Here is a 69,850-nt window from a genome sequence, read left to right on the forward strand (position 1 = left end):
TTGGATTAGATCGAAACAATGATGTTTGTGGTCAATCGTTTTATCTCAACAAACTCTAAGTTTGGAGGACTCTACAAGCTCCAAGCTTGGAGTGAACAAGAACCCCTACAGTTAGGCTAAATTTGGTCTCCCCTATGATGAAGAAAGGGGGTAGAAGAAGAGAGGTTGCAAGTCCCGAGAAATGAAGAGAAATTAAATAAATAAAAAAACTCTAAAAACGGGAACTTTTAGTAAAAAAAAAAAAACCTCGAAAGAGGTCACCGGAAAATTTGGCCTGAAAAAGTTGTCGAATGTACCCAAAAAAGTCGCCGGTGATGACGTGGCGGTCTGACGCTGATGTGGCGCTTGCTGTCGCTGATGTGGCTGAGCGTACTGGACGCTGACGTGGCTCTGGGCTGATGTCAGTGGGCTGCATCTCTGGGCCGAGGACTGCTTCCTTGATTCTGGGCCGAGGGCTCTTTCTTCGCTTTTGGGCCGAGGGCTATTTCTTCTAGGCTGGGCTGCATCTGAGCTGATTGAAATAGGGATGGAAGGGCAGGCAGCGGTTCAAGGTGCAGTAGCTTCTGATGGCCGGTTTGGGTGTCTTTTGGCCGGTTCTGGGAACAATTCTTCTGATTATGGGGATATGGGGTCAAGGCGCTGCTGGTGATGGAGTATGGCAGATGAACTTCTGTCACTTCCGGAGGTCGATTCGGTGTTTTTCCGGCTGATTCTGGGGGTGGCGCCACCGGTTCTGGACTCCTGGAGTTGAGAGCTTCAAGGTGGGCGGCGGAGGTTTATGGGATTTGAAGGCTACGAATTTAGGGTTTCAAGGTTAGGGTTTGGGGCTGATAATGTGTTTTAGAGAAAGGGGAATTGAGAGAAAATTACTGTGTATTCTCATTGATAATAGGGGAATATTTATATAGAGAATTACAATGCATAGAATCTGAATTGTACAAGTAAAGGTAATCATACAATGAATGGATATCTAAGATATTTTTCGAGATTATCTCTAATTAAAACCCTATTACCACTAGGTCAAGTAACCTAGAGTTTGGGACAGACACAATTCATATTTACTTAAACAAAAAGCAAATTACATGTAATCTACAAATGGATCCAATTCTAATCCATTGGTTTTTTTTTTTTTTTTGTAAGTAGAGTTTTCTTTCGTGAATGTCTTACATTTTTAGATTATGATATGAGCCAGTATAAATAAAATGAGGCAAAAACAAGTTGATGTTACGAACAATAAATTTGTTTGGCAACTTTTATTTAGGGGGTGTATTCAATTCAGATTTTAAAAGATTTTGGCTGACTTTTAATAATCCATAGATTCTGCTAACTCCATGATAGGAGCACAAAGTGTGACATTTTTAATATGTATTTTCCCTCATTTGGCTAAGTTATTCTTTTAAAATTACTAATTATAACATAATTTATGTTTTTAGGTACTTCAAGGTCGGAAATTGAGAAAAGAGGCGAAAAAGAGCAGAAATGAGAGTAAAATAAGGACAGTCATTTCAAAAACTTTCCTCTTTCATTTTAGGAAATATTTCCTATTTTGTTTTAGGGAACTTTCTTTGAACTTTCCTATTAAACAGAGAATTTAGGAGTCCATCAAATTAAGCACTCTTGAGTAATGAATTCAAGGAAAACTTAGGCGGATGTATTGTATATGGAATTAGTGGAACTTTTAAAGAAATCTATGGAATTTAAAAGTCTGGGTGTATTCAATATAGACTTTTAACAATCCATGAAAGTCTTGAGGTATTCAATTAGGATTTTTAAAGACTTCATGAATTCCACCAAAATCTAGGGGTATTCAATTAGGACTTTTAAAAATAAATAAAAGTACAGACGTATTCAAAATATCATTCATACTTATGGAATTAGAAAATCATGGATAATCATGGACTTTGTAGTGTTAACTATACATACCAAACTCCAATAATTTTCCAACCTCCAGACTAAAGATTTCAAAAAGTCTATCAAAGTTTCCTCTTAAAAAAAAAAAAGTCTATCAAAGTTTTTCTCTCTACGCACGAAGAAGTTTGTCCTTCATCATCTCTCTTTCTTAATTTTTTGTCTTTTCTCTAATCTTTTATGATATCAACCTTTTTTGATACCTAACATGTTCATTGTAGTTGTTGAATGTGATTTTTTTTTTTTTAATTGTGATACTTCGAACCCTAATAGCAATAAAAATGATTTATGAAATCCTAAAACTCAAATATTGTGGTCTAACCCTAAGACCTTGAACCATACTAAATTTTATCTTATTAATTAATTATTCTCATTAATTTAAATTTATATTATGGTTCAAAAAAATGTTGAAAAATTGAATTTCAATTGATTGATTATAGATCAAGACATTGACCAATATTGCTACAATATATGTTAATTGGCAAAAACAAAATTGATGAGAATAATTAACCATAAACATCAAGTGATCTATATTGTATATTTATGCTGTTGGGAGATTAGGAATGAGAACAAACTCGCTAGACAGACTAACAATAATTTATTTGAGTCAATTTCTATTAGAAGATACTGGAGCATTGAAGAGACAACAAGTTATTATTTTGTTTTGTGTTTGGGCTGCATTTGTTTTATTTATTTATTTATTTATTTTTATATTTTGTACATCTTGGGAAATCTATAGAAGTCATTCATAATAAAGTATATAGATTTTCATGAATCAATAAAAGTCTGTTGCTAAAATCAATAGTTTTAAGAAATCCATAATAGTCTATCAACTTTTTAAAGAGTTTGTGGACTTTTCAAAAAGTCTGTCATTTAAAAAAAAATCTGCACAAATCCAAATACAATACACCCCCCCTTAAAGGAAAAATCAGGAAGAATTCAAGGAGATAAAAGGGAGTGTTTATAATCAATATTTATTCTTGATTATCTTATTTTCTATTGATTATAGACACCAATTAAATTCTGATTTTTCTTGATTTTAGGAGTTCATTATGTGCAGAATTGGAAGAAGAAATTAGTGCATTTCAAATGAGAGGAATAAGGGACGTATCTGGTCACTATTTAAGGAATATACAATGAGTCATTAAGGGGAAAAGAGATCAGAAAAATCAAGACTTTGTCATGAGAAAATCAAGCAAATTTGGAGGAGAAATCACCTCTACATGATTGGTCATGATCGCATCACAAGAGAGGAGAATTCCACTATAAATAGCAGCCATTCTCTACTTCAAAATCATCACTTCTTCATACAAAATTCAGTTCATTAGCTTAGCTCTCTTCTCTCCAAAACCCTCTCCAAACTTCAGAAAAAGCCTCTTGTCGTGAAGAGCTTTAGGGCTTCTCCAAGGCTGTTCGTCTTCTTGAAGGCCAAGCCTTGTGTTCTCTTGACGTTCTCCAAGTTTCCTTGAAGATCAAAAAGTGTAATCCATGGCCCTTATTTCTGTTTTCGTACTCTTTAGTATTGAATTTCATATTTCGATTATGAACTTTGTTATTGGAATTGGATTTTTGTTGAGAATGAGTTTATGTTATTAATTTTCAGATTCGTTTCTTTATGTTCTTGATTTGTTTATGATATCTTTATGATCTAATTTTGTGCCATCCTTTTATATCTTTAAGCATATGATTTTGGTTGAATAATGATGTTAATCTGCAGGTTAATAAAGCCAAATTTGTGTTCTGATTCACCTAATCGTTTTAGGGCAGAAATTAAAGTGGTAAAGGCTATGTACAATGGTCGAGATTATATGTTACATGTTTGTGCGTTTGTAACTTCTTATGGATGCATACATGTTTGGATTCAGAATTCTAATTGCACTTAATGATTCATATTTAATGTTGACGGATGCTCTTCAGTATTAACGTGATGTTTTATATGAAATATTTTAAGTTATGGACTTTTCCTAACTTAGGAGATTAAAGAAGAATTAAAGTGGTACTCGATCTCTTTAGACTTGTATTTTGAATTCATTTATGATATTTAGTGTTGGCACGATTTTAGGTTGTTTGGATTGAAATAATTCATTGCATGTTGATATGGTTTGGAAATTCTGATTTGAGTGTGAAGAAGTCGATCACATGTTTATATTTATCTTTTTGTTTTATTTCATAGGAACTTAGAAACCAAAAGTTGAATCCCCCCTTTTTATGGTTGTTACTTGTGTAAATTTGTAGATAAATACTTGTTTTAATAATTACTAGTTTAAATTGACCCATCTTTGCAGGAGTACCCTCAATCCCCGGTTAGAACGATCCCTACTTGCTTATATACTAACGAATGACAACAGGGTTTTAAATTGAGTGCCTATTTTGGCCAGATCAATTTTTGGTGACGTTGCCGGGGATTGAAAAATTCTTTGTTAAAAATGTGTTATTTATTGTATATATATTTGTTGTTTATAAACTGTTTGAAACTTAGTTTAAATTAACTAGGATGTTATTTATATTGTTGAACACGAGTTTTAATTGTAAGTTGTAAATTGAACGGATTATGTGAAGTCTCTTTTATTAATATTGGCCTAAACCCCTTATTGGCGCCTAGTGCAGGTCCCTTAAGGTTGAAGGCGGCCTTTATTAACACTTGTTGAACTGTCTTCACACTTGTGAACTTTCTTATCTTAGTAAGTATAGCCTATGTGGAATGGTGTCTAGGAAGGGGACAACGTTCATGACGGGTTTTTGAATCCAGAAGTGCTTCCAAATGAGCCTAAACCACTGTGTGAGAGTAGCTCATGCCAAAATGGCCAGATCACTCCATGGATTGTTTTAATTCCATATGGAGATAAGCAGATTTTATTAGATTGATTTATTAGTATTTTTATAGATTTTATAAGTCTATAGATTGTTGTAATAGCAATAAATAAATAAACAAATTGATCAAAACACAACCAATAGAATAAAAATGATTATGACGTGAAACAAAATGCTCCTATACAATGGCATAGGTTACTAGTATCAAAATCAAAGAGAGAACTCTATCAAATAAAAGCATTCCTAGTGTCAATTTAATTTCAATTTAATTTCTAGTATTATAGGTTACTCTCGCAGCATATGAATAACATCTTTTCTCTCTTGACTTAAATAAACAGACTCCAAGTTCAACTAGGTGTAAACATGCCATGAAGGGCAGAGCAGGTCATGGAGAATCAAGGAGCCCACCAAATGTTTCATGGAATGTATGATGTAGTGCTATATCTTGGGATCATTGATATATTGCAAGACTACATGGGCAAGAAGATTAAACATGCAAATGTTTCTCTGCCTCTGGTTTTGTTATTGTTGCTTAGTATATGTACTTGAATCCTTTTTCCCAATTATCACATCATGTTCAACCATTAATCATTGACAAGCCACCAACGAAATAGAGTACATAAAGAGGGAGAAAATTTGTGTTCATATCAAATCAAGATACGGGTTAACAAGACCAATACATAATGCAAATGCAATATGTACGTTCACATGAAATTGCAATCATACAAAAATTAGATATTGTTACATGGTACAACTTTTCAATATCTTTTCAATTTAAATCTTAACACAGGCATTTACAAATGAAAAATGGGACTCCGAACTTCTACACCGAAAGGAGTAATTAAAGTTCAAGATATAGCTAGCTGACACAGGTCATTTCATCTCAAATTGTCATTTGTTGCAATGCTCTCTGTTGGGTGTTGGGGGTTGAGGCCTTGAAGGAACTCCAGGAGCACCTGTGCCATTAGAGGTTTATTCATCTCTGGTGGCTCAACTTTGAGATATAGCTGGAACTGCACATTGATATATAACAAATAGCAAAATTAGATGATAACTCAACCAATAGCATAAACCATCAAACTAGATGCCTAAAAGATTGCAAATTCTAGCTTGATTCAACTAGTAGGCTTTAAGTAGGTATATCAAAATAAAAATTCTTTTATTTAATCTTTTACTAATGAAATATATTTCTTTGTTCCGGACTTCATATTCTAGTCAATTGAATCTGTTGAATTGTTGTTCAGTTCATATTGAAATGAATCAAAATCATCAATTCAGTTGCAATGACACTACATTGAGCATCAATAGTTTTACTCACTTATGGAAGCAAATAAGTTTTTCCAGATACACACTACATCACCAAAATAACACAACGAACACACACCTGGAAGAGAAGAGACTCTGCTTTGTCTCTCCATCAAACTGCTTTGTTACTTTATACCCCAGCCTACAAATTTTCATTGCAAGTAATCAAAACAAAGATATAATTATCAGCTTATGAGTTAACTCTGACCCCATTTAATGTATGGGCGAAGTAGGTACCCTCATTGTTGTGCAACGTCAAGCAAAGTTTACACTCATAGCTACAAAACTCCAGCAAGAACTATGAGATTGAACGATTAAGATACGAATACGAAGAGAGAAGAGAAAGAGAAAGCGGTTGATACCTTCCGAGGTGATTGCGGCATGAAGTATGGATATTTGGCAAGATCGATGGTCTCGAGGACAAGTGGGTGGAATCGCCTCTTGGCGGTCGATTGCTTCTTTTTTGGGGAGACGGTGCCGCCGCTACACGGCTTTGAGCCCCCACTCTCGGTCCAAATCTGTAGCTAGGTGAGGAGATTTCTGAATTGATTTTTTATTTATACTTAGCCCCCTAAAATCCCTCACAATCCAATATTTAATGAAATCTTTGAGAATATTTAGAGTTTTGAATACCACTATATTTTGATAGATATTTTAAAATCTTAATTGAATACTTTCAGATTTAGAATGACTTTTTAAAATCTTAATTAAATGGGGGAGGATTCAGTGCACCGACACAAATGGATGGTTAGATTATATTAAATACACTCTTAATTTATTATTGAATATCCACAGACTTTTAAAATAAAAAAAAATCCTATAAACTCTCAATTGAATACACTCCCCTTAAATTGTATTGACTCACTGTGTACATGTGGAGTTCTTAGAAATACATAATTATAGAAGAAATACCTTATTAGTGATTTGCTATTGTTTATATAGGGTGGTGCTATTCGCACACCCATTTTCTCTATTCACACACCCATTCTATTTTTCCATTACTTTAATACAATTTTTTTTTACAAATTACCCTAACTACCCTCTCTGGTAATTATGTTTCTTTTTCTTTTTTCTTATTTCTATTTGGCAAGTCAGTCATGAATTAAACATCATTATGTAATAAAATAATTTTTCTCGTGAATGTCATTGCTAATTAGAAAGAAAGAAAAAAACTGATGGGCAGGACGAAGTGCAATATGTCAAAAGTTTTGCAATTAGTGTGCCAAAGTTTAGGGCTTAGATGAAAAACATGATATAACTGAGTTTGGGGATTTAGGTATATCATCATAACTGCTATACAAAACTGAAGAAATATATAAGCATATCACATAAACTAAAGGAGATCCAAAACCTCTCACATCTGATTAAGCAATGTTGATTCAAGATACTATTCTCAGTGACATAAAGCATTTTATAGAGTGATGATATGACTAAAGTCAAAACGAAATCAAAGCGTCAATAATTTCAAAATTATCAATTAACTCAAGTCAAAATCATGATTAGCAAGCAAGACATACCAAAATCAAGCTAAGATGAACAGAACACACAGATTTAAAGCTCCTAGTCCACCAAATCACTGAGAAATTGATCTTTGTAGTGAAGAGCGATGGATTGAAATAAACTAAATAATTTCAGTTAGAATCTTACCAGGAATGATAGATTCAAAGGGGATCGAATGATCACTAAATTCATATTTTTCTTCCGTGTCTCAATTGCAATAAGATGTATTTTTTTTTCTTTCCAAAGATGGGTCTAAAGTGGCTTATTCTGCCATAATTAAACTTCAAAGCATCATGTTAGAAAGATAAAATGACTATGCTAGAGAAGATTTTGATGGAAAAGAAAAGAGAAAATCATAAGTGTTTTGAAGTTCTATGTGTCTGCAGGAAAATAAGGGCTTAGGATTTGGGGATGATTGACTTGCCCTATAGAAAAAAAGAAAAAGAAATAAAATTGCAAGGGAGCGTAGTTAGGGTAATTTGTAAAAAAAAAAAAATTAAATTAAAGTAATAGATAAATAGAGGGGGTGTGTGAATAGAGAAAATGAGTGTGCGAATAGCATCACCCTTTATATAATGTATTTTTATGCGCATTTTGAAGAAATCTGTTTATCAATGAACTTATGACATCCTTGGCTTTTGTTATTTTCCTATCTAAAATAGGTTTTAGGTTCTTCGATAGGAATCAAGTCTGCCACATTATGGTGAGAAGCAATCTTCTCTGTGTATATTTATTTTGTGAGATCAATGCAAATATTTTAAGTTGTTTTTATTTTATTTTCTAGGTTGAAGATATGAGATTGATAATCCATAACTTGGGAAAGTTCTTCTCAGACAGGGATGCCAATGTCAGAATCTGTAAATTTGCTGCTACTTTCATCCATTCTATTATTGGCATTTTGTAATACTTTGGTTTATATCCCGTCATTTTAATGTTGTATAGGAAAACTAGACTCTGGAACATGCAAAGCTCAAAGCTAGGGTGGAGATTTTACAAAGAAATCAAAGGTACACACTAGTCCATAAATAATAACATCTACATCTGGATTTCATGAAATTTGGTCAGGTTGTTCAAAAATCGAATGATATTGATCATATTCCCGCAGCATCGCGCCGGAAAGAAAAAAAATTGCATATTTTGTTATTAATACAAAATAATAAATTTCTTTATCAACATGCACACATACTCTAGGCCAATATTGGTTCATGTGGCAACTCATCTGGTACGAAATTTAATATGAAATCGAGAATAACTCAAGTTCTGAAGAAAAGTACTGCTTAATTGTTACACAAGAAAAGTGTATATATTAGATCTCTCTACAACAAATATGAATCCACCTGTTTGGGCGAGGCCAAACACTACCATTTCTATTAGAGTTTTCACATATGACTCACTAGCTAGCTTTCTTCAGACATAACAGCAATCTTTCTTCTTCTTTTTTTAATTTAAATCCCACCCTTACCTACTCCACCCTAGTCATCTTAAGATGCAAATGAGGTTTGAACCTGTTATTTCCACAACCAACATGCACTACACCAAAAATGTTAACACACAACACTTTTTGCACAACGGAAAAAAAAAAAGTGTTGTGTGATGAAGAAAAGTGAATCACACAACATGTTTACTAAACTTCCGTTGTATAAGGTGGTTATAATTCTAAATTTTTTGTTTAGAAGGTCATTGCACAACTGTTACAAGAACAATCTGTTGTGTGAATCATAAAAAAAATAGCGGCAGATTTCCCTCCTAGATCGACTCAAATTTGGCTCCAAATTGGTACTACATAGTACAACAGTATAGTTATATCTGTTGTGTGAGAGTAGCATGCAAAACATGATACAACGGTTTTTTACCTTTTGTTGTGTGATCTTTATTTGGCCCAAAATGGCACTGAAGCTCCCCAAAAACATCCAAGTTTTGATTGAAATATAGGACCAGATTGATGATCCCACAACCAAATGAGTTGTTTCCGTTGTGTGAATGAGCATTGCCTAGCATGTTACTTTGGTTGCATATTATAGCGGGAACTTTTCCCTCTTTGGAACCTTAGCTGAGGTTTAATTTGTTCAAAATCAGACAACAAAACTTCATCTTTGTGTTGTCTGATTCTTAAAGCAAAAATTAAAAGCCCGCCTTTGACAACTTAAATGGATAGCTAGGTTTATTAGATTTGCTGTCTCCCCATCAACACTTTGTCAAAAACAGCAATTTCCTGAACTCGTCGAGCAGCTCTCTTCTAAACATCATCAAAAACCATCAATCTCTCATGAAAACACCATGGGCCTCTCATGAAAACACCATAGCTATTTGTCTCCGATCCTCTCACTCCCACTTAGACAAAATAAGGGTTTTTCTTCGAATCGTTTCCATCAAAGACTTCTCCGTCACTTTCTTCACACTGCACAGTCCCTTCCCAAAAACCTTGACTTCTCTTAAACATCGCACTTTGGCACAGATCTCTCTCTCTCTCTCTAACAAATCTCAGATCTTAGAAGAAGATTGAAAGAAGGGGAACAATCCTTCTCTCAATCTGGATAGTAATGGCTTCACTCTTCATTCTCCATCACTCTCCCTCACTTTCCTTCTCCCCAAGAACCCACCTTTACTCTTCTAAATGGTGCCGTTTCTGAGCTCAAATTTCAACTAATAGCGGAGCGAAAACCTGAGCCGCCGTCGTTTGGCTAAAGCACGACCTCCGAATCGACGATCATCCACCTCTCAATCTCCTTTGAATCCCTCTTTCGTCTCCACGCGCCACCCCATTCCTGCAAAACCCTAATCCACTCGCCCTCCCATGTCGCCGGACTGCGACGTCTGCACCTGTTGCGCCTGCCAGAATGGCGGCTCCAACTGTGATCACGCAGAAGATCTGGTGTGCGCGCATTACTGGAAATCCGATCCCTCTCCGTCGTCGTTTTGCTATTCCTCTTCGGTCAAATACGTTCCTGTGCCGTCGAACGATTCTGAGAAGCTACGGCGGGTCGTGACTGCTTCTATTAAGGGTTTCACCATCGGCGCCGGCCTCAAAGGCGGCCTCGCCGTCTTCTCCATCCTAGGTAGACTCAGAAAGAGAAAGCTCTTAGCCTCTCTCAGGTAAAAAGTTAATATTTCAGTAATTCAAACCTAATTATGTCATAATTGAAGTGATTAATGTGCTAATTATATCGAATATTTGAACAATTCAAACTTGTTAATGTGTTTATTGGTTATAATTTAAGTGTTTGATGTGTATCTGTTCAGGACTGAGGGTGCGATTATGAATAATGAAGCAATTGTTGCTGTTTTGAAGGAGACCTTGAGATGTGGTCTGTTATTTCTTTCCCTTTATTTGATCTTTATGTTCTACTTGTGGTCTTGCAATTATCTATGTTGAGAGCTTTTTGAGAATATACATTCCTGTTATATTTGTGAACCGTGTTAGTCTTATTAGAAGCTTCAGTTCGTTAATGTCACTTGCATCGGATTCGTTCTTTTCTTCCTGATTTTGTTGTTGGGTCTTAAGGGTCTCGGCTTATGGCTTCTGGTGGTTAGTAGTGAAATCAGATCTCTGAAATGCGATGCTTTTGTGTACTTGTTCATCTGTAAGGAGTAGGAAATAGTTCCAGTCTTGATTAGTTTCAGTCTTGCTTTTGTGAAATATAACTGCTTTTGCATGATCTGTTGTGTATGTGGTGAGAAGACTGCTCCATGCATGGTTGGTATTTTGTATTCTACATATTGATAAACCCCTTCTTGACACAGGGGACCAAAACCAAGTTTGTCTTTGCAGAGATCCTTTTCAAGTTAGTATAGTTTCTGTCTATCTGACATTGCATGATTTGATCAATAGGGGTTTCTGTAGAGTATATCCCCTTTTATAGAGTTGGTTGATTTGAAGTTAAAATTTCACATGATGCTGTAGGTATATTTCTGCTGAGCATGTTCCTGTAAAATATGGAGGTTTGAGTGTGGATTACTGTGAGTGCAACCCAGAATTCACCATTGCTGATCCAGTCACTAAAGTAACCATCAAACTTGGGACAAAGAAGACTCAGGAAATTATAATTTATGAGGTTAGATTGCTTCTTCTTTGTTGTTATATTATTATTTGATATATACTATCTATTTGCATTCTGAGCACAAAATTTATAGTCCACGACTTGGGATCTGTTTGGCAATACTTTCAGGCTTTTAGTGATGGTAAAAAAAGCTTTCAAATACTCTTCAGAGCTTTTTGGAGTGGTTTGAAAGTTGGAAGAAATAGCTTATAGTGCCTTCATATACAAAATGATTGATTGTTTCATTAAGAAATGTTCACGGTGCATTTACATGAAGCGCCTGCACTTTATAAAAAAAATTATGTCAGTGAGAGAAGGCACTTTTATAAAAGCACTGCCAAACAATCCCACTCATGCATGTCTGATGATGAATCAAAGCTTACATTATTGAATTGGATGTCAATAAATTGCAGAAGTGCACCATCATATGGGAACTCTGTAGTTGGGTGGGATGTGAGCTATGGAGCTGAATTTGTTCCTGTTCCTGACTCTATACTGATCATTCAAACAGCCACAAAGATGACTCCATCTGATGAACCATTAAAAGGGATTTCACAGTTTGTTGGGGCTTCAATAGGAACTTGGAATCTTAAAATCTCTGTCAAAGACACACTAAGTGATGGTCATCGTCACAATTCTCCTCCTCCGAGAGCTTAACTTCTTATGTAAAAATATGAGTCTGGTTTAAACACCACTTCTGTAATATGTAAAGTTATAACATTTTCAATTATTGTTTCTTACCTTATGATTATGATTGTTTTACATACAAAATTTCAATGCAAACCCGCAGCATCACGCGAGGGCTATTGGTTAGATTTCTCATTTGATGGTTTGCAATGTTTGTATTTGATGGCGTACTCTCTAATTTAGGAATGAGATGTTCAAATGATCGCACAACAGATTAATTTTTATGGTTGCCCGTTGTCTGAATGGCCAAAAAATGGGATAGAAACACATTGCAATCATTCATATCACACATCGGTTTTTAACAAATCAGTGTCTTCTAATTTATACTCAGACAACATGACCAATTGAATTCTGTTGTCCTAAAGTTAATCACACAACAGATATAGTCCAAGAATTGAAGTTTAAAGATCAATCAGACAACAGACAAAATAAAAAAATGTTGTCTGACACGCTTAACATACAACAGCTTAAAACTGGCATTGTTGTCTGAAGATAGCGCCTCAACTGCTGCGCAGCTGTGCTTGGCATCTGCCGAGCCATCTGCCGAGCTATCACACAACAGTTATAACACATACCTGTTGTCTGTGTGTTTATCACATAACTGTGTTCCACCGTTGTCTGATTTTTTATCAGACAATGGCTCACTCTACAACGGTGGGTCTTCAAATCACACAACGGTTTTCTGCCGTTGTCTGATAACAAAATTGGTGTAGTGATGCCACAATTTATTGGCAATAGAACACCTTAAAAACGCACATTACTGTAGGTAAAAAGTAGGGCAACTATACTACCCTTTGTGCCAAAATTTTATCTTACAAAACGTAAATTCTGAATTAGTAAGTTCGACTTCAAAATGATAATGGTAGGGTATGAAAAGTATATGATGACTGTTACGTCCCATACCCCAATTTACCCATTTACTGGTCATTTAGACGGTAAAAAATAATTTTATTCACTTTTAACTTCGTTTCGATACTTTTAGGGGCTCCAAAAGTTTATTTTTTGGATCGTTCATCATTTGAGAAAATTTTCTTCATGAAAGTTGTAGAGGACGTTAAACCAAATTCGTGGACACGTGGCACGCTCAAGTTGGAGTTCGCATGACAAAATTATGGTCAAAAACGTAAAAGTTACTGTTTCGGGAAGTTTCTACAAATTGCAATTTTCATTTGGAAACTCTCCATTTCGGGAAGTTTCTATTTAAGCCAAAACCTCTCTCTCTCTCTCTCTCTCTCTCTCTCTCTCTCTCTCTCTCTCTCTCTCTCTCTCTCTCTCTCTCTATCAGACCCAATTCCTAACACGACCCATTTTACAAACCAGTGAGTTCCACCGCCATCCGGCCACCCCAGATCGCAGGACCAGTCAGGTTCGGCGAGCCTCTCCATGGTGAGCTAGTCTCCGGCCACCACCAGCTCTGGTTTGCATTGGAGGAGGAGTTTCGAGGTAAATTCCGACCAAATGGCTTAGAATCTAACTTTGTGATAGCTAAGAATTTTGCTGGGCTTTTTTTTATGAACAATTTGGGGTCAGGGTTGGCGGTGCGTGTAGGCTCGTCTGGCCGTTTCTGGTTGTCTACCTTGGTATGTTTGGTAGAGCTCAATTTTACGAACGTGTCGATATGCTTTTTGTTAGGATTGGTGAAGTTTTAGGAATTGATCAGAATTTTTGAATTTTTGAATTTTCGAGTTGTGATTCGAGAAGATCCGACCGTTGGATGGTCTTCAATTTTCATTGAGATTTAAATTAATTAAGTTGGTGGAACCCTTGGAGTTTGGGTTGATTTCGATGTGATTTCGGAATTTGACGAATTACTTGTGCGAGGGGTTTTCAGGTTTCATTTTAGAATAGTATTTAAATTTTGCATCGTCGTTTGAGAATTATAATTTTGTGCAAGACGAGGTGCCAACCCATCACTCGACGAGGATCCATACGCTTGGTCACATTATGATGCATGCGTTTATTGTTACAAATCAATTATTTATTTAATTAGCATTTTAATCGAACATATTAATTGGTTTCGGATATTATTTGGTATATTGATTGGATTTTGGGATATGAGTTTGCTAAGATCGGATTTGCACTTATGATTTATGATGATTTTCGACGAATGTTTTCTTCACCATCCTTAGGTTGATTTATTTTAGTTCTCCTCCTTAGTGAGTTGCAGTCGAGACTCCTCTTCATTTACTTTGTGTTTGTGGGTTGAAGTCGAGGATAGAGCCTAGGAGGCTTCGACTCGAGCCTGGGAGACTCTTTTATTGTATGGTGACACTTATCTTCCCCATGCTATATGTTTATACTTAACTAGCAGGGCTAGTATGTTTTTACAGAATTTCAGATTTAAAGATAAATGTTTTATAAACGTTGCATGTATCAAGGTTTTATAAGTTTAAATATGTGAAAAAATATGTTTAGTTTGATTTAGTTTGAGTTCCGAGGAAATCTCTTTTTCTTTGGTTTAGGCCCATTCCCAATTACTTTAGTTTTATTCTTTCGGCTTTTATCCTCTTTTCTTCTTTGCAAGGAACAAGTGCAACATCCCATTACTGTTTGGAATGACAAATTCTTCCTCCACATCCAGTGGCGTTGCAGCCACCAGAGCTTCCACCAACTTCGCTCTCTTCCCTGATCTGACCAACTCCACTAGAGACTCTCAGTGCAGCCTAAGAATTTGGATCGACAAAGTGGGAGGTTGAGCATTCACCTGAGTTGTTCCTACTGCTTCACCCCAACTTGGGATGGCCTGTAGATTAGCCACCAAAAAACCCGTCAACTATACTAGTCTCCTAGGTCAGCAAAGTAGCTTTGCTACCGCCCCTCATTGTGTAAGGAAATTCAGGTCACCTTCCAAATTCCCTAGCCCAAGACCGAAACCGAATGAAGACAGTAATCACAAACTATGCAAGCAAACACAAGATTGTTGACGAGGTTCGGTCAAACAGTTGACCTACGTCCCTGAGTGATGATGATGGTGGATCCACTAAACGAGAAGAAGATTACAAACTTTTGAAGAACGTTTTGGCTCTTCCACTCAAATAACCTCTCTCTTCACAGCCCAAATTCTCAATAGAGAATTCCCAAATACACCCGATCTCTCAAAGCTTGCAACTCTCTAAAATCTCTCAAATTATCAAAACTCTCAATTGATCCACACATGGATCTCTCTAAACAATGTCTCAATGGCACCCTCCAGAATGAGTCTCTTTCAACCCACAACGGCACCTCGTAGAATGAGTCTCTTTCAACTCACATCTTCTCTAAATGGTGTCTTCCAATCTCCGAAAGCACACACCAAACCAATAACCCTGAATGACTATTTATAGGCTCACGATTAGTCCAACTCCCAATAGGATCTTCAATCCTAAACCTTTACTTCTAAGGAAAAACTCCATAAATCCTAGATACACTAGAATTGCTTACCCAAAGCCTTCAGAAGTAAAGAATCCAAAACGGAAAAGGAATTAGATATTGAGCCGCAATCCTAACAATTTCCACCTCGGCTCAAAATCTCTTAACTTTCACTTAACGCAAGTTTCCTTGGGTCTTCTTAGCGAACCACGATCACCACCACACCTCAATGCGCCTCTTGAGCTCAATAGCCAAACTAGTTTGCCAAGTTTCACAACCACTCCAACTTGACCCTTGGATAACAACTCTTTTCCCCAAACATGCACCGTGTAGCCACTTGCATGCAATCCAAGGCTTCACCAAAGTTTCCAAACCTAATAGGAGCGATCTTTAATGGTTTTGCACAACTTATCTTGAGCAACATCTCCCTGAAACAATTCTCTCACCATAAACTCCATGGAAATCTTCTCTTGACGCATCACTCTTAGAACACCAAGTTTGTTTCTCAACTTCCTCATTAACTCTACTCTCCAAAGTGGGTGACGCTCTGATTGTGGAATATGCATGAGCTAGCATATTCCACCACAAACTTGTGTTAGGATCCTAATGGGTTTGCCTCCCTTTAAGGACTGCTGCAATTTTTGTTGCTCTTGAAATTTTACCTTCTTAGAAGCAAATTTCATTCCTCCACATTTACTATTGCTCATCTTCCCCGAATGCCTATAGGAACCAAGATTGCCAATCTTTCCACCTTGAACCAAACTCTTAGTGGAATAGTTAGTTCCACCTCGAACAAAGCTCCTTTCTCAACGATAGAAACCCTTTACTTGCTTAACTTTTATCAGAACGAGTGCTCCATTACCTTAACCCACAATTATCTTATGGTCTTCAAAATCCAAAGTCCCAGGAAATATCAGATTTCTCTCGAAACTAGAAACATGGCGACATTCAATTTTCCTTAGCCTTCAACTTTCCACATTAATATCTGATATGCTTGAAACTCATACAACAATAGCACTCCACGTCTTGTCTATATCTTGATTTCCAAATTTCTCCAACGTCTTCATGGTCACTCTTGAACCAAGAGCTCTGATACCACTTGTTAGGAAATTCGGGTCACCTTCCAAATTCCCTAGCCCAAGACCGAAACCGAATGAAGACAGTAATCACAAACTATGCAAGCAAACACAAGATTGTTGACGAGGTTCGGTCAAACAGTTGACCTACGTCCCCGAGTGATGATGATGGTGGATCCACTAAACGAGAAGAAGATTACAAACTTTTGAAGAACGTTTTGGCTCTTCCACTCAAATAACCTCTCTCTTCACAGCCCAAATTCTCAATAGAGAATTCCCAAATACACCCGATCTCTCAAAGCTTGCAACTCTCTAAAATCTCTCAAATTATCAAAACTCTCAATTGATCCACACATGGATCTCTCTAAACAATGTCTCAATGGCACCCTCCAGAATGAGTCTCTTTCAACCCACAACGGCACCTCCTAGAATGAGTCTCTTTCAACTCACATCTTCTCTAAATGGCTTCTTCCAATCTCCGAAAGCACACACCAAACCAATAACCCTGAATGACTATTTATAGGCTCACGATTAGTCCAACTCCCAATAGGATCTTCAATCCTAAACCTTTACTTCTAAGGAAAAACTCCATAAATCCTAGATACACTAGAATTGCTTACCCAAAGCCTTCAGAAGTAAAGAATCCAAAACAGACAAGGAATTAGATATTGAGCCGCAATCCTAACACCTTGGACCTCCGCGGTCATAACCTTCTTGGGGTTAGAAACCCTAGTTGCCACCGCTATCTGATACCCAACCTTCTTTCCATCAACCTACCTCGCTAGCTTCCCGGGCCCTAAACCCAGCACGGCCACAGTAGTATTCTTCAACATTAGAACCTGCTTAACCATAAACTAATCGTACGCATATGACCAATGGTTGGACCACCCATAGGCCTGGCACAAGCCCTTTACCTTTTTGTAATGCAGCTCAACCTTTACCTTCATTGCAAAGGCGAATCGAAATGACCGTGTTCTCCACAGTAGCCATCGTATGTCTACCGCTACCCAGAATCTTTGTTTGACTTCACCTCTCTACAACTCAAATTGGTCCGCTCTCGAATACTGACCCATAGATGTTTCGAACATAATCAGGGACCCTTCCATCCTTAGTCACGGTGGTAGCTTCTTCACCACCACCCAGGTTTTCAATGAATAAAGCGGCATCGCAGCCACATTCCCCAACCCATCATACTCTGTGAATAGTACCATGTGACCATTGTAGTGCCATGGTCTGCCTTGGAGAATATGGTTGTACTCCTCCTTCCGCTTGAACCTAAATTGGAAGTGCATGTCTTCTTGAGCAATGATCGACAAAATCCTTCAATCCCCAAGTAGCTGCCGAAGTTCCGGGAAGTCCCTTGTCATCCCGAGACTTTCGAGTCAATACCCTCCCTACCAAATAGAAAGAATTTTCGGAATGGTCACTAAGCCTAACTCTCCACAACATCCTCAGCTGTGAGTGCCAGCGCCGTCAATAGGCGCACAACTATCTCCTCAACCATCAATGGCAGATTGAAAATTCGAGAAGGGGACTAGAGAAATCCTAGTCTTTCTCAACTCTAGAAGATGCTCAAGCGTGCGGCTAGGTTAAGTGTCACTCCAGTTCGAAATTTTTACATCATTATCGTACTTGAATGGGCAGCTAGTAGGTATTGTGGTCTTCCCCTTTTTATGGGTGTCGATGGATGGAGTGTCTACTCTTCTTCTCCATTTCAATGGTAGAAGTCAATCCCACACCAGATGAAGTGGATTATTCTTGTTTATAATCACTCCCTTCAAATTAATGAAAGCTCATTCAATGATAAAAACAAAATAAAAAATTGATCAACTAGTACAATCAATTCTTCATTTTATTTTGGTTTATAAAATCCAAGCCACCAATTTTTTGTTTTTTGTTTTTGTTTTAGTTGGACCTCCAAATTCGATATATGGATCTCTCCTATTTATTAAACCTCACATTCACTTTTTTGAATACTATAAAGGTAATTACATCTCCTTAATTTTACCACAATACCCTTGATCAATTAAATATGTATCTTCAAAAGTTTTTAATTTTTTTATCTCTATCAATTCAACCACGAAAAATTTTGTGAGTAACCTGCCTATATTTTTGGTGTACCTTTAGTGACGGAAGCAGAAAATTATTCTTGGAGGGGCCGAACAAGTAGACAATTACAAAGATTTTTTGGTTAATCCAGATCTTTTTTTTTTTTTGAAGGAAGGACGACAAACTATATTACATAAGAACTAAAGTGTACATGGAGCGATGCAACAGCATCGAAAGAAAGCAATAAAACATAGCAAGATGCACAAACGCATCTATAACATAGAAAAACAATAAAGGATAACAAGATGCACAGATGCATTTAGAATGAAAGGTAACCAGGATATGACTTGATGACAAATGCCATCGCTGCACTGCATATGTCACGAGAGCAGTGTAAATATTATAGTAACCATAACTGTAACTAGTGATATGATCACCTAGGAGAGGTAATTCACTCACTAGGAGTTCGAAAGTAACCGAGGGTGTCAAAAACTCAAAAATTAGCAAATGAACTCCAAAGAACCATAACCAATACCAGATCAATATGAGCAGCTGTCTCGGATTCAAGATCCGAATTTGAAAGTGACCAGGGTTCCAAATATTGATCCAAAACCGACGTGAGACTAAAATCAAATCTGCCAAAGCAGACTTGACAAAAACCCAGGCCCGTTTGAATCTAATTTGGGCACCCAAGCAGATGGACACCATTGCATCAACCCATCTCTGGACACCCGTGCGTCTGGGCACCCATTCTAACCCACGTCGCTGTCCCATCGAGCCTCCCCTTCCTGCTGCTAAGAAAGTCAGGCTGACACCGGATCGAGCAACCCATAGGCAGAGCCCCCAACCATCAGGCACCACCCATTGCAATCGGGCACCACAAAATCGCCTCTGGGGAGCCGAACACAAAATTTCCATCCACCGCTGAAGCACTGCAGCGGTAACCCAAAGTCGTATCGCCCAAATCGGAGAGGATCCGAACTCAAATCCTTTTTCCATGATAGAACCAGGATCCCATGTTTGATTTGGATCCACCAGATCACGCCGCCGCTCTCCACCACCATCATTGAAGCAGAGTGCAGCCGCATCAGCAAGAGCAAAGCCTGCAGGGGGTGAATCCCATCTACAAAGAGACGAGATTAGAGAGCGGGTTGAAGAGGAGAGATTTGGACTCGACGGCCAATGGCCACGGACGCCGACGTTGCAAGCCAAAGATATCGAACGACCAAACCCTAGGGTTAGCCGCCACAAAGAGAAGAGAGCGAGAGCTCTCATAGTTGGTAGGAGTTAATTAAGGGGGTTTGGTTTGTCGTTCTCTAAACTTGAGATAGAAATCAAAATACTCATGTTAATCCAGATCATAGTAGTTTTGTTTGTTTTGCAATATGGATGGCCTTTTGGTTCTCAAATAAAAATTATATATCGATTAAATCTATTAAAAGGAGTTCACCTTAGATCTTAATTAGTAATAACTACACCAAAATATCCAATACATTTAGTTTAAGGAAATTCCAAATTAGATTATTTTGAATTTACTTTTGTATTAAATGATGGGACCATGTATAGAAATTAATTCTTTTTACTTAGTTGTTTTAGGCAAATTATAAAGTTATATAGGTGATATTAAGAAATTCTGAAAATTAAATAAAATTGAATGTTATATTAATGGAAGAGGTAAGAAGCGTATTTGGTTTTTATTTTCTCTCTCTATGTCCTTATTTATTTTTTCATATGAGTTTATAGAGTCTATTAATAATTAGAAAAAGATAGAAGTTCTAATTATACATATATTGAAAGGTGAGTTCACTGTTACTACTGTTCATCAAAGGGAGGAAAAGGCGATTTTGCCCTTACTGTTCGTTGAGAATATCAACCTGGTCTTCTATAAACCCTGAATAAGGAAAACGCCTGATTTGGTAGTGGATTCCGGAACCTTCGCAAAAACAAAAACAAGAATCACTGACTGAAAGAGAGAGTGAGAGAGAGAGAGAGAGAGAGAGAGAGTTCGGTTCGATCTTGGTCTCTGCTGTGGTTCTTCGTCTCACTTAGATTGATAGTGAGGGAGGAATTTTGGTTTGTGGTTTTGAATTGATTTGGTTCTCTAAGTCAGCACGATTTTTTTCAGAGGGATCTTGCAACAGGAGAAGGGAGAGACAGAAACACTGACAGCGAAGTGGAGGTCGATAGCAAGGTTTGGATCCGGTTTGGGAGGGATCTTTTAGCAGGAGAAGAGGTATGGGTGTCAATCAAAGTTGGGTTAGTTTTTATTTTGATTGAATATATCTGCAACGATTTTGCAATCAGTCTTTCAATTGATCTCTGTTTTTTTTTTTTTGGAATATTGTATGAACATCATTGTCAGATGTCTGGCTCAATTGCACTGTGAAAGTGATATTGGCTTAATCACTTTCAAAATTTGGACGCTTCTGGTCTTGATCTTCTTCATCATCACTACTTTCCAAGCTGCTTAGTTTATTGTATCTACTCCTCCTTCTGTAGCACTCTGTCTTCATGCTTCACCAAAATGGGGGGAGAGAGAGAGAGAGAGAGAGAGAGAGAGAGAGAGAGAGAGATTACAATACCAAAGAGAAATAGGGGTGAAAGGCCAGGGATTAATGACCACCACCAAAAGTTGGTGTGGTTCAGAGGTGGACTTTAAATAAATTAGACCAAAAGTAAACATCATTAAATGGAGGAGGGTTATAGGGAGAGTTATTCATGCCCAGAGCCCTTTTGGCTTCTGCTAATTTGAGAGTTGAAAGTGTTTTTGGTAGCGTTTCACAAAAGTAACTGAGGTGTTACATGCTTTTTAACAAAGCACCTGTAGAAATGCACTTGAGAAGCTTATAAAACAGAAGTTCTTCCTACAAAAGCAGTGTCAAGGGGACCTAAAGTGGTCTTTGGTCATGAAGAAACTATGAAGTACACTAGGTAGATGTGTAATTAAAATTCCAAGAACCAAAAGTCAGAAAGCAGCAATGGAGAGCATGTGACTTGAGTTAAGCATGAGCAACAGAGAGAGAGATAGTGAGTAGAAGCGGAGAAAGAAGATGCACAGTTTTTTTTTTTTTCCCAGTAGAAAAGGGTAAAGTGAAGATTAAATTTTTACTGAGATTAGGAGAGGTGTATCTACCAAATTTCTATTTTCTGGTATTGTTTGATTAATGTGTCTTCATTTCTTCTTCTGACTCCATTTTTAACAGTTTGGTTTATCTTTGGTTTCAGGATAATTGTGTTTGGGTAGATGATCTACTACAACTAAACCAATCGTGCTTGGGTTTTGAAGATAATCGTCCTAGATCAACCAGATGAGGGACCATCGCTTCTAATTTGTTTCATTTATTCTTCGTCAGTTGGTTTCGCAAGGGTTGGGTTACACATATAATCAGTGCCCCCCCTCTTTTTTTTTCAATATTGCTATAATTTTTTCATTCAATTGATGTAGTTGTGCTTCATTATTTTCATATAGCTAGGATTCTGAATAAAGCCAAGGAGCTATATTGTTGGTTATTGATTGTTTGTATTGTTTTTTGAAATTGGGTTGCAGAAAACAGAAGAAGTGTTGCTGGGTTTCGGATTTCAGTGATTGAAGGTAAGGTTTTGATTTTCGGTCTGCACCAGAGTGATTGATGTTTAAAATATTATCAAAATAAGTTAATTGATGCACTCTCAGTGTCTAACCCAAATGGAGAGAGAGAGAGAGACCCAGCCCTATGGATTAATTCAATAACTAATGATTGAACAATAACAGCCATGAATCAATTGTTTGATTCAATGATTAGTCAAAATAACTAAGGTAAATATTGGGTTTTGCTCAGGGATGGTGCCCCTGGATATATATAATTCAAATACTTTTAGTTTTATTTGTGGTCAAAAATAAATTGTGAGGTACCAAATTAATTTAAAATCTCAAGCCAGATATTCCAAACTTTATGACTTTGAATAGTGTCTCTGTTGGTTTCGCAGTTTTCAGTATTGTGGATTGGAGTATCTCCCCGTTTTTGCTTTGTTGATTGGATTTTGCCGCATCCAACATCGAATTAATTAGGTATTACCTTTTGTTCTTATTCTATGTTCTTGATTTGCATATGAAATAAGGGATGCTTTTAGTTGTTTGAGTTCAAAACATTGGTGTTTGGTGATTGGGTTTGGAGATTTACTTGATGTTCTGCAAATATTGAAACATTTGATAGCAGAAAAATTGCTCTTTTTTATTTATTTATAAACTACTGTGGTGGATTTTAAGGCTATGTTACTAATCGAGCTCTAGAAGATGATATAATCAATTTTTAGTTGTGGTTAGGATTTTAGAAGTTGGAATTTTGAGGTTTTATGTTCTTTATGGTTTCCATGTCTACGGTTTGAAGTTTATAACAGTAGTGCATATTTGTGAGAAGGAAATGATGAGCTGTTGTTCTTGAAATAAGAAATTGGTAGAATCAGATATGGGTGTTCATGTTTCAGGGATACTGTTTGTTGTGGAGTTTGCGATTTCAGTAATTGGTTGGAAGAGGTTGGAGGTCAGATTTTCATCATGAAGCACAACTACAATTATCAGTTTTGGGTTTGGGATCAATTTTGGTCTTCAATTATCAAAAAACAATTGTTTTCAATCTATATCCTTATTTATTCATTTATACTTTTAATAATGGCTCTGCTTTTAATAATGGTTTTGTTTTGGTTGTGGCTCATGGAAGCACAAATTTCCGCGTAATGTGCACATTGTTTGGAGTCCAGGAGAAATTCAAGAAGTTTCCTGGGAAGTTCAACCAAAGTTCAGTTGGGAGTCCTTGAGTACAATTTCGCATCCAACTGAACTACACTACCAACTGAACTTCCTTGCACTCCCTTTTAGATTAGATCTTTACTTCAATTTCCAAAACTTTTGTCTGCTTCATTTTCAGTTTCATTAATATCATATTAACTACCGCAGCAAAGCGCGCTGAGTTTAGGTAGTGTCTGAATAATTATTGCGATCTGATTAATTATTGCGATCTGAATTATTGATGAGTGGTTCCTAAGGAGTAGCCTTGGGAGTTTGCAAATGAGTGGTTCCTAAGGAGCAGACACATTTATTGATAAATTTTGTGAGGAGAAAATGCAACAATAACTTTCCCTCTCAGAGTTCATGTTCTGGATTTCTGGTATGTGTTTTGATTTGGGAAAGAACATTTGTTGGTTTTTTGCTTAATACATTTTCGTAATGAAGAAAATTGTTACTGATGCGGATTTTGTATGTTTGATTCAGTTTCAGGGTTGGACCTAATTTTCAAGTTTGCAACTTTATAATCCCAAAAGCCAGAAGAGATTTAGGGCTTGACATAGTCTAAAAGCCATGGGAGAAGATCATGTGTACACAAAAGATCGGAGGGTTGAATCCATTCCAGATGAGGTTCTCAAATTTTGATTTGTTTTTAGTTTTTCCCCATTCTCTTCTTTTTACTAAAACCTGTCTTCATTTGTTTGTGTACAGCTCCTTGCATTCTCTGGCTCACACCCACTTAACAGTAATTGGCTCAGGTGATTTATATGATCTCTTATATATGCCAATGTAATTCATACGTGATCTGTATGATATAGTATTGTTTAATGATTACATCAGTTTAAATGGTTAGTTGTAGTTGGAGTAACCGTATCAGAATTGCTTAGTGAGGGTGCACTTGCTATTGTTCGTTTCTTATTCTTTCCCGTTGTTTGAATTGTACTTAACTATCTCAATTATTTTTGCACGATCAAATTGCTTTTCCACAGTGATTTCTATTCAATGTTAATGATCTGTATGTCTTATCAACTTCACGTTGTTCAATACGTAATTTCTGTAGCTCTGTTTATTTGAATCAGTCATGTAGAGTTTCTAAACTGTAATACATTGCCCTAAAAAGGTTATTCCCTTTTCCTTTCCAGTTTTAATAGTGAGGTTTCTTCCCTTTTCCTTTCCCTCACAAGCTGGAATATGGGCTTTTGAACATCAAGCCTGAACGTATGGATACTTTCTTTTCCTGTTATCTATAGTCAACGTCTTAGTTTGAGTGAACAAAAACTAGAGGATCAGAGGTTTTGACTCCACAGAGGTGCACTCTCTACTGTGATTGTATTTGTTTATGCAGATTCTGTATGCAAGCAGGTCTGCCATTACCCTGATCCTGTAACAAGGTAAACAAAATCTATTCACCTATTGAAAGATGGAAAAGACCATGTGGTTAAAGCTTTCATTTCAAAACCACATTATTTTGAATCTCTATTATAGTTTGGTTCACTATTTTCCTGAGTGAGAGTGCATGGATCAGTATTCTATGAGGAGTTAGATAACAAAAAGCTTCATTGATTAGCTATTTCGTATTCCACTTATGCTATTCTGCTCTATTTGTGCACAAATTTTTAGGGTCACAAGTTTGAATGAAATCTATAGTTACTATACTAGAGAAGAATAGAACTTGAAGAATGGTTTGGGTTGCTTTACTTGGCACTTTTAGACGTTTTTGTCATGCCAATTGAAGCTCTTTACTACATTTCAAAAAAAAAGATGAAGATCCTCTTGACCCTTTGTATTGTGTATAACAGTCTTTCGACATAAGTTCAATATAAACTTCATTTACTTCTCTTTTTAAATCTGTTTGTTCTTTTCTTTTCAGGTTGGCTATATATGTTTGTTATATTGTTGGCTAGAGTGAGTGTTTTAGAATGTGCAAAAAAAAAAAATGTATCTACTAATGTTCCAATTATGTTTATTCGACCCAAAAGTTGTGGTTGCACAGTTGTGTGCAGTCCTGCCTTACTTTGAATGCCAATTTAGGATGGCCTGCCTTTGGAATGTTGATTTATGTGATTCTGTATTTGTCCTATCTCTGTTTCTTTGTTAGTACATTTTGAATGAGAACCTCTCCTATCTGCTGCAAAAAAGGTAATGTGTGCTGAGTATTAAGTTGCGATAATAGTTACTAGGAATTTCTAATTTGGAGTAAATTGAATGAATTCTTCAAAAGTGAGATTATTTTGATTTTTGACAACAAATATTGGCCCAGAAATGTTAATGTTAAATTAGAAGTGCTGCATCAAGCAAACAAACCCGCGGCATCGCGCGGGCTATATCGCTAGTATCAAATTTAGAGATCCAACTAGAACTTTTTTTTTTTTTCCTTTTGTAAATGTTTGATTTTTGGTTTCAAGGGAAAAATCCAAACCATCGATGTTTGTGTTATCTTCCGCGTGATAGGGTGAGCGAAGCACCACCGACACTTCGGTGCGTGGCACACACGCTATACTTGGTACAATCGACGTGTTCCCGCTGCATGTGGCCGGGTTTGGGTTAGGCATTCAATTAGGCACCGACATTCACATGAAACTGATTTCACCATCTCCCCCCGGCCTCAGCTATCAGCAGTCTAATCTCAGACGACCTGGAGCTCGAGCCTCGAGGTCGATCTCCCTCTAAGCTAGCTCAATTAAGCAAAGCTCAGATTCAGATCTGGGGGACCACCACCAGCCACCACCGCATTCCAATTGTTATAGAGAGTAATGAAGCGACGCTGTCAAAGACCCACTAATCCAATTGGTTAATCTCTCTCCTTCATGGGTCAATGTTCATTTATATGGGTATGGCTGGATGCTAGCTAGTATCGGTGACCGGTTGTGCTTGTCGATTTGAACATGCATGCTTCGATCGGAACTGAGAGATATGGGGTCCGAGAAAACAAAGAGATCGATCCATGGAAGAAGATGAAACAGAGAACGATAAAAATTTATTTACTGTAAATTATGTTTTGCCACATCAATTGCACCCAAACTAAAAAAATGCCACGTCGTCAATGCCTACTAACCCATTATCGTATGTTTCAAGTTAAAAATCCGGTCCCGTCCCCCCCACCAACTCTCAACAAAAACATAAAACATGTCTTGGGCACCATCATTTCGTACTAATCAAAGGGTACATTAGGTATTTAGTACAATTATACATAGACTAACATAAACGTTATCTCCCAACCATGCTACGACAAGTGGCCCCGTGACCAACCCCCACACAAACTTCACACTTTCACTCACCAACTCCAGTTTTTCCCCCAGTAGGGTAACTTTTTCCTAAATTTTTTTTTTTTTACTCTTCGTAAAATCACTTCGAATTTAATTAAAACATTTTAAATAGAGAAAATTGAGACGCGTGGTGATGCGCCTATGATTCTGTGCGTTGGCATGAAACATTTTCGCTACGACATCGCCGTCTTTTGAGTAGGTGTTGTTTGATATCTAACCCTTTGAAATGGTGGCCACTAATGCCAAAACCATTATATGTACGTTTTTCACAAATGATATTATACTTTCCATATACATCACCTTTTCTATTTTTTTTTTCTAGTATTGGGTGGAAGAATTTCAAGAGGGATATTATTGAACTTATTTGGTTCGAACTACCACCGGTATTAATTGTAAATTTATTTTTTCTTTTTAAGCAATAAATATAATATTTAATGACTGGAAATACAAATATATACGGATATAGACCATGTACCTAAAAAAAAATTTAAACTTAACTAAATATTCGTATGAAGAGCCGGTTTTATATCTCTTCTAAACCAAATTAAAATAAAATAATAGAGGAAAAGAAAATCAACCTCAAATCTCAAAATTTCAAAGTCTCAAGCCCAATATCAACTCCCCGCCACAAATCTGGGTAACAAGGAGAAAAACATGGACAAGCAGGATCTGAAATCTTTTTTTTAAACTTGTCACTACGTTGTGTGATTGTAGAAGGAAAGAAGAAGACTAAACAAGACCAGTCTGTTCACAATAGTTAAAAGTATTGCAAAAACTAATCAAAGGGGAATAGCCAAGTTATAAAAAAAAAAATGGCAGTCACATCTCAAAAGAAAATTGGCACAATAACACCAGACCTGCACAATATACATTTTTGTTATTTTTCATCAAAAAGGGGTGTAAATTAATCCATTAAATAGTAGAGAGAGGCAAACATTATACAGTCTACCCACCTGCAATGGGCTCCTCAAAATTAAGTTACTACGTAGAGACATTAGCAAAACTAGAAATTGTGAGTAAAAAATATTCGATAGCAATGTAATTCAAATAATCAAGTAACCTAACACTACTAGGATACAATCAGAACAATTCATAATCGAGTCCTACTTTATTTGTACCCTAAAGGATCACCCTATGCATAGGGAATATCTCTTGGAATGCTAACAAATTTAGGGTAAATTAAATTGCGGTCGACAGAACGCTAGAATCCAATGCATGAAACCAAAAATGTAAGGGATTTCCGAGGAATCATATCTAGATTAAGTTGTTCAAATAATATACAGACATTGTTCGAATAATCTAGTTCATAATCAATTAAAAATGCTTTGCTGAACTCTTGGATGAACTATTAGATTAAGTTCTTCGAATAATACACGTACATTTTTTTTTTTTGTATTTCACACATTTTATATTTTACTAACTATGTCGTACATATTATTTCATCAAAATACATTAACGAAATAAAACCCCAAGAACATAGTCAAGAAAATTTATTGACAAAAAAAAGAACAAAAAAAGGGTGAAGTAAAACAGGTTGCTTAAGGTAATAAGTTACTGTGCATACAGTAAAAATTTTATTCTACAAACAATAATCATAAGCAAAAGTAAATGCCTGGCATGGATTAATAGAACGGTAATAAAGATGACCAACAATCCCAGCACATAGGTTGAGGATACAATACAAACACTCCTAGAACTGAGGTTGTCCCTCCACAAAATAACTCTGATGATCAGTTGCGTCCAATGATAGAAATTGGTTGCAAGCGACTCTCATAAGTAAACACCATGAACACATAACTGCTATTAGGATTAAGATCCAACCCCACTTAGAATCAATCTAGATCCAAGTAGGAACTAGAACCGAATCCAAACAAGGGATCAAAACCAACTAGAAGCACCTTGCCGCGCTTAGCGCTATTATTATGCAAAAGAGGACCAACAACCGCTTGAAATCACTCGCAACCTAAGATCAAACTTATTTATGAGGCCAAATAAATGAGAGAATTGAGTTTTCTTTCCAGAATTATCTATTCAATGAAATGAGTTGAGAAGTCATGCCTTTAATTGTGTTGAATTAGTGTAGGAGAAGTTCCATTGTTTGAGATTTTAGTTATTTCTGTCATTCGGAAAAAGGGAAAATATCATAAATGGTCACTGAGTTATGACCCATTTGACACTTAACTCACTGTATTTTCAACAATATCACTTAACTCACTCAATTTTACATCTATCTTTTACTTAACTCACTGCCGTTAATTATACTGTTAGAAGCCGTTAAAATTGAGGGTATATTTGTCAAAACACTTAAAAATGCATTTCTAACTTTAAAAGTTGAGGGTATAAATATTTTTTCAAATTATATTTAAATTAAAATAAAATCCTTTTTTATTTGAAATTCCAAAAAATTAAAATTTTTTTTTAAAAATCTGATAAATTTATATTTTTTTAAAGTCAAAAATGTATTTTTAAGTGTTTTGACAAATATACCCTCAATTTTAATGGTTTCTAACAGTAGAATTAAAGGCAGTGAGTTAAGTGAAAGACAGATTGATGAGTACCCTCAGAATTTAAGAGAAGAAAACAAAGAAAAACTGAGAAAAGATAGACTTTTATATAGATATTCGATAGTTGAATTACAAAATGAAAGTAACAGAGTATATATAGGCTATAACAACCAAAACGCTGCGTTTTACTAATAAGTTGGTATTCCTAATAAGTTGGTATCCCAACATCCCATCCTGCTGCAGAGACAACTACTCATCCTTGAAATCTGGATACAGAATCAACTACTCATCCTTGAAATCTGGATACAATCTCATAACTTCATCAGCTTCCATCCACGTTGCATCCTCCATAGAAGCTCCCACCCATTGTATAAGCCATTTGGTAACTGGTGCATTCTTTTTCTTGAAAATACCTCTTCCCAACACTTTAGCTGGGTACCACCTTGGATTCAAAGGGTTCAATGAAGGTGGCAGATGTGCCTGAACAGTTGTATTCGCACCAACTTTCTTTTTTAACAGTGACACATGAAAGACAGGGTGTACCCTTGAATCAGGAGGTAAGAGTAATTTATAAGCAACCTTGTTTACCTTAGCTATCACTTGGAATGGACCATAGAACCTAGGAGCCAACTTATTGGAGTGTCTGCGTTTCACTGACTGTTGCTTGTAAGATTGCAGCTTCAAGTAAACCCAATCATTTATCTCAAACTCCCTTTCAGTTCTGTGTTTATCCGCATAGGATTTCATTCTAGCTCGAGCCTGCTCCAAATTAAGCTTCAATCTTGCCAAAATCTCATCCCTATCTCGTAGAGCAACATCAACATCATGAACATTAGTGGAATTGGGAAGATATGGGACGACCTTGGGAGGAGGATAACCATACAAAGCCTCAAATGGAGACATTTGGATTGCTGAATGATACGTGGAGTTGTACCAAAATTCAGCCCATGGAATCAATGAAACCCAACTACCATCTTTCTCAGTGATCATGCATCTCAAGTACTGCTCAACAGTTCTATTAAGATTTTCTGTTTGGCCATCAGACTCCGGATGGTAAGCTGTGCTCCTGTGTAGTTTAGTCCCCTGCATTTTGAAAAAAGCTTCCCAAAATTGGCTAAGAAAAATAGGATCTCTGTCTGTTACAATTGCTTCAGGCATACCATGCAATCTGAAAATCTCTTTCACAAATAATTCAGCAATTGTTTTAGCAGTATAAGGATGGCTAATTGGAACAAAGTGGGCATACTTGCTAAACCTGTCAACAATTACCCATAGTACTGATTTCCCCTGATCATTGGGTAGACCCTCTATAAAATCCATCGAGATGCCTTGCCAAGCTCCTTCAGGAATAGCCAAAGGTAAGAGTAAGCCTGGAGGAAGAATGGCTTCATAGTGATTCCTTTGGCACACATCACATTCCGCTACCCATTTTTTAACAAATTTTTTGACTCCAGGCCACATGAAGGTTCTTGTAACCCTCTTGTAAGTTCTCAGGTAACCAGAATGACCACCAACTAGGCCAGCATGACATTCATTCAACACTTTGTCTCTCCAAGAGTGAATCAAAGGTACAAACATTCTTCCTTTATAATACAGATTGTTATTATTAATGGAATATCCCTTTTTAGAGCACATACCTTGTTGAAGCTCATGAAACAGTTGTGCAGCCTCCGGATCTGCCAAAGTGTCATTCTGTAAATCAAACATGAATTGGGAAATGGGACTTGATACTCCCACAATAGTATTGAGCTCCCCTTGTCTAGAGAGTGCATCTGGAACCACATTGTTTTTCCCTGCCCTATACTTCACTGTGTAATCATATCCAATCAACTTGATCAACCATTTTTGCTGTGTTGGGGTAGTGATTCTTTGGTGAAGAAAATGTTGAATTGTCCTATGGTCTGTAATGATGTTAAAATGATGCCCGAGTAGGTACGGTCTCCATTGTTGGACCGCAAACACCACTGCCATCATCTCCTTGTCATACACGGACAAAGCTCGATGCTTTGGAGCTAACACTTTGCTTAAGAAAGCAATGGGATGATTATCTTGAGATAGTATGGCTCCAATTCCCAAATCAGAGGCATCACATTCAATGGTGAAGTCTTTAGTAAAGTTAGGGAGGGCCAGAACTGGGGTTGTAGTCATAGCTACTTTAAGATCTTCAAAAGCTTTCTCACTTGCAGGAGACCATTTGAACCCATCCTTCTTGAGCATATCTGTTAAAGGCTTAGCGATGATACCAAAGTCCTTCACATATTTTCTGTAGTATCCAGCAAGACCCAAAAATCCCCGTAATCCTTTCAAGGTTTTTGGCTTTACCCATTGCACAATACTCTTGATTTTATTTGGGTCAACTGCCACTCCCTTTGCAGAAACTATATGCCCCAAATACTCAACACTATCAGCCCCAAAAGTGCATTTAGACATCTTAACTTTGAGATTGTGTTCCTGCATCCGAGTAAAGACTTGTGACAAGTGTTGAATATGCTCTTCCAAAGATGAACTATAAACGAGGATATCATCAAAGAAAACCAATACGTGCTTCCTCAACATATCTCTAAATACATCATTCATCAAGGACTGAAATGTTGATGGTGCATTGGTCAAACCAAATGGCATCACTAAAAATTCATAATGACCATCATGTGTGCGAAAAGCAGTCTTGCTTACATCCGCACTCTCCATCCTGATTTGATGATAGCCAGACCTGAGGTCAAGCTTAGTAAAATAAGCAGAACCACCAACTTCATCCAACAATTCGTCAATCACTGGTATTGGAAACTTATCCTTAACAGTCACAGCATTGAGGCTTCGATAATCTACACACATACGAGAAGTGCCATCTTTCTTCTTTACTAATAAGACTGGAGAAGAGAAAGGACTTACACTTGGTTGAATCACTCCGGCAGCTAACATTTCTCTCACAATTTTTTCAATCTCTGTCTTTTGATAATAAGGATATCTATAAGGGCGCACATTTACAGGAACTGTACCTGGAAGTAGAGGTATCCTGTGATCATGACTTCTCTTAGGAGGTAGAGAAATGGGAGGCTGGAAGAGTTCACTAAATTGTTCCACCAATTGTTTGAGTTTAGGATGGACATGAGGTTTCTGACTATTGTCATCTATGCGCCTTAATTCTATCAACATAGCTTCCCTCTCCTTAGCCAAAAGACTGGTCATCTGTTCACAAGTTATGACTTCAATGTTTTCAGATTCAACTCCCTGCAAGTGATATTGGAGGTCATTTTTAACAAACTTCATGGTAAGCTTGTCAAAATTCCAAACAATATCTCCCAAAGTACGAAGCCAAGCTGCTCCCAAAATGACCTCACATCCTGAGACGGGTAGAATATAAAAATCTGCTTCAATGTCTTGTCCTTGAATATCAAGTTGAAGGTTTGAAACATAACCTCTGGTCTTCATTATTTCTCCACTAGCTACCCGTACATTCATAGGGCAACCCTTGTCAACTATACCTATGTAATACTTGAGTAAACTGGGATGAACAAAATTATGAGTTGCTCCACAATCCACAAGTACATGCACTGACCTGTTCTTTCCAATTTGGCCTTTCAACTGCATTGTCTCTGGCTTGTTAATATCAGAAAGTACATGTAAAGAAATGAGTGGAGCTTCCTCCATTGTCTCACCGGTAAGTAAATCCTCCATAACTGCAGCATGCTCTTCACCTTGTGATCCAGCAGCATGCTCTTCACCTTGTGATCCAGCAGCACTAAAACCCTCAATAAGTAAAGCTCTAGCGCCTCGTTTACATATATGATCAGAAGTGTAGGGTTCATCACAAAAGAAGCACTGTTTTCGATTCCTTCGATCTCTATACTCAGCTTGGGAATACTTTCTGTCAGCTGAGAAGTTTGAATGATTGCGGCCATAAGGTTTTGCAGTAGTGGACTGATTTCCAAACTGTGATCTCTGTACAGGAGCTGGTGGTGCAACAATCTGTTTGGTACCTGAAAACAGTGCTTGCCAAAATAATTGTTGATGCATTATGTGGAAAGGGTATTGACTCCATTGAGTTACATGTCAAGATGGATGGTGTTGGAATTTCATTTTTATTTTGGTTGCTTGCATTTCGTAATATGAAGTTTAAAAGAGAAGCTGCAACTCTGCAAGAATTGGTACAAGTTTCCAGTGATCAGATTTCTATATGTAAGCTCTTGGTTGACATCATGCTTCTTGGTCTTGGGTGTCTTACGAAGACTTTGGCTTTGCTTCTTGGTGAATATTTTGAAATGCTACAAGCTGCACCCATTGCTTCCTTGACAGTTGTAAAATTTGTGAGGAGCACCATAATCATAGTGATGATACAATTGGTGATTAATGCCATGAACTCATCGTTTCTACTTGTGAAGAGGATCATTGCTACGGCTGCATATTCAGCTCCGCTTGCTGCCTTTCAGACTTTAGATGACACCTATCCCTCTATTGAGAAAGTTGGTGTTTACAATGCTCATGGAGAAGTTGGTAGCGCTCTCTGTTTTTCTAGCTACCATTACTACAGGCATGAGGGCATGCCCTATTTTAGGGGGGCAGAATTGTTAGGATCCTTATTCCTAACATGGGCCATCATTGTTATTTGGGCCTATTTGGGCTTCCCTCACATGAGTCCACTACTTCTAAAGAGTTTCTCTGCTTAAATAGCTAACGGGAATTGTAACGGAGGCATCGAATTATTGAATCAGTTTTATTGCTTAGTTTTTTCCTCTTGCTTTCCTTCTTTCTCTTTTGCAACCATGTCGATCCATGGCTACGATCCCGGGGATCGTAACAACTGGTATCAGAATTGTTCAGCTCTATTAAGCCACTCCAAGGGATCTTCCCCACCAAATACTGGAAAATCCAACCGAATTTGTTTCATGGTAGGCAGGTTTGGGTCCTGGACTTGATGGTGGCTCAACCCATGGTTGTGAGTGTGTTGATAATGATATGGATGAAATTGACTATGTGGGTTGAATTGGTTATATGGATAGAAAAAGTGAGGATATGGAGTAGTAGTTGTGGCATAGATTGGTGGAGGTGATGATGTATTAGAAATGGTTGGTGTAGTAGTTGGGATGCTCCGTTTGGATTGGAAGCCACTCATACCCATAGAACTACTTTGGGGCCCTGTTGGTATTGCACTAGTCACACTGGAATGAAATCCACTAGTTGGTAACTGAGATTGCAAAGAGCTTTGTGGCATATGATGTAGTGGAATCGATGAATGAGTGTTTTGTGGTGCTGATTTAGAACACTGATCATGTTGATAATTTCCAAAATAGGAAGGATCATAACCTAAAATGGGATTATTAATCAACTTTGGGTCCATGAACAGTCTAGGGTCATTAGTCATTCCATAATCCCCAGCTGTTTGAAACCACCCACTCACTCCATTCACTGATGAATAAATTCCAGCACTCACAGGTTGAGAACCAACAAATTGACCACTAGAAACAGGAACATTATGGCTAGGCAAAGACCCAAATAGATATGCAGATACATCTATAGTCGTAGTAGTTGGCATAGTAGTCATACCACCAAGCGATCCCGTTATCGAAGCATCCGGCGACGGCGAACTCAGTTGAGGCGGCGGTCCAGCTCCACTAGTCTCCACCAAAGCTTTGGAGCCCAAACGAAGTTGTCGGAGTTCCTCCATGAGCTCGGATTGAAAGGAAGAGTGCTGAGCTTGGATCTTCTCCATAGATTCTCGCACCTCCTGGAATTGGAGCATCGTCTCCTCACGATGAGCCTGCAAGGAAAGCTCATAAGGCGGGTCCACCAACGAAGAAGACGAGGCACTCGTAACCTTCTTCGATCCCCCCATCGATTTGGACTCTGATACCAGATGATGAGTACCCTCAGAATTAAAGAGAAGAAAACAAAGAAAAACTGAGAAAAGATAGACTTTTATATAGATATTCGATAGTTGAATTACAAAATGAAAGTAACAGAGTATATATAGGCTATAACAACCAAAACGCTGCGTTTTACTAATAAGTTGGTATTCCTAATAAGTTGGTATCCCAACACAGATATAAAAATGAGTGAGTTAAGTGATATTATTGAAAATACGGTGAGTTAAGTGTCGAATGAGTCATAACTCAATAGCTATTTGTGATTTTTTGCCTTCAGAAAAAAGAAAAAGAAAAGATTTTCAAGGAATAATATCTTTAGGAAAGAAAAAAAACAGATGGAAAAAAACCGGTAGAAAAGAATAAAAAGACCCTAAACCCCATCTCCAGTTTCCACCCCTCACCCACTCCCAAATATGTATAGGTGTGGGACCCCCAGGGCATTCACCTACCACAGCTCCAATATCCCATCGCAAAAAAAACAACAAGCGCGTGAAATATAAAAAAGACCCCGCATTCAGCGATCTACGAATTTTTTTTTTTTTGAGAATAAGCGATCTAAGATTCCAGTAAAAAAAGCTAGTAAAAAAAAAAGAAGGTCAGATCTAGCAGATGTCACGAGCTAATTTAGCTATAAATAAGGGGAAAGGGCCAGGCATTCGAACTCGCTCCGCTCTCTTCTCTCATCTCCGAAACCAACTGGATATAGAGAAGTAGAAGAGAACCGATAACCAAAGAACCAGTCTAGTCCTCCCCCTCTCTACCTCCGAAAGGTACGAGCTTTCTCTCTCTCGTTCTCTCTTTTCCTTATTATGCTGCTGCGCTCTCTCTCTCTCTCTCTCTCTCGCCATTTTCCAATGCCAACGTGATCTTCTGCCTCCGTGCTTCTCCCCCTCTTTCGCTCTTTCGTTTCCATTTCTCCAAGGTTTTCATCATTTTTCACTGAGATCTGTACTGGTCAGTCTACCAATTTTGAGATTCTCGCTTCGTCTCATGTATTTTTACTTGTTTGCCTCAACGAAAAATGGCCTGGCATTAGGTTTTTGTTTGCGCTGCATTTTCTGTTGCAGATCTGATTTTGGCATTTGTAGATCTGCTATTTGGCCTTTGGTTTTTGCACTAGATCTGAGTTCACTAGCTTCTGTGGAGTGTTCAAGTGACCTCCATTTCTCTCAGGCTCAATTCCCTCCTTTAAACATTAGATCTACAACTTCTCTTTGAACCTCTTGTATTCTCTGTTACGGATTATGATGAAATTCAGTGCCCTAAGAATTAGATCTATTAGTGCCAAGTTTTTTCATTTGAGGTTGTATGTTTTCTGATTGGATTTCGTTAACATGTGGATATCCTAGTATTAAGTCATTGTTTTGCATGATGAATATGTCTAATCTGATTTCGTTACGATATCATAAATGAAGACATTTCTTAGTAACTCTATTGCGATTTCAGATTATGATAGGATTGAATACAAATCACCGATTGCGCAGACTCCTCAAGTTCTAAATTTTGATTGAATGCATATTCATTTGATTATTCAAAAGCAACTTTTCAATATTTCTTGTTTTTACTGCTTTGCATATTCATCATGAAAATTTCCTGAGAGATCTATCAAAGATGCATGGTGGTTGATTAAGGAAAGCTAATGTGTTTCATGTTGATCTGATTCTACAGAGAAATGGCGTCTCACATTGTTGGATACCCTCGTATGGGCCCCAAGAGAGAGCTCAAGTTTGCCTTGGAATCTTTCTGGGATGGCAAGAGCAGTGCCGAAGATTTGCAAAAGGTGTCTGCTGATCTCAGGTCTTCCATCTGGAAGCAGATGGCTGATGCCGGGATCATGCACATTCCTAGCAACACTTTCTCTTACTACGACCAGGTGCTTGACACCACTGCAATGCTTGGGGCAGTTCCACCAAGATATGGTTGGAATGGTGGTGAGATTGGATTTGGCACTTATTTCTCCATGGCCAGAGGAAATGCCTCAGTTCCCGCTATGGAAATGACCAAGTGGTTCGATACCAACTAGTATGTGATCTTAACCTTTTCTACACTTTTGATTTTTTTTTCTTTTCTTCCAAATGTTATGAATTGGAATGATCAATTCTAACTTGGCCTAATGTATTGATACAGCCATTTCATTGTCCCTGAGTTGGGTCCTGATGTCAAATTCTCATATGCTTCTCACAAGGCTGTTGAGGAATACAAGGAGGCTAAAGCGGTGTGTGTTCATGATTATTTTTTTTTCATTGTTCTGCATGTGGTCAAGCGAAATTATATATTGGTTAATGTCTGATGGGCAATCTTGGGTTTTGCTTCGTAATATATGCCATGTGTGGTGAATATCTGAAAGGCAATCCTACTTATCAATACGCATTTCAATTATTCATCTTTCCAGAGCTGTTTGTAATTTTTCAATCTTTTGCAGCTTGGAGTGGATACAATCCCAGTCCTTGTTGGTCCAGTGACCTACTTGTTGCTGTCTAAACCAGCAAAGGGTGTTGAAAAGACATTTTCGCTTCTCTCTCTTCTAGGAAAAATCATTCCTATTTACAAGTAATAATTCCCATTGTCCTTGTATCTCAGATTCATTGGCTTTGCGTTTTTTTCTGTGCGGCTTATCTTGTATGTATTGATTTAACTTTAATGAGTCTTTAGGGAAGTTATATCTGAGCTTAAGGCAGCTGGAGCTTCATGGATTCAGTTTGATGAGCCCACACTTGTTATGGATCTTGATTCTCACAAGTTGCAAGCATTCACTGATGCTTACTCTCAGCTAGAATCAACTCTGTCCGGCTTGAATGTTCTCATTGAGACCTACTTTGCAGATGTACCTGCAGAGGCATACAAGACTCTCACTTCCTTGAAGGGTGTCACTGCCTATGGTTTTGATTTAGTTCGTGGTTCTAAGACTCTTGAGTTAATTAAGAGTGACTTCCCTAAAGGAAAGTGCCTCTTTGCTGGATTGGTTGATGGAAGGAACATTTGGGCTAATGATCTCTCTGCTTCCCTAAGTACATTGCAGGCTCTTGAAGGCATTGTTGGCAAAGGTATTCAAGTTTTCTGCAGTTTTTGGTAAATGATGACAAGAAATTGCATTTCATTAATTATTTATTTGTTCTGTGCAGACCACCTTGTTGTCTCTACCTCCTGCTCTTGTCTTCACACTGCTGTTGATCTTGTTAATGAGACTAAGCTGGACAATGAAATCAAATCATGGCTCGCCTTTGCCGCACAGAAAATTCTTGAAGTTAATGCTTTGGCAAAGGCATTGGCTGGTCACAAGGATGAGGTATAGCCTTTTATTCTTTCACTACAACTGATCCAGATTTGTTTTGTAAAGCACAAATCATGTCTTGGTTTTATATTTGATTAAAATTGGTAGTACTGTATAAAAAAAGCGCTTGGGGGCACTACTGTGTGTGATGTCCATAAAGATAGAAAAAAGTTAAAAAGTGTAGTATGATTTGAAGAATTTTGATTCAATGGTATACCTCCTTGGATGCATGTTGCTTAGATTGCTACTTTTGCTTTTATGATTCTGTGGTTCTCTTAATTTGAGTACTCACCTTCTGTGCTGCATCATCAGTCATTTTTCTCAAGCAACGCTGCGGCTCTGGCTTCAAGGAAATCGTCCCCGAGGGTGACCAATGAGGCTGTTCAAAAGGCTGTGAGTGCTTATTGCCTTTCTTGTGCCTTTTATGTTGTGCTAAGTTTGTTCTGTATTTGCAGTTGATTTTTATTTTATAAAATTTTTGTTACTTATTATTATTATTTTCTGGGTATTTTCAGGCTGCTGCTTTGAAGGGTTCTGACCACCGTCGTGCTACTAATGTAAGTGCCAGACTTGATGCTCAGCAGAAGAAGCTTAATCTTCCAGTTCTCCCAACCACCACCATTGGATCATTCCCTCAGACCATCGAACTGAGAAGGGTTCGCCGTGAATACAAGGCCAAAAAGTAAGTAAAGCTGAATGTTCTATTGTTTTCTTATACAAAATGTGAAATTGTTAAAACAATTGCTGATGTATGCTGTTTTTTCTTGTTCTTTAGGATCTCTGAGGAGGAGTATGTCAAGGCCATTAAGGAGGAAATTAACAAAGTCGTCAAGCTTCAGGAAGAGCTTGACATTGATGTCCTTGTTCATGGGGAGCCTGAGGTGAGCTTTCATTTATTAATTTCTGTCAGGAAGGATGATGAGAAACCTGTTCTACTTTTGGCTGGTGAATTTTGGCTTTTCATTCTGTCTGTGAGACTGCAATTCATTATTGTTTATTCTCATGGCAGAGGAACGACATGGTTGAGTACTTTGGGGAGCAATTATCAGGGTTTGCCTTTACTGTCAATGGGTGGGTGCAATCTTATGGATCTCGATGTGTGAAGCCACCAATCATCTATGGTGATGTGAGCCGCCCAAAGCCAATGACTGTGTTCTGGTCATCTGCTGCTCAGAGCATGACTGCCCGCCCAATGAAGGGAATGCTTACAGGCCCTGTTACCATCCTCAACTGGTCCTTTGTTAGAGTTGACCAGCCCAGGTCTGAGACTACCTACCAGATTGCTTTGGCCATCAAGGATGAAGTGGAGGATCTCGAGAAAGCTGGTATCAATGTTATTCAAATTGATGAGGCTGCGTTGAGAGAAGGGTTGCCTCTCAGGAAGTCTGAGCAAGCTCACTACTTGGATTGGGCCGTGCATTCATTTAGGATCACCAACGTTGGTGTCAAGGACACTACTCAGGTCTTTTTCCCACTTTGACATATATATATATATATATATATATTTTCTAGTATATATATGCCTTGTTGTCTTAACTGCTTGTCTCTAAACAAACCACAGATTCACACTCACATGTGCTATTCCAACTTCAACGACATCATCCACTCGATCATCGACATGGATGCTGATGTGATCACCATTGAGAATTCTCGTTCTGATGAGAAGCTCCTGTCGGTCTTCCGCGAGGGAGTGAAGTATGGTGCTGGTATTGGTCCTGGCGTTTATGACATCCACTCTCCAAGAATACCATCAACTGAGGAGATTGCTGACCGGATTAACAAGATGCTTGCAGTCCTCGAGACAAATATCTTGTGGGTCAACCCAGACTGTGGGCTTAAGACTCGCAAGTACGCTGAGGTTAAGCCAGCACTCAGTGCTATGGTTGCTGCTGCCAAGCAACTCCGCACTCAGCTTGCCAGTGCTAAATGAATGCTTTGATGAACGGTGGCTTCAAAAGAACTGAAGGATTCTATGCATCTTACCTGGATTTTACAAGTCATATTTGATTGTTTAATAACTGTGTGATGAAATATCTTAGTAGGCTTTGTCCTTTTACGGGCATTTTTTGTTTTTGTTTTCTTCCTTGTTATATTTTGTATTTTTGAGGCTCTGCCTCCTATCAATTTCAAAGGGCATCAAGCTTGGTGTATTTCTTGAATGATAAATGAAGAAATATCAATAGCAATTTGTTCCCTGGTTCTGTCAGTCAGTCCCATTTATTGTGCGGGCACTAGCAACACTAAGGTGACCTTTTAAGTACCATTTTTTGGTTTTGGTTAGTCTTTAATTGAAAAAAATCCAAAACGTAGTGGCGAGCTGATCAGCTGTAGGGATGGCAATGGGGCGGGTTGGGGATGGGGATCACAATACCATCCCCATCCCCAGGGTCATTTTCTCCCCAATAAAAATATATTGGGGATTCCCGTCTCCATCCCTAATAAGAATTTAATAAATAAAATAATTTTTTCTCATATTGCCTTTTTTTAAAATCAAAATTTACAACAAATAAATTTAAAATATGATTAAATTCATAAATTATAATTCAGTGAGTGCAAAAATCAAAACATCATTAAAGTAAAAGTGTAGTCATTAAAATAAAGTAGTAAATGTATATATTTGTGATTTATATTATAAAAAATAAATTAAAAAATATATAAGTTAAATATATGTATATATTATTGGGGCGGGTTTGGGGATGGGGATCACAATACCATCCCCGCCCCATTCTCAATCTTAGATAGCGGGGATTGAGGATCCCCATCCCCATTCCCCATTTGTCCCCGAATTCTCCCCCCATTAGGGGCGAGTATCCAATGGAGCTCCGCCCCGCTGGGGATTTTTGCCATCATTCAGCTGTCTTAGTTTTTGGTGGGCCAATTCAATCCCATCCATAGTGTTTTTGTAAGGGGAACTGATATTCATTCCCTTTTCGTTAAAAAATACCGATCAAGGTGTGTGATGAGTAATTGATTAGTAATTTTTAAGACCAACTCTAACAGCTTATAGGAAAGCTAAAGTCAAAGTTTTAGCCTATTTTTCTTCTCCAACTCCAACAGATTATTTATTTTACGGCAATCTCTAAAATCTTTCATATTTCTTCTTAAAATTTTAAAGATTGCTGTAAATTTAGGGAATCTTGTTTTCTCTTTCCTCACTATCCTTGAAATGGAGATAATTATAAGGAATCTGTTGTAGGAAAAGATGTTTGTTTTTCTTAAAAAATAGAGAAAAATCACAATATAGGGAATCAGTTGGAGTTGCTTTAACACAAAAACTCATCTTGAATCAACTAGATTAGGCTTGAGGAAACCTAATCCAACCGATTACAAAGATCTTCCGTTACTTTCTTTTTTGTTTCAAACGAGAAAAATAAATCTAGGCATGCATCTTCAAAGGACACTGAAAGGTTTGGAAATTTAATCCCCGCGTATTCTAGCTTAACACTAGCATTGCTCGTGAATATGGCGATGGGCCCTTTCTTTCAGTAACCCACCCCAAAACAGATTTCAACTTGGTAGCCGATTGGGTAATGTAGTATTGAGGCACAACCCTTCTTCTCCTACCACTTACAGGGGAAACCACGTTTAGCCTCCACGACATTCTCCTCCTTGACAGGTGTTTAGATCTCCGCTTTCTCTCCTTGGGACGTTGCTTAGGCACGACCAATTATTTCTTGGTATACTTGTTCGACTTCGAGACTACCCCCAACAAATCTGACCACCCCTAATCTCCTTGTTAGGCCTCTCTAAATTTTTCGATCTTTGGAAGGTACTATTCATCAAAATAGTGAGGTTTATAATTTTTACAACTCCAATCGTTTGAGGTTTAAATTATAGACTTTAATATATTTTATTTAAGTTTGAATCAATTGATCAATTAATCATCTAAAGGTAGGCCAGCAGGTTGTCATCCATGGTCTAAACGTTGGTCTATATTTAGACCAACTTATAGACTTTAGCCCTCCATTTGTGTTTTTTATAATAGACCCAATCCATGATTGGAGATGAATTTTAGACATCCATGATCTATAATTTAGATTATACACCTTCGATTGGAGATGACCTTAGAGAACTCCTTTAGAGGCCCATATTCCCTATGGCCCATCCATGGAATCTAAATTCAAGCTAACAACTTTTAGACTCGGTCTAAAACTCTCTTCTCATAATCCTGCCTCTTGAATGCTTTCCTTCAATTAGGGTTGGGCACGGGTTGATCCGGGCCTAAATTTTTCTGAATCACAGACCCAGTCCGATAAATCAGTCTCAGTTTGGATTGTCATTTTTTATGTTTCAAACCGACTGTAACTCGAACCAACTACATTCGGTCTGAGTTTTTGAGCTTTCGGTCCAAAAATATAGTTCTAGACCTTATGTAGCATTTCCAGTTTTCTAGCTCTTGCCTTCTGGAAATTCAACTTTTCTAGGATCTGCTTTTTGGAAAGTACAATACAAGTCAAATGCATACAAATACATATTACAATCAAATAAGTCTTCAACTTCAAGATAAATTGTACTGGGTTACCGGTTCTAGACCTTATGAAGCATTTCCAATTTTCCAACTCCTGCCTTCTGGAAATTCAACTTTTCTAGCATCTGTAAAACTAATTTACAAACAAGCTCACACTATTATATTTGTTCAACAACAACTTGAGGAGATCAACATACCATTGACATCAAGAGTAGAGGCCATTGTTGCAGCTGCAGAAACAAAAGAACAAGTCGAGGTTGAAGTCTTCTGCTATTCACCAACTGTAGCTTCCGAATGGGCAGAACACAATGCTTGTAGACGGGGGTGATAACAGGGACCCTAACCTCTTATTTATACAAGTTCAAGTCCAAGGAATCCTCCCATAAAGATTTTCCTTGTAGAACAAGACTTGTATCTTAGATTCCTAATGCATCACAGTTTAGGACTTTCTTGTAGTCCAATTAATGGATTCCTAATCCAATGATAAATACACTATCACATTGGGTATCTAGGTTGATTCTTTTCCAGATCCATGTTGTATTCGTTTTTGACATTTAATGATTTCCTAGTTACTCTAGGATAACTCGTGATAAGTCCAATTTTGTCTAACAATCTCCCACTGGTTATCAAGGATAATCATAACTGTATAATGCCAACACTTGTACAACCAACTAAAGTGTGCACCAGAATAAGGAAAAGTCTCAAAATCCATTCAGCATGGTCAAAACACAGTTGCTTATGCAGAGCAAGGAAAAGCACACACTTTAACAAAAATGCAGCACTTCCAGACCACTAACACAAGCTCATGCATTCCACATATGCTACTGAAAACAAGATGATGCAGTATATGAATAACGTGTATTACCAGAAGATCATATACCTAAATGGTCCAACTGAATGTTTCAAAATGAAACTCAAACATAACCGAAAACACTGATGGCCTAAATGCTCGTACTTAAGCTAAATGAACATGTCCGCAAAAATTACAAGACCATCTGATATCAAGGTAAATCAAAAACACAAGAAAAAATATTACAGAAAATTCAATAAAAACTGCAGCAACACAAACTGAATGAAAATAACTCGAGAATTTTATTGATAATCAAAATTCAATAATACATAAAGTTGTGATAATAACTGAACTGAAAATCACAACTATCAAAATTACAAAGAACTCAGAAAATTACAAAACTTATAAAAATTTGCTCTTAACTAAATTAGGCTCCCACTGAACTTAAGATCCTAAATTAGGCAAAACACCAATGTTCTCAATATGTTTCTTGAAGGCAGCAACTGACAATGCCTTAGTGAAGGGATCTGCAAGCTGAGAGTCTGTGCTTATACTCAATACTGAAATTTCACCATGCTTGACTCTCTCCCTCACACTGTAATACTTGAGGTCAATATGCTTTGAGTTATTTGACATTTTACTGTTTTTACTGAAGAACACAGTTGCCTCATTGTCACAAAGAATTACAAGAGCATCAGAAACTATATGACTTAAAATCCTAGTTTGCATCAAAAAATTTCTAATCCATAGCCCTTCACACATTCCTTCATATACTGCAATAAATTCTGCCTGCTTGTAGATGTTGTCACTAAGGTTTGTTTCATAGTTTTCCAAGCAACAGACCCTCCTGCAAGCATAAAAACATATCCACAAGTCGATTTCTTGGAATCAGGATAATTCCCTGCAAAGTCTGAGTCTGTATATCCTACAAGCTCCAATTTCTCCACTTGTCTATACACAAGCATGTGGTTCTTAGTCCTCTGCAAGTACCTAAGTACTTTCTTCCCAGCCCAGTGTTCATGACCTGGATTAGACTGAAATCTAGAAAGAATGCCAACTGCAAAAGATAAATTAGGTCTAGTGCAGACTTGAGTATACATTAGGCTGCCAACAAGCCTTGCATAAGGCTTGGACTCCATATCCACCTTTTCTACTTCATTCTTTGGACTTTGTTTCTTAGTGAGCTTATCTCCCTTAGACATTGGAACCTCCCCTAATGCGCAAGTCTCCATGCCAAATCTTTTCAGAATTTTAGCAATATAGTTTTGCTGGGATAAACCTAGCAAACCTTGTGCCCTATCTCTTATAATTTCTATTCCTAGTACATATGATGCCTCACCTAAATCCTTCATGTCAAAATTCTTTGACAGAAAGGCTTTGGTTTCTTTAAGTAGCTTTAAGTTGCTACTAGCCAACAAAATGTCATCAACATAAAGTACCAGAAATATAAATTGGTTTCCAGATGTTTTGAGATAAACACACTCATCCACTAAATTCTTAGTAAATCCAAAAGAAGAAATCACAGAGTCAAACTTTTTATACCACTGTCTAGAGGCCCGTTTTAAACGATAAATGGATTTTCTTAACTTGCAGACTAATTCTTCTATTCCTGGTTCTATAAACCCTTTAGGCTGCTTCATGTAAATAATCTCATCGAGTTCTCCATTTAGGAAGGCTGTCTTAACATCCATCTAGTGTAGCTCCATGTCAAATTGAGCTACAAGTGCCATAATGATCCTAAAAGAGTCTTTGGTTGAAACTGGGGAAAAGGTTTTAGTAAAATCAATACCCTCCTTCCGTGTGAAACCCTTGGCAACTAACCTAGCTTTATGTCTCTCAATATTCCCATTTGCATCTCTCTTGGTTTTAAACACCCATTTGCAACCTATAGCCTTTTGTTTGGAATCAGGTTTCACTAAATCCCAAACTGCATTGTGGTTCATGGACTCAATCTCAGCTTCCATAGCTTGTTTCCACTCACTTGACTGACTGCTTTCAATAGCTTGATTAAAAGTGACTAGATCATTGTCATCTGCAAGATCAATTTCAACTTCATGTTCTTGCAAATAAACAATGTAGTCAGAATCTTCCCCCCAATAAGTTGGTTTCCTTGCTCTATTAGATCTTCTTAATTGGGGATTTATGTTTTGGTGATGTTCTGCAGGCTGATCTTGAGGTTCTATAGGCTGTGGTTGATCAGGTAGGGGTTCAAGATTAGCTTGATCATCTGCAAAATGCATTTCTTGATCAACAAGTTGATCTTGTGCATTTTGAGTTTCTGGAACACTAATGGCTGCTTGAGTGTCATGAATTATAGGCAATATACTTTCAGTATGCTCATTATCCATAATTTCTTCAAATTCTGAAGATAAATCTTCAAAACTTGTATTATGAATTTTCTCATCCAAGAATTTTACTTGATGTGTTTCAAAAATTCTTGGTGAGTGCTGAGCTGCATAAAGCTTGTAACCCTTAGATTTTTCAGGGTAGCCTATAAAATAGCAGCTTACTGTTTTAGGATCAAGCTTGTTAATGTTTGGATTGTAAATTCTAGCTTCTGCAGGGCATCCCCATACATGACAATGGTGAAGGCTAGGCTTTCTGCCACACCATAATTCAAAAGCAGTTTTCTCTATAGCTTTACTAGGTGTTCTATTGCAAACATAGTTTGCAGTCCTTAAAGCTTCACCCGATAAAAACCTAGGTAGGCCTGTTATGCACATCATGCTCCTGACCATATTCAAAAGTGTCCTATTCTTTCTCTCAGCCACACCATTTTGCTGAGGATTATATGGTGTGGTGTATTGAGCCTTTATGCCTTGTTCTTGCAGTAACAAGGCAAAGGGACCCTTTTGTTGTCCACTCTCTGTGTATTTTCCATAAAATTTACCACCTCTATCTGACCTAACAGTTTTGATTTTCTTTTCTAGTTGTTTTTCTACTTCAGCCTTAAATATTTGAAAGGCTTTGAGTGCTTGAGATTTTTCTGAAAGTAGATAAACATAACAATATCTAGAAAAGTCATCGATGAAGGTTATGAAATACACATTTTCACAGATTGTTTGAGTTCTAAATGGACCACAAATGTCAGTGTGTATGAGCTCTAAAAGTGCTTGGCTTCAATATGCAGTCTTTTTCCTTAAGTTAGTTATCTTTCCCTTAAAACATTCAACACAATCTTGTAAATCAGAAAAGTCAAGTCTTGGATGCGCAACTTTTATTGGTCTGGGGACCCTCTTAGAAAGGGAGCTGCTTTGATTTCTTGGAAGACCTGTTGTCTGCCTAAGGATTGTGGAGGGCTTGGATTAAAAAATATTTTCACTTTGAACAGAGCTCTTCTTCTTCGGAGATGCTGGGATATGGTGACAGGTTCTTCCGATTCTTCGATATTTCTGCGGGATAGATTCTTAAAGAAGAATTTAGACACGTTCTCTTATTATCAAAGATCATCTATTTGGACCGGCTTGAAGAAGTTGTGGCCAACTCTGGTTTCTAACCTGAGATGGCAAGTGGGTGATGGCAGGAGCATCCATTTCTGGAAAGACAATTGGCTTGGAGGTTCGTTGGTGGATAGCTTGAATATCAATCCTTCTTTCTGGCCTTATCTTCGTGACCGCGTTTGTGACTATATTGTGCAGAAACGTTGGGTTCTGCCAAATGAGTTCCTTGAGAATTTTCCAGAAGTTTCAGAAGACATTCTAAAGACTGAAATTCCAGGTATTAACATGGATGACACTGTCCTTTGGCCTACTACCTCTGCCGGATCCCTGAATACGGTAGCAGCTTATTCTTTTCTCACTGGTCCTAGTACATCACTTGAGTGGGGTAAGGCTATTTGGCACAAAGCGGTGCAACCTGGGACCCTTTTGGTGAGGATTATATGGTGTGGTGTATTGAGCCTTTATGCCTTGTTCTTGCAGTAACAAGGCAAAGGGACCCTTTTGGTGGAGTATTTAGGGATTCAGATGGTCTCTTCCTGGGAGGATTTTCTTATAATGCTGCTGTCCCAAGTGCTATTGATGCTGAGGTTCTAGCAGTTATTGAAGCAGTGGAGGTGGCAATGGTTAGACGTTGGACTCATGTTTGGTTGGAAACTGATTCTGCTTTGGTGGTGCGTTACTTCAATAAACCTGATCTGATTCCTTGGAGATGGCGTATCCCTTGGATGAACTGTTTATACAAGATTAGCCATTTTACCTTTCAGATATCGCATATATTCAGAGAAGGAAATGCATTGGCAGATAAATTTGCTCGCTATGGTGCTTTGAATATGGGGGCAGTTTGGTGGAGGAAACTCCCTACATCCTTTCTCTTAGAGTATGCTAGAGACTTGGCTTCTAGAGTTACTTTTCGCTTCTCTTAGTACAGGCTTGTTCTTATTTATTTGTTCTGTTACACTATTAGGTCTTGGTTTCTTAATTGTTATGTTCTTATTTTGTACTGCGTGGGGTCTGTCTATTCATCCAGGGAGGTTTCGGTCTAGTCCCCCTCCCATGTTTGTATCTTGGTTCATTTTAATAAATTCCTGGCAAGGGATGGGCGGTGGGCTCCCGGTTGTTGCGGTCCCCTTCGGGGTTGTGTGGGTGCTAGTCTCCCCTTTCAGACTGCTTCAGAGGAGCTAATATCGCCTAATCCTTGCTAGTTTATTTAAAAAAAAAAAAAATATTGTTTTTTACCAAAATTTTCAATCTCTCTTTTGATATATGGCCAAGCCTTCTATGCCATAAATATGCAGACTTTTCATTGCATTTAGTTCTTTTAACACCAGTTAAAGTGTTACTCGATGTGTTATTATTTTCCACAAGAGAAATTTCTTGTTGACTGTGTGAACAATTTAATTGTAGGTAATCATTCAATATAACACCAGAACCAATTTGAACTGAATCTTTAGAAATAATAATTCCATTATTGTCAATAAGAAGTCTACATCCAGATTTAACCAAAAGAGAAACTGAAACTAAATTCCTTCTCAGAAAGGTACATAATAAACATTATCCAAAACTAAGAACTTTCCTAAACCAAGATCTAATTTTAAGGTTCCAATAGCTTTGACTGTCACTTCATGCCATTGCCTACACACAGATTCACTTTATCACTTCTTGGGACTCTCTTCCTTATGAATCCCTGCAGAGAATTAGTAATGTGTAAAGGACTTCTTGAATCAATCCACCAAGTTTTTGGTTCAACATTAACTAAATTAATTTCTAAAGAAAACAATGAGTTAGAAAAATTACCCTTTTTGATCAACCAATTCTTAAAGCCTGTGCAGTCTTTCTTCATGTGCCCTATTTTCTTACAGAAATAGCATTTGAACCTAAATGGTTTGTTGGCTTTAGCTGCTCCTGAGGTAGATCCTTTGAAGATGGTTTTGGTAGGCTTGAGCTTAGACTATTTCTGGTATTTCTTCTTAGGCTTCTCAACAAGGTTCACTGAGGTGTTCGGCTCTCTTTCCTTCCTAATCATGTCCTCCTCATCTACACAAATGGCAATCAGCTTCTTGAGGCTCCATTTTTCCTTCTGAGCATTGTAGCTGGTCCTTAGTTGGCTAAAACTATTAGGCAAGGAATGCAGTGCAGTGTGCACTACATAATCATCAGTGACCCCCATGTTGAGGTCCCTTAGCTGAGTGTTAATCTCAATAAGCTTCATGATATGCTCTCTCACTTTTCCTGTTCCAGTGTACTTAAGGTTGTTAAATTCCTTTGCCAGCCTAGCTGCCTCAGCCTTATCACTTTCCCGATACATATCATGAATGGCATATAAAAAATCCATGGCTAGATCAAGTTCTTCTATACTGCCTCTAACTGTGTCTGACATGGTGGTCCTAATAACATTCTTTGCCATCTTATTAGCCTTATGCCACTCCTTAAAATATTTCTTCTCTTCATCTAAACTTTCACTAGTAAGCTTTACAGGTTCATCCTCAGTTATGCAAAGGTCCATGTTCTAGTTCATGCCTAGGTAAAAATCTACTTGGTTTCTCCACTTCTTGTAGTTATAGCCAGTTAGTCGCTGAATAGTGTGAGGTCACAGTAGGGATTCCTAAAGAGCAAAACAAAATAAAGTTTTTGTGAGTTTTCCATATGTAAAGTTCTTAAAATTCTAAGTTTTATGTTTTCTGTAACTTCAAGCAATATCAAAACAAAACAATGCAAACAGAAAACAAAAACAAAACACAAGCAATGTCACACATCAATAGCCCTTTAACCAAAATTAATATCATGCAACACTTTTGAGCAGAAGACATAATATCACTACTAGCATATGCCTTATAGAACACTTTAATTTTTCTGTATCTTTTGCTCTAGAGAATATGGATAACCGTATCAAAAAGTCATTAGGTACGGTGCAGCCACGGAATGAAAAAGGGTATCCTCTATTGCAGGCTCCAGTAACCAAAAGCCACGCTTTTGACTTTGGTGTCTCTATTTTTTTTTTTATTTTAAATGTTATATTAATGTTTCTTTCTCTCTCTTCATTTTCTTTTAATTTCTATTTATATATTAATCGAAATATAAAAATACTTGTTTTATACGTATACGATACTAAATACCTTAATATTTCATTTGATATTATAAATTTTTATATAATGTTAATTAAGCAAAGCAACGAATCTTCTTCAGTATCTATTATGCGTTGGATACCCTATGACAAAGGTATCATTTGAATTTTTATATTAAAAAAAAATTATTGAAACCTACCATTAATATTCAGAGCAATTTTTTTTTTTTTTAAATCTGCTATTATGAAAATTCAAATTAGCAATAATCTAACATCTCGTTATCAATTGTTTCATGATTACAACCATTATAACACCCCTGCAAAGAAGAACCTCAATGAAATATTCATATTTAAAATCAAATCCACTAACATTGAAATTTTACCAAAAGTACATAAATAGTTTTGTTATTTATAAGGTCTACATAATTTGAAATAAATGCCGAATTCAAATCCTAATCTAGTACTGAATTGAAATCCTAACATGACATTGAATTGAAATCCTAATAGTCTTGAAGCAATGACCACCATCTCCACAAGATTAGCTCCCGCTCTAGTTGCATAATGGCTGATAGAGGCATGATTCCTAAACATATGGATCAAGTTAAAGACGAGTTACTGATCAGAAATAACATATATATGTACAAAATCATAATATGAACTGTAAAAAAGTTCCAGATCCAATAAGTATAGTCAAAATGCAAAGATAAATATATACTTACTTGATTAATCAATTTGCATATTGGGGCAATCAAATGGCATTGTAGGACGATAGACATCATCATCTGGTGAAAAAGCAACAGTCGATGGCCTTTGAGGCGTGTCACGAGCAAACTGAGACATCGTTTGCATGACATCTTCTTGTGTATCCACTGATATTCCGCATTGTTTAAACATCTCTCCCATTTTTTAGAGTGCCATCTCTACGCACCTCACTTCAAACATTTGTTCCATCCGTTTTGTTTGCTCAGCCATTTTGCTTTGTAGTTCCTCCATCATGTGTGCTTCTCTCTCTTGTGCCATTTTCGCTTGCTCTTCCAATTGCTCTCGCAACTGTTTCACTTCTCTTGATACTCCTCGCTCTTCAATATGGATTCCAGGGACTTCGTCCCAAGTAACCCCTGCTCCAACACCTCTCACTCTGTTCCCCTTCTCCTTACCAAGAACTTCAGCATACATTTCTTCACGGATTTCTGGAGCAGTGATGTCAACATTCATGCTTAGCCTCTTTTGTTCAGCCTCTTCAAAATCTGCCTACAACAAATGTAATAGATAGACCATAAGCAAAGGAGACACGAAATATCTACAAGTATAATAAAACTACAGATAAATTAGCTTACAATTGCCTTTGCAGATGCCGCATCTATTGGTTCTTGGGACCTTTTCCTTTGATGTGTTAATTTAAATAGCTCCCACCTATCTGGCTCTTTACCATGAGAAATTTCCTGTGCAATAGATTGTATATTAGGAATATGCACTAGATATACAAGAAGGTGGGCAGGTTAGAGAGAGAAGAAACAAATATACAAAGAGTTAGGAACAAATCCAAATGTATGCAAGTAATCACATTTTAAATATTTGGACTAATAATCTGTAAATAATTCCCCCGTTTCATTTTTTAATATTTTCCGTATATTGAAATAAGGTAGAAATGGTGATTTGCCTATACTGCCATGAAGTAATGCTATATATAGATGCTGCCATAATGAATTTCTTAACTGATGCATTATGGGATCTCTATTTATTTCAGGGTTAAGTTTCAAAAAGGTGACCTGCTTGATAGCATTTGTAGCAGTATCTCCATTTTGAAGACCTTAGATGTGGAAGGGTCGGTGAATACCGATCAACAATTACTCAGCAATGAAAGAACTTACCAAGCATGCAACAATTAATCTTGCCATACTAACTTCTCAAAAAGCATAGTTGTCTGCAAAGTATATATTCTACCAATCTGGAACTCATTACAATAAATCGAGGTCAAGGTCTCTTCTTCCCTTTATATGTTTGCAATTACCACATTTGGCGTTTTCTTTTTAAGAAGTGGGCAGTTAGTATATATAGGGATAGCTAAGCGAATGTCAAAGCAACAAACTGTATTAGTTGAGATACACCTATTAATTAAGGGGGGTGTATTGTATTTGGATTTGTGCAGACTTTTTTTAAATGATAGACTTTTCAAAAAGTTCACAGACTCTTTAAAAAGTTGATAGACTGTTATGGATTTCTTAAAACCATTGATTTTAGCAACAGACTTTTATTGATTCATGAAAATCTATATACTTTATTATGAATGACTTCTACAGATTTCCTAAGATGTACAAAATATATATAAAAAAACAATAAAAAAAACAAATGCAGCCCAAACACAAAACAAAATAATAACTTGTTGTCTCTTCAATGCTCCAGTATCTTCTAATAGAAATTTACTCAAATAAATGATTGTTAGTCTGTTTAGCGAGTTTGTTCTCATTCCTAATCTCCCAACAACATAAATAAATAATATAGATCACTTGATGTTTATGGTTAATTATTCTTATCAATTTTGTTTTCGCCGATTAACATATATTGTAGCAATATTGGTCAATGTCTTGATCTATAATTAATCAATTGAAATTCAATTGTTCAATCTTTTTTTGAACCATAATACAAATTCAAATTAATGAGAATAATTAATTAATAAGATAAAATTTAGTATGGTTCAAGGTCTTAGGGTTAGTCCACAATATTTGAGTTTTAGGGTTTCATAAATAATTTTTATTGCTATTAGGGTTCGAAGTATCACAATTGAAAAAAAAAAAACAAAAACAAAAATCACATTCAACAACTACAATGAACATGTTGGGTATCAAAAAAAGTTGATATCATAAAAAATTAGAGAAAAGACAAAAAATTAAGAAAGAGAGATGATGAAGGACAAACTTCTTCATGCGTAGAGAGAAGAACTTTGATAGATTTTTTTTTTTTTGTTGAAGAGGAAACTTTGATAGACTTTTTGAAATCTTTGGTCTGGAGCTGGAAAATTATTGGAGTTTGGTATGTATAGTTAACACTACAAAGTCCATGATTATCCATGATTTTCTAATTCCATAAGTATGAATGATATTTTGAATACCTCTGTACTTTTATTCATTTTTAAAAGCCCTAATTGAATACCCCTAGATTTTGGTGGAATTCATGAAGTCTTTAAAAATCCTAATTGAATACCTCAAAACTTTCATGGACTGTTAAAAGTCTATATTGAATACACCCAGACTTTTACATTCCATTGATTTCTTTAAAAGTTCCACTAATTCCATATACAATACACCCCCTAAGCTTTGGTCAAGAAAAATTGAGGACATACTCGAGCAAAAAATCACTTAAACTAAAGATTTTACCGACAGAAACAAAGAAAAAGGAATTATAACTGTCCATATATAGTCTTTGATATAGCTCTGTCCAGTGTTGAATAGACTTGAAGTTGTTCTAACATAACATTTAAGGTATGCACTGAAGTTTCACTTACATATTCATGAGCAACATTTGCATATGTTCGAGTCCCTGTTGATTGGTTCATCTTCTTTTGAGACCGATTTCTTTTGTTGATGCTTGCTATTCTCTGTGTTCCAACATATGAACACCGGTAAGTAATATTAAATCTAGCCTACATGAAGAAGATGAAATAATTGTTTTGTACCTGGTGCTTCTTCTTGTCCATGTTTGCAACAAAAATTTTCCATTGACGCTCATTGACACGATCATCATTAGGCTTTTGAAACCTACGTGGTGTGTTCATGAATGGTTTATACCATTTTTTACGCAACTAAGACTTCCGGTGCTTCCACCGTTCATTTAACTTGCTCTTCACCCTTTTCTTGATTTTACCTTCCAAACTTGCAACCCAAGGATTAGACCAATCAATAGTTTCCTGCACAAATTGTTTACACGCATCAATATAATGGAAAGTCACATATAAGACAATGTTAACAAAGGATTTAAACATTCAACATATACCTTAACACGATTCCAAGCCCTTTCAAGATTGTCACTAGCATTGAAATGCCGGTAGTCAGGTGTACTAATTGGAAAAAGTGTAAAGTCTTTTGCCAAAATACCCAAGAATCTTGAGAATCTTGCCACCTTCAATCGTGGACCCGTAGGAAGTCCAAAACAATTCCACAAGAGCTTTTCCTGACCCTCCATTGCCCAATTCTTCTGGTTTGGACCACGGTGCTTTTTTATTCCCCCAGGCGCCTCTGATGAAACATTGACGTCATCTTGCTGATGAAACATGCCACCAACATCTTGTGTTTCGCTGTCGTCGTCTTGTTGAATATTAAAGTCGCCACCAACATCTTGTGTCTCGCTATCGTCATATCCATTTTCTTCGTAATCCTCTTCATCCTCATATAGGTGACTCATCTGTCAAAACCACAAAAATCAATAAAAACAATCATACCCATTCTCCAAATGAATAGTAATTAACAGAGATAAGCAAACCTCCTCCAACTGAGACCAGAGAGATGAGAGAGATGGAGAATTGATTGTTAAACCTGATAGGGAATTGACCTCCACTTCTACAGACGTGGTTGTTTTATATGCGTATCATAGCAGAACCACGTCTTATCCATTTGAAAGTCCGAAGGGATTTTAATACACAATTGGCGGCAACACAATCTTTTGTCCCGCTCAATTTCTCTTTTCCATTGTTTCCCTTTTGATTTCAGGCATTTTGCTCCTGCTCTCACTCTATTTTGTCCCGCTCTCTGCATCCGTGAAGGTCCCCCAATTGAAAACGTGAAGCTGTGGTGGTTTTCTAATTGACTACAAACTCTAAACAACCTCTTTATATAATTCAATTTAGTTGATTTCTGAATAAAATAAAAGGAATATAGTTTCTACCTCATCAGGTTCTTGTTTTCCGCTCTGCTTGAAAAAGCACAAAAGATTCTTCCATAGCCTTCTTCCCCATTAGGGTCACAACCAAGTTCCCCAATGTTGCAAGAGCTTTCTCGGAGATTTCTTTATCGGAGGACAATTTTAAGAGTGTGTCCACTACCCCATTGGAGACTAAATCTCTTGCATTGTCCAACATGGTGGATAGGTTGTGAAGTGCACCCAAACATGACTGTTTAGTTTCGACATTGCTCGAATCTGACTCTAGAATGCCAACTAGAAAAGGGACACTTTCAGATGAGGGCAGAGGAAATGGGGTATTTGCAAGTGAAGATAACAACATGAGCAGTTCTGCAAATTGATGCCTTGTTGGCTCATCGAGACACGCTAGTTTGGAGAAGATTCCTGCCTCAACCATGAGAGCCTTGTTCCTGAAATATTAAAGAGAAAGTTAGACATAGAAAAACAAAATACATGACTCAGCTTTTGTCTAGCTTGAGGTTGACAATCAGCCTTGTTCCTGAAATATATCACTAATACGATATATTGATCAAATTTAATGATGAAGAACAATCTATAAACAAATAAACAAATTGAGAATGTAATACCTTCATTCCCCAATACTCTTCCATTGCCACAAAATCCATAACAATACAGATCATAATCAAATTGAATCCAAACCAAATCTTGATAATAAAATGAAATTGAAGTTAAATGCACCATATACCCAGTTGTAAAATGCAAACAAAAACACAGCTTCGTACCTCAATCAATTCGTTGTAGTACTGTGTTCTTCCTCTTTAACTCCCAAAAGCTCCAGACCTGCTCATTATGTCCAAGGAAGCTATACACTGTCTCTCTCCGACCGATCTTAAATAGAAGCGATTTTACTGTCTCTCTCCCTCCATCACCCTTACTGTCTCTGTGTGGAGCAAACACGCAGAGCTCCATCAAAACCACACGGCAGCACTTGACGAAAACAGGTGGAGGGGGTAATTACGTAAATAGCAGGCCTGAGCTTCTTTTGTTTTTTTTCTTTTTTTCTTTTGTTTCTTTCTCTTTAAGCAGTAGATGTATATAATTAGGGCACCACAATGTAAATATATTAAAAAACAAAAATTGTTAATATATTGAAAAACAAAAACAGTACCAAAGTTGTAACAAAATAATTACCAGAAAAAAAAATTGTTAAAAAAAAAAACAACTACTTCAATTTCATTCTATGACATCATTCACTAGAACACCGTCCATGTCTGTTCTTGCTATTCCGTCATCGTTAATCCCTACAATCAAATTTTGGGCATCATAAGGCTCCGGTTCTATGTCTGTGCCCATATCAAATAAATCTCTGGGTCGGGTTCGGATCACTGTGTGCCAATTCGGTTCAGTTGGGTCTTGAACATAGAAAAATTGCACTGATTGTGATGCAAGAATTAGAGTGTCCGGTTTAGGAAGTAGATGATCAAAATTTACCAAAATGAAGCCATACTCATCCATTTTGACGACTCTATTGCGAACTCTATTATCTGCCCAATCACAATCGAATAATAGGACTTTCCGACCATGGTGATAATCTAGCTCAATGATGTCTGTTAGTACACCATAGTAGTCTTTTACACCATCCCTTGGTCTACGATCTCCCGCAGTAGCATAGCTACTCACCCCAGCTTTAACAAACACACCGCAGTTTTGAGTATTTGATTGAACATCAATAGATTTAACAAAAAAGCGAAACCCATTCATGATGTACTTGTTGAATCGCCTTGCCTTTTTATCTGGTCCTATAGCCAAGGCTCGAATGTCTGGGTCGACAAATTCTTTTCGTTGTACTTTTCTCTCAATCTGTATTATTAAAATATGATGCTTCATTTGTATATATGACACAAGCTAGTGTTATAAAAAGATATGCTTTATATGGCAAAAAAATCTTACCAATTCCTGAAAATATATCGAAAATGTATTATTTGCTTGTCTTTCAGCCTCCATCAAAGTTGTGCGTCTATTCTTAGTCCGCTGTGTGTTTGCCACATGGTCGCTAACAATGTCAACAATGATTGGTTAGTGATACATGAATTATGTTTAATCAATGGTAGCACAATAATGAACAATTAATATTAAATAACTTACTCTAGATGTTGCTTAATCTGAGGGCAATTTATCAACACATGTGTATGTGCGCGTTCCCACTCAAGGTCGGTTAGTGTAAACTCGTGTCCTGGTTCTATAGATCGTCCCATCCCGACAAATAATGGTAATCCGTCACGAGGAACAATCCCAGGGTCATCAGCATTACGACCAATTCTTGTTCTTTTTGACTCAACTCCATCTGACAGATACATTGTGCAAAATGATAGACATTCTTCAATTATATAACCCACTGCGATGCTTGCCTCTCGCCAACTCCTATTGCGTACATACTTTTTTAAGTCATGTAAGTATCTAGCTCAAAAGAAAATAGGAAAAAGAAAGAAAGAAAAAAAAAAGGTTAATTGTTAGCTATGATATCATTCACTCCTTATGATGAAATTAATTGTAGCTCAATCATAAACAAAATATATATGATATATATAGGGCTAGCTATATAAATATAAATATATATATATATATATATATTCACAAGCGTTAGTAATTAAAACGAAATAAGTAAGTAAAGTAACTATAAAGTAAATTGAATGGCCTGTTAACAGTCAAATTGTTTATGTAATTAAATGCTAGTGCCGATACACACACACACACACACACACACACACACACATATATATATCATGTTGTCAATATATCTATATAACTATAACATACGTCGACAACTAATTTTCTTTTTTCATATATAAATCAGAAATTAAAACGTATAAATGTTTCCAAAAAAAAAAAAAAAGCTATTTAAAAAAAAAATTTATTTGACATACCTTTCGATTGGGTACATCCATCGAAATTGCACAGGTCCTGCAATTGCTGCCTCGTCTGCTAAGTGTATTAGAAGGTGTACCATGATGTCAAAAAAAGATGGTGGCATTATCATCTCTAATTTGCAAAGTGTTTCAGCAATCCGATTTGACAAAGCACGAAAATGGTCTACGGTGCCAACTTTGGTACATAATTGTCTGAAAAAAGCACTGAGTTCCAATAATACCTTGGTTATGTCTGGTTTTAGTGAATGACGGATGGCCACTGGAAGTAGATACTGCATAATTATGTGACAATCATGACTTTTAAGACCAACCAATTTTCTTTCATCAACTCTTACACATCTACGAATGTTCGATGAAAATCCATCAGACACCCTAACCGACTCAAGTACTTTGCACATCAGTGTCTTCTCGTCTTTGGATAAAGTATATTTCGCCGGGGGTAGCCATGTTCGGTCACCACGTGCCTTAGGATGGAGCGAATGCTTAACACCCATTAAGACCATGTCAAGGCGTGCCTTTAAGCTATCTTTATTTTTTCCATCAATTCCAAGCAAAGTCCCAATGACACTCTCTGTAACATTCTTCTCAACATGCATGACATCTATATTGTGACGCAATAATAAGTCCTTCCAATAAGGTAGTTGAAAAAAAATACTTTGCTTCCTCCACGGTCCTGTGTATTTTGTGTTATCATTATTTTGAACTCGTTTCCTTTTACGACTAGAGCTTGTTTCCTTTCCCTTTCCAAACTGGAACTCCAATGTACTTAACGCCCTCAAACAATCTAAACCTGTCATTGGTTTAGGGGGTTTACGATGCTCAGTTGATCCATTGAAGTTATTATACCATGTGCGAAAAATATGGTTATCTGGCAGCCACTTTCGATGTCCCATGTAGATTTGTTTCTTACCGTGATGCAACCTAAAAGAATCAGTCTCTTCACCACAAGTTGGGCAAGCTTTAGATCCTTTTGTGCTATATCCAGACAACATAGCATATGCTGGGAAGTCATTTATAGTCCATAATAATGCAGCTCTCATCTGAAAAACCTCTTTTTTGAACGCATCATACGTAGGAACCCCTTCTATCCATAGAATTTTCAATTCATCTATCAAAGGTTGCAGGTACACATCTATGTCATTCCCTGGACTTTTAGGGCCTGGAATGAGCAACGATAGCATCATGTATGACTTTTTCATGCATAACCAAGGAGGGAGATTGTAAACAGTAACGATAACAGGCCAAGTACTGTGGGACAAGCTCATCATACCGAAAGGATTGAATCTGTCACTGGCTAGACCCAAACGAACATTTCGACCATCAGAGCCAAAATTATTGTCAATTTTGTCTAATTCTTCCCAAGCAAGAGAATCGGCTGGATGATGTAGAACCCCATCTTGTGGTCTCTTTTTAGAATGCCAAACCATAAATTCAGAGGTGTGGCGAGACATGTACAACCTTTGAAGCCTTGGCCCTAATGGAAAGTAACGCAAAACCTTGGCTGGTACCTTCTTTGTAGGGGAGGTGTTCTCTTTGTACCGACTAGTACCACATACATGACAAACTGTGTTTGAAGCATATTCCTTCCAATATAACATGCAATCGTTTGGACACGCATCGATTTTCTGGTATGTTAGCCCGAGACTTTTGATGAACTTTTTTGTTAAATAGAAAGAAGCAGGAAGAGATTCCCCTGGGGGCAAATAAGCCTTTAACAATTCAAGCAACTGTGTGAACGATACGTCACTCCAACTGTTCAATGCTTTTATTTGATACAGCTTTATCAAAAAATCAAACATCTTTTTTCCTGCACCAGGGTATAATTCAGCGTCAGCTTTTTCTAAATGCTGGTAAAATCTTTGTGCATCAGGGGTAGGGCCGTTAGGCAAGGATGGACCTTCAGTAGTCTCTGCTGGTTCTAGTAAATCATCTTCACCTTCGTACATACCAAATGCATCGTGCAACATATCTTGCACATCAGAATCTGGTTGATGTGATGACGGTCCCGGCAAATTAAAATCTGGTTGATATGATGAAGGCCCTGCCATATTCTAATCAACTGTAGCTGGTAAATGCTCACCATGCTCAGTCCAAGGGATGTTAACATATTTTGGATCCATGCCATCCACCCAAAGATGCTGCTCAACAACAGCAGGCAGTCTATTGTAGCCATTATGACACCTTTTACATGGACACTTGATTGTACCTTCAAAAGAAGCATGCTCTAAGGCATAATTGAGGAATGCATGCAATCCAGCATTATATTCATCAGTGTGCTTATCTAAAAATATCTATTCCTTGTCCATATCGTTGATCAAAGATTTGTTATCAAGCTGCATAGAAAAAAAAAGGAATGAGTATCTAGTTTTTGGTGAAAATAAAAATTGATTTCTAAAGTCATAAATGACACCTCAACATCAATATGATTGAGTGGTTTGCATTGGATGTGCACAACGTGCACAGTTATTGAATATGGAAGTGCAACCGTGCACAATTAGTATTGGATTTGGAAACTTATCAATGCATAATTAACATTGGATATGGAAAAGGGTGCACAATTTGCATTGGATATGGAAACTGAAATTGTAGCTATTGGTTACCATATTGGATACAAAAACAAGGAAACATGGCTAATGTTAGAGAAAAATTTGGAATCTTATTTGTATTTTGACTCTAATCCACTTCAATTAATTTTTTATTTTATTTTTTTAACTCATTCTCAATCTGCACCTAATATATTAGAAATAATTTTTATGCGGCAAATTAAAACTGATAATTATGTCGGCGAATTAAACCTAGTTAATAATTATATTTTAAATACCACCAATTTTTACTAAACGTATGACAATTTAATGGATACAGATATGCATAATTTATTTTGCAATTATGCCCATTAACTTATAATACTAAAACTCTAATAACATATTAAATCGAAAAACATAAGAAAATAAATGAAACAGATATTTTTTGCAATACGATTGAACATGGAAGTGCACCAGTGCACAATTAGTATTGGATTTGGAAAGTTATCACTGCATAATTAACATTGGATATGGAAAAGGGTGCAAAATTAGCATTGGATATGGAAACTGAAATTGTAGCTATTAGTTACCATATTGGATACGAAACCAAGGAACGTGGCTAATAAAAACTAAATACGATTATCTGAATGTTAGAGAAGAATTTGGGATCTTATTTGTACTTCAATTAAATTTTTTTTTTTTGGAAAACTTATTGTCAATCTGCACCTAATATATTAGAAATAATAGATATACGGCAAACTAAAACTCATAATTATGCCATTTCAAAAAAAAAAAAAACTCATAATTATGCTGGCAAAGCAAATCTGGTTAAAAATTATATTTAAACAACAATCAATTTTTATTAAACGTATGACAATATAATGGATACAGATATGCATAGTTTGTTTTGCAATTATGCCCATTAACTAATTATACAAAAACCCTAATGACATTTTAAATATAAAAACACAAGAAAATAATGACACAAATACTTTTTCCAATACGAATTGCAAGGAAAGATGATTAATTTGTAAATTTGAATAAATTAAATACAAATAAATAATTAGATATTATTACTTCACACTCTTAACCGTATCGATATCAGATACTTATCCGAATATTTAATATAAAATATTAATTTAGTATTTTATTTAGCAATGAATACGGATTTTTGTCTTTAATAAATGTATTAACTTATTTTGTTGATTATATTTTTTTATCTTGTCACTGTTATCAGTACCCATAAAACAAAGAGTACTAAAAATATAAAAGGGTGTCATTTGCTTTACTCAAATGATACACTTAGAAAAGTGTATCCAAAATGGGTGGCCACTAGAGATTTTGCTAGTAGTGTATTCTGAAGATTCCAAATCAACATGCCACATTTATTCAATTCAAGTTATCCAAAAAAACTCAAATCACATCTTTAGACAAAAATTTGAATTCTAAGTATCCATATTTGAAAAGAATGAATATGCATATTGCTATCTGCATCCTAAAATCACACTGTACTACTTCTTTGGAAGCAAAATTATATGCATGATTTTAAAACACAAGATACAATTTTTCTGGTTTGTTAACTTAAGATTGTCTGCAAGAATTAGTGAAGAGTGCTTTGTGCAATATGTTCACTCAAAACCTACAGAAAACACAAAGACATTTAGCTTGAAAACTTGATTTTCTATCCGGATTAATAATCCTTGTAAGAAACTAAGCTCTTTGTACCTGTCAAATTTTTAACAATGCCTAAAATTTTGGGAGTTTTTCTGCATGCATTGTTATATCATTAATCACAGATACAAAACACAAGAGTATATCTCAAAACATGCATACCAAAACATAAACATAATCAACACAGATATGCAAGCACAATTTCGATTTCACAAAGCACAAAAGCATCCAAGAAACTTAAATTTCCTCCAGTCACCATCTACTCGAGCCTATGCACACGCCGGGAATGCTACTAGGGTCTTGTGCTCATCAATCAACAAAACAAATTGAATCGAAAATTGAGTTTTCTGTAAAAACCTGATCGTTTGCAATTTTCCCAATTTTGCTGTAGAAAATCTTTCGCGGCAGCATGAATTCAAAACCAGAGTGCAGCAAAACATCCTTCTTGGCATCTTGATTCGACAGCATATGGGGTTTTGAATTCCCAGAAGGATGAATCATCCTTTGTGCTTCCGATTCCAAAACCCAGAAAACCTACTTAATTCAGATGATAGTTGTAAAATAACGGTCATTTTCTTTAGTTTATGAAGGAAAAGTTTTCGGGTCAGGTATGGGCTTCGATCAGCACATGCTGCAACTTGAGCCTTGAAGGATTTTCTGAAGATGGCCAAAACATGGCCGTTTTATTGCAAAGAATTTTTTTTTTGTTTGTTTGAAAACCTAAAACGATTTTTACATCAAAAATAAATTTGAAGAACAATTTGTGAGCTTAAGCTCTGATACCAATTGTAAAACTAATTTACAAACAAGCTCACACTATTATATTTGTTCAACAACAACTTGAGGAGATCAACATACCATTGACATCAAGAGTAGATGCCATTGTTGTAGCTGCAGAAACAAAAGAACAAGTCGAGGTTGAAGTCTTCTGCTATTCACCAACTGTAGCTTCTGAATGGGTAGAACACAATGCTTGTAGACAAAGGTGATAATAGGGACCCTAACCTCTTATTTATACAAGTTCAAGTCCAAGGAATCCTCCCATAAAGATTTTCCTTGTAGAACAAGACTTGTATCTTAGATTCCTAATGCATCACAGTTTAGGACTTTCTTGTAGTCCAATTAATGGATTACTAATCCAATGATAAATACACTATCACATTGGATATCTAGGTTGATTCTTTTCCAGATCCATGTTGTATTCGTTTTTGACATTTAATGATTTCCTAGTTACTCTAGGATAACTCGAGATAAGTCCAATTTTGTCTAACAGCATCTGCTTTTCAGAAAATACAATAGTCAAATACTTACAAATACATATTCCACTCAAATAAGTCTTGAACTTCAACTTCAAGACAAATCGTACCAAATTACCAGATGTTGCAACATTTGAAGAATTCAACATTACAACTGAATTCATAATGAAAGTGACATTATTACAATGCAACTAAACTCACAATGGTCACTCACAACTAAATTGAGAATGCAAATTGCAAATTTCCAATCTCACAAGTCACAACTGAACTCATAATGCAAATTACCAGAAGTAATAAGTTCAAAATTAAATATAACAAACTGTGCAATCGACAAACTGAGAAACAAATTACTGGATTATTGCCAAAATAAGACTTGCATTCCAATGTTCAATGCACTAATACAGGTATTGCCTCCTCCATCATGCAACATTGCAATATCAGCATCATAAACACATTGCTCTAACAGCCTGCAAAGTATATAAACAACACATTGCAACATCAGAATTATGACACATTTCTACATCAAAATTCAAGTTGTGCAAAAAAAATTAAAAAACGCACACTAAGTCACAAAAACACAAAATTGTGATTATAGACATTCAATGACTTTTTTTAACTTTTTCATAGAAGTCCATAACTTCGTTAGTTGGAAAGTGTTGGAAAGTACTCAAGTTGTGCTATGCTATCTGAATTGATCCCATTTTGCATGCATATGAGGGCTTCAATAGATTTTAGAGTCACTAAACTTCTATAGGATCAATTACCCTACCTCCAATACTGAAACAAGATTCAGAAGCCGCAGTATTCACTTGGATTGCAAGTACATCTTTGGCCACAACTTAAAGATTTGGGTACTTCATTCCATTCAGCATCCACTACAGCAAAATGTTGAACTCCAAAACCTTTCGGGGGCTTGTCAATTAGGTCAAGCAAGTATCTGTCCACTTCATGTGCCACAACCACTTCATTAGAATCCTCTAATTCTCTTTCCCAACCATCTAGCATGTCTGCCATCTTGCCACTCACTCTCCTTGTACTAGAGTTGCTGCTTCCACTGGTAACGCAACTTTATCCATTGGTTAGAACATTTTTGCTCTTTTGAGTACCATTTGAAGATGCATAGAGGTCTGTTAGTGCCACAATCAACTTCTTCACTTCATCAGACTTCTTGTTAACCACGCACTTTCATGTATGTAATTGTATTTAAAATATTAGAACTAAGCTAATCCTCAAGCTAATTATAATGTAATTAATTCATTTTTATTTATTTTGTAGAAAATAAATGGATTTATGAAAATTGTGACAAAATGATGCAAAATAGAACAAATTAGAATTTCTGATAAAATGATGAATTTTCGGCTCGATCAACTGTGGTCAACGCCAATAAAGAAAAGAAAAGGAGAGTAGGGAAAAAATAAATGAAGCAAAGAAATGTTTGATTACAAAACATGGTGTGCACGTGAGCAGTAGGAAAGCAAAAGGAAGAGATGGGATGAAATCAATTGTCCCCAATACACTATCCTTATTCTGTCCCCATGCATTCATTGGTCTATAAAAATTAACAAAATATTTTCTTAATCTTTTGTTCCATTTTTTATTCTTTGTGGACCAATGAATGCATGGGGACATAATGAGGATAGTGTAATTGGAGACAGCTGATTTCATCTTGGAAGAGATAGCAAAGCATAATTGCCTCCACCATCCATCATCTGACATGCGGCACTCTTGCAGCCATTCCTATCATCTTCTCGTCCACACGAAAACATCCACACTCATTTTTTTTTTCCTCCTACACATGAGATAGCAGCCCTATTTATTCAATCACTTCATTCCCTATTCTTCTCTTTAGACTGCCACCATCGTATCACCGATTTCTCTACTTCTCTGTAGCAGCCACCACTACACCATTCTCTCTATTTTTCATTTTTAATTTTTCTTTCTCTTTTATCTCACTCATCTAAACTAAATCTTTGTCAATTTCTTAAGGAATTTTAAGGAGCATCAATATTTGAGCTTGGGGAAAAATGAGAAGTTATAGATCAAGATTTGTCATAATTACTCAATAGCAATTTGTGACTTGACTTATCACTTCTATTCACCTTTACCTCTTTAATTGATGTATATTGTTGTTGATTTGATTATGGGCAGTGAGTAGTCAATTTAGGAAACTGGGTTTGAGCCTTGACATGGATTTATGTAATAAATATTTTTGATGCCAATTTTGGCATGAATAATTCAACGAGAATTCGTTGAAATCCAACATGTAAAGTGGTAGGGTTGCTTTCTTGAAGTGGACCTTTTTCTCCTTCGATTATTTTGATTATATGTCGCCTTGGTCGTCCACCTCTTGTAACTGAAGGTATGGCCTCATGCTTCTTTCACCTGATGTTGGCGGTCTAAACTCCCTTGTTGGGTGAAAATGATAGTTTGGCCTTGGGCTTCCTTCGTTTGATGTTGGGTGTCCAAGCTCCCTTGTTGGGTGAAAGTGATAGTTTGGCATTGGGCTTCCTTCGCCTGATGTTGGGCCTTCATGCTCCCTTGTTGGGTGAAACTGATAGTTTCACCTTGGGCTTCCTTCACCTGATGTTGGGTGTGCAAGCTCTTTTGTTGGGTGAAACTGATAGTCTTGTCTCGGGCTTCCTTCACTTGATGTTGGGCCTCCACACTCCTTTATTGGGTGTAACTGAGAGTCTCACCTAGGGCTTCCTTCACCTAATGTTGGGCATCCACCACCTCCAGCTGGAAGAGCTTCATGGCATAGATATTTTGGCATAGTGTTGAGAGAGAAGAGAGAGCTGAAGTCCCCTTTATGCTTGTGAGGGAATGTAGGAGAAAGAGTAGTTGAGGTGGAAAGGAAAGGTATGGGCTCTTCCCTAAAATTAGAGTGTCAGCCCCTACTTTCGGCTTACTGACACTCAAAGGGAGGGGTCTGATATGGTTGGTGAAGGGTTAGTGGATAGGTGTCATCACATAAAACACCATTTGTCCTTGAATCACTATTTGACATGACATGAGAGCTATACTTAGTGTTGAAGCTTGACACGTGGAAAGGTTGGTGAGAGTTGGTCCTTGATTTATACTACCATGTTTCCTTGCAAAAACTGTGTCTAAGTGTGAGCCTGAAGGTTGAGGCTTTAGGCTTGGAAGTTTTGGCCATGATCCTTAGAGGTCGAGGCTTCTAAGGTTTGGGGTCTAATTCTTGGCCTTGGGGGCTGAGGCTCTTGATATGCTCTGACCTTACCATCAAAGACGACAAGTCAATAGCATGGTGACTGTTCAAGACCTAATAGGTGGAGGTCCAAGGTTAATGACTTGGCATACCATGGTTAGGCATCTTACTAGTCATGGTTATTTATGTCTAAGGATTTCTTTTCTTTCTGGATGAAAGGTTTAAGTGTGTTGAAAGGTCAGAGTCCTACATGGAATGAGTTGAAAAGTCAAAATTATTTGTCGAACCAAATTATGACATCAACAAATATATTTTGATTAAATGGTTTTCAATTTCATGTATGACATATGTTCTAATATAATATTTGGTTTAGATGCATGATTCTAAGCTTGATTAACTCTTGATGTATAGATAAGAATATCTAGAATAAATTAGGGAGCCTAATCTCATCTCTAATTTATGGCCAGGACACTAGGAGTTCATATGTAGATATTTAGAACATGGTTAGTTACAATAGTAATTTCAATTGTCGTATTGGCTAGCTTGGGAACCTTGATTCTAGAACTCTTCACATTTTGGTGCAATTAGAGGCCCTAACAAGGCTCTAGATTGTCCTAATTAAGTTTCTACGGCCCTTGGTCCAGAGTAGGAATACCATTTAAAGAATCTAATGACCCATGAACTTTGAAAAGTCTTAGGTACAGTTCTTGATGCTATTATGAATTGAATGACTATTGGAGGAAAATATTTGTACATTGAATTTAGCTAGAAGGATACTCAAGTGACCTAATTTTCATTTCTTGAATTTTTTCGCATTTATTTTCTTGCAATTTTTTTTAATTGTAATTTTAATCTTTCATTTGTTAGTTTATTTTTCAAAATCAAATCAATTTTCGTAAACCACCATTATCATTCATACCACTTGGTTGTGAGCTTCCACATTTACTTGTGGTTTTCTTGATCCATTTTCTGCTTGGTTTGGCAAAACCCGCCCTGGATTTCACCTTGAAATTTGAAGTGGGCCTGCGGGGCCTACATTAGTGGAAATCCTACCAAAAATTTGGCAGAATCTATCCTAAAAGTGGACTACCCAACCCTACAATTCAACTCAATACTTCTAATATTATCAACAACCACTCAAACTCCCAAGAGCCTACATGCTCTCCTCAAAGATTCAACTTCCTCCAAGTAATGTAAAAGAAAATTGAAACTCAAATCTGGATTATCATATTGTCATTACAACTGAAAGTCAGTAATCAGAGCAATCTAGACAAGGACTGAAATAAAGTGTAAGTAGTATTGGAAGTGGTGGACACTATGCCTCAACTCCTATGCACTCCTGACCTCAACTAATCTGTAGACTTGGCACGAGAAACTGAAATGCCCAAAGAAAAGCATTTAGAAAAACCATTAGAGTTAGTGGATGAAAAATAAATAATTTCAAGCAAATAAAATAAAATTTAATGCTTTCCCAAAATTTCTGTTCTCTTCAAAGCAAGGCATGCAGTATGGTTTCATAAAATACTCTTAACTAGCCTCTGGTACTCATATCGCAAAACATATGGTAAATCATCCAATTTAAAATACCAACATCTCAAAAACCGTTTCAAATACTCACATGATAAAATATCTGAAAACATTTTGATATCTCAAAACTCATTTCAAATTATCACTTAATAAAATAGGCGATTACTGGAGGCTACTACTGACTAGTCATCTCTTACTATCTGAAGGAAGTAGTTGATGGACTCGAATTGAGTTCTCAAAATTAACCTTATTGACAATTTTTAGTATAAAGCAAGTAGGGATCGTTCTATCCGGGGATTGAAGGTGCTCTTGTCATTTAAACGTCAAAGAAAGAATTATTAATTACAAGTATACAATATGTATGAAAATTACAAAGTTAAAGGGGATTTATAAGAGTTTGTATTTCTATTTTAATCAAACTAACTGCAATGATCGATCAAACCATGAATCAAGGAGATGAGATGAACAGATAAGATGTATAATGTAGTCAACAACCATTATCATGAAAACAGAACATCAAATACAAATCATGAATCAAACATGTAATCGGAAGAAATCAATCAAGAACAAAGATGAATGCATACAAAGTTCTTTTTACTTTCCTTTGTTAAATTAACTAGATGAATGCACCATAGTTAACTCTATTAAACATGCAATGCTAGTGAGTGATGAATTCCCCAACAAAACACAATTAACGCAATAAACACTTAGAAAGTTTGATTGATTTAAGAAGAATACACAAGTCAGAAAGCTAATCAAGCATGCAAATCTCTTTGTTGATTTACCAAAGGAATTATAGGTTTTCCACTTAGCAATTAACATGTAGAACACTAGCAATCTTAATTTGGATTCAATCATTCAATTCGGAAACTAAGTTGGCTGTGGTGGCCCGAGAGAGGGGTCCCACAGCGCCGAGACCCTAAGCCAATGAGAAATCGACATGTCACGAATGACATCCCGATAACTCATCAACCCGAAATCGCAAGGCCGTTTGGGTTCAGATTGTTGGTTTACAAAACACTTTCTTGGACAAAGCATTCTAGCAACCGAACAACATATTTTCAAAGGCAGAATTTAAAGTGGGCTAAAGGATTTGGGTTTACAATAGGAGCCCAATTTGGGAAATAACAAATCACTAAGTAAATATAAGTATGAGAGACGGGCCCCAGGGTTGTGGGTCTCTCGAAATTTTGTAAATAAGCGAATAGGAAACAAATAAAAAGTAAATAAATAAGTGACTTCAAAGTCCGATTAAGGACCAAAACCTTCTTTTGATAAAGTTTAAGAGAAATGCGCCAAGTCGGGCCATGTGCCTCCCCTGTAAGCTTCCCGACCACATGCTCTAAAACTGCACACTATTGTAGGGGTGAGCTTTCGTCCTTGCATGCCCAGTAGGGGCTGACCCAACCATGCTAGGTTTGAAAGATAATAAACTTGAAAATATTTACTACATAATATTGTGCACGTTTATCAAAAATGCTTTAAAAAGAGGCAACCACAAACATTTATTCTCTTTGATAAATCATATGCAGCATGCTTCACACAACTTGGAGCTCCGAGATACTTACCTGCCGGCTAAATTCAAACAAATCGGTGATCGACCCGGTTCGTCATCCTTCGAGAACCGGCCAACTACTCTGTAGTCCTTGTGACTACAGTAGCGAAAGTGTCTATTTCCTAGCCTTGAGTCGACTGGTTCACTGTCTGTACTCGCCTTTCCTCGACAAACATAGGAGCACAGCCCCCTTCGAAGGTTCACGGTTATCGACACCGTGGGATC

At 36.9% G+C, this 69,850-nt stretch overlaps 4 protein-coding genes and 1 long non-coding RNA gene across 11 annotated transcripts; 2 read left to right on the plus strand and 3 right to left on the minus strand.

The window, feature by feature from the left end:
• The first annotated feature begins 20,627 nt into the window (after nucleotides 1–20,627).
• LOC112193499 lies at nucleotides 20,628–25,563 on the plus strand. 7 transcript variants are annotated; one of them, XR_002933924.2, is made up of 9 exons: nucleotides 20,629–20,954; nucleotides 21,947–22,313; nucleotides 22,688–22,769; nucleotides 23,186–23,865; nucleotides 23,970–24,113; nucleotides 24,195–24,241; nucleotides 24,626–24,701; nucleotides 24,829–24,874; nucleotides 25,354–25,563. It is a non-coding gene; the product is annotated as an uncharacterized LOC112193499 (long non-coding RNA). The 7 variants fall into 7 exon arrangements; XR_005807993.1 differs by adding an exon at nucleotides 21,084–21,806 and having other exon boundaries at nucleotides 20,628–20,954; nucleotides 24,195–24,874; XR_005807989.1 differs by having other exon boundaries at nucleotides 24,626–24,874.
• Nucleotides 25,564–35,730: 10,167 nt separating this feature from the next.
• LOC112192108 (5-methyltetrahydropteroyltriglutamate--homocysteine methyltransferase) lies at nucleotides 35,731–40,579 on the plus strand. Its single transcript, XM_024331674.2, has 11 exons — nucleotides 35,731–35,884; nucleotides 36,783–37,136; nucleotides 37,242–37,329; nucleotides 37,537–37,664; nucleotides 37,767–38,158; nucleotides 38,237–38,400; nucleotides 38,698–38,778; nucleotides 38,901–39,067; nucleotides 39,161–39,266; nucleotides 39,395–39,847; nucleotides 39,947–40,579. The coding sequence occupies exons 2-11, from the start codon at nucleotides 36,787–36,789 to the stop codon at nucleotides 40,313–40,315; spliced, it is 2,298 nt and encodes a 765-aa protein (XP_024187442.1). The 5' UTR covers nucleotides 35,731–35,884; nucleotides 36,783–36,786; the 3' UTR covers nucleotides 40,316–40,579.
• Nucleotides 40,580–49,031: 8,452 nt separating this feature from the next.
• On the minus strand, nucleotides 49,032–49,586 carry LOC112194659. Its single transcript, XM_024334876.1, has one exon. It carries the CDS (start codon nucleotides 49,584–49,586, stop codon nucleotides 49,032–49,034), a length of 555 nt encoding a protein of 184 aa, XP_024190644.1.
• Nucleotides 49,587–50,872: 1,286 nt separating this feature from the next.
• LOC112194660 lies at nucleotides 50,873–53,916 on the minus strand. Its single transcript, XM_024334877.2, has 4 exons — nucleotides 53,818–53,916; nucleotides 53,647–53,739; nucleotides 51,482–51,586; nucleotides 50,873–51,395 (listed from the first exon to the last, which is right to left on the minus strand). Exons 1-4 carry the CDS (start codon nucleotides 53,914–53,916, stop codon nucleotides 51,051–51,053), a joined length of 642 nt encoding a protein of 213 aa, XP_024190645.1. The 3' UTR covers nucleotides 50,873–51,050.
• Nucleotides 53,917–56,231: 2,315 nt separating this feature from the next.
• Nucleotides 56,232–59,973, minus strand: LOC112194661. Its single transcript, XM_024334879.1, has 5 exons — nucleotides 58,147–59,973; nucleotides 57,923–57,977; nucleotides 57,144–57,342; nucleotides 56,949–57,051; nucleotides 56,232–56,858 (listed from the first exon to the last, which is right to left on the minus strand). Exons 1-5 carry the CDS (start codon nucleotides 59,971–59,973, stop codon nucleotides 56,232–56,234), a joined length of 2,811 nt encoding a protein of 936 aa, XP_024190647.1.
• Between the last annotated feature and the right edge of the window lie 9,877 nt (nucleotides 59,974–69,850).

The sequence above is a fragment of the Rosa chinensis genome, chromosome 3, assembly GCF_002994745.2.
Source record: "Rosa chinensis cultivar Old Blush chromosome 3, RchiOBHm-V2, whole genome shotgun sequence".
NCBI classification, from domain to species: Eukaryota; Viridiplantae; Streptophyta; class Magnoliopsida; order Rosales; family Rosaceae; genus Rosa; species Rosa chinensis.

Coding starts and splice junctions, on each gene's coding strand:
- LOC112192108 (XM_024331674.2), top strand. CDS start 36,787: ATGGCGTCTCACATTGTTGGATACCCTCGTATGGGCCCCAAGAGAGAG. Junction 37,137..37,241: donor AAGTGGTTCGATACCAACTA/GTATGTGATCTT, acceptor GTATTGATACAG/CCATTTCATTGTCCCTGAGT. Junction 39,267..39,394: donor TTGTTCATGGGGAGCCTGAG/GTGAGCTTTCAT, acceptor TTCTCATGGCAG/AGGAACGACATGGTTGAGTA.
- LOC112194660 (XM_024334877.2), bottom strand. CDS start 53,916: ATGAACACACCACGTAGGTTTCAAAAGCCTAATGATGATCGTGTCAAT. Junction 53,740..53,817: donor TGGACAAGAAGAAGCACCAG/GTACAAAACAAT, acceptor GTTGGAACACAG/AGAATAGCAAGCATCAACAA. Junction 51,587..53,646: donor CAAATGTTGCTCATGAATAT/GTAAGTGAAACT, acceptor TCTATTGCACAG/GAAATTTCTCATGGTAAAGA.
- LOC112194659 (XM_024334876.1), bottom strand. CDS start 49,586: ATGGACCTTTGCATAACTGAGGATGAACCTGTAAAGCTTACTAGTGAA.
- LOC112194661 (XM_024334879.1), bottom strand. CDS start 59,973: ATGGCAGGGCCTTCATCATATCAACCAGATTTTAATTTGCCGGGACCG. Junction 57,978..58,146: donor TAAAACCAGACATAACCAAG/GTATTATTGGAA, acceptor TACACTTAGCAG/ACGAGGCAGCAATTGCAGGA. Junction 57,343..57,922: donor TGGATGTACCCAATCGAAAG/GTATGTCAAATA, acceptor TGTATCTGTCAG/ATGGAGTTGAGTCAAAAAGA.